Source organism: Sciurus vulgaris (assembly GCF_902686455.1).
Source record: "Sciurus vulgaris genome assembly, chromosome: 17".
NCBI classification, from domain to species: Eukaryota; Metazoa; Chordata; class Mammalia; order Rodentia; family Sciuridae; genus Sciurus; species Sciurus vulgaris.
The window spans coordinates 46,075,076-46,147,164 of NC_136478.1; the positions used below are offsets into that span (position 1 = coordinate 46,075,076).

The 72,089-nt window shown below is 37.7% G+C and overlaps 1 protein-coding gene, 1 long non-coding RNA gene and 1 pseudogene across 3 annotated transcripts; 2 read left to right on the top strand and 1 right to left on the bottom strand.

Moving 5' to 3' along the window:
* Window positions 1-14,610: 14,610 nt before the first annotated feature.
* On the bottom strand, window positions 14,611-16,040 carry LOC306647678 (transmembrane protein 184C-like; annotated as a pseudogene). Its single transcript has 2 exons — window positions 15,918-16,040; window positions 14,611-15,823 (listed from the first exon to the last, which is right to left on the bottom strand). The product of its transcript is annotated as a transmembrane protein 184C-like (transcript).
* Window positions 16,041-19,406: 3,366 nt separating this feature from the next.
* Window positions 19,407-32,905, top strand: LOC306649205. Its single transcript, XR_013760608.1, has 3 exons — window positions 19,407-20,030; window positions 29,090-29,171; window positions 32,339-32,905. It is a non-coding gene; the product is annotated as an uncharacterized lncRNA (long non-coding RNA).
* A 21,014-nt stretch (window positions 32,906-53,919) lies between these two features.
* LOC306647794 (riboflavin kinase-like) lies at window positions 53,920-55,067 on the top strand. Its single transcript, XM_079117322.1, has one exon. It carries the CDS (start codon window positions 53,986-53,988, stop codon window positions 54,448-54,450), a length of 465 nt encoding a protein of 154 aa, XP_078973448.1. The 5' UTR covers window positions 53,920-53,985; the 3' UTR covers window positions 54,451-55,067.
* The last annotated feature ends 17,022 nt before the right edge of the window (window positions 55,068-72,089 follow it).

Consider the following 72,089-nt stretch of genomic DNA (forward strand, 5'->3'; position numbering starts at 1 on the left):
TTTTTTTTTAATGTGTGATCTGTTTTTCTTATCTACTTACTTGGTCCATCCTTCCTCTTACCAGATTTGGGTTTTTCAAATGTGAACTATTTCAGAAATTTGTGCTAAATTCACTGTTATTTATATGTTCTTACACACAGAATATGTAGTCTGAGGGCTGCTTGATTTCTCCAGTGAGTTAAGTGAAATATTAGTGCTTGGTTCAAAAGGGTGTGCAGAAACCAAATGTGTGTCACAAAGCACAATTTTTTTCTTGTTTGTGAGAGAAGGAAATTTTAAACTTCACTTTTTTTTGGTACTGGGTATTGTGATTGTCAGAAGTCACAGTTAAGATATTATGTGAGTGTCAATACCACAGTTCTCACACATTATGTGAATATCAGAGGCCATAATTAGTATGGGAACATCAAAGGTCACAGTGAGGTTATTATGTGAGTGTCAAAGGTCTTAGGGAAGATATTCAGTGCATGGCAGTTGTCACACTCAGGATATTATGTGAATTTCAGTGGTAACAATGATGATTGTATGTGATTGTCAAAGACAACAGTGAGGTTATTGTATGAATTTCAGTGGCCACAATGAGGATATTGTATTAATGTTAGATGCCACAGTGGGGGTATTATGGGCGTTTCAGCAGACATAGGATATTATGTGACAATCAAAGTTTATGGTGAGGGTATATCGTGATAATAAGAGGCCAAAATGAGGGTATTATACAAGTGTCAAAAATCTCAGGATATTTGTATGGCAGAGGTCACAGTGATCATATTATCTGAGAGTCAGAGGTCAAAGTAAGTGTATTACATAGTTTCAGCAATCACAATGAGGGTATAATGAAAGGGTCAGAGGCCAGAATGACAATATTATATGAGTTTTAGAAGCCAAGTTAGGATATTATATCAGTTTCAAAGATCATTTGAGGTTTTTATGTGAGTGTCAGAGGCTACAGTAAGGGTATTATTTGGTGCAACCACTCTAGAAAACAGTATGGAGATTCCACAGAAAATGTGGAATGGAACCACCATTTTTCCAAGTTAACCCTTTCTTTGGCATATACAGAGAAGCTTTAAAATCAGAATACTATAATGATGAAGCCACTTCAATATTTATAGCAGCTCAATTCACAATAGAGCAGCTATGGAACCTACTGAGGTGCTCTTTAACAAAATGAATGGATAATGAAACTGTGGTACATATACACAATGGAATACTACTCAGACATAAAAAAAGAAATTATGGCATTTGCAAGTAAATGAATGGAACTAGAGTCTATCATGCTAACTGAAATAAGCCAATCCCCCAAAAGTATAGGACAAATGGTTTCTTTTACATGAGGATGCAGACTCACAGTAGGTGGGGGGATGTTCACTGGATTAGACAGAGTTTAGTGGAGGGAAAGGAGAATAGATGGAAATGGGAAACACAATGACATGGACATAAATTTCCTATGTTCACATATGTATACATGATAAGTGTAATGCCACATCACATAAACCCACAAACATGGGTAATTATTCTCCATGTTTTATGATATGACAAAATGCATTCTACTGTTATGTACAACTCAAAAACACAAAAGATTGAAAGAATAAAGAAACCACATTGGGGTTATTTTATAACTGTCAGAGACAACATAAGGATATATGTGATTTTCAGAGGTCACAGTGAGGATAGTAAATGACTGCTATAGGACACAGTGATGATATTACGAGAAAATCAGTCCCCAGTGAGGATACTATGTGAGTATCATTGATACTGTGAACTGGGTATTACATGAATGTCAGAGGCCAAAATGACAGTGTTATGTAAGTGTCAGAGGTCACATTGTATATAATTTGTAAGTGTAAGGATTCATTGTGAGAATATTAGTTGAGTGTCATAAGCCACAGTGAGGATATTATGTGAGTTCAGAGGTCAAAATGAGAATCTCATGTGTCAGAGGCCAAATTAGAGCACTTTGTTAGTAACATGACCACTCTGAGTATATAATGTGAGTGTCAGAAGCCATAGTGATTGTATTTTGTCAATGTGTATTTTGTCAATGTCACGGGCCAGAGGGAGGATATTATGTGAATTTTACCAGTTTCATTAAGGTTATTATTAGAATGTCAGAAACCAATATGAGGGTATGAATGTGAGTGTCTGAGGTTGCAGCAAATTTATTATATGAATATCTTAGATTAAATGAGGAAAGAATGTCAGAGGCTGCAGTGTTGACATTACATGTCAGTGGTCACAAAGTGTATATTATGTGAGTGTCAGAGGACACAATGAAGTTATTACATCAGTGTGAAAATTCACAGTGAAATTATTATTTGAATTTCAGAGGACACAGTGGCATATTATGTGATGGCAGTGGTCACACTGAGGGTATTATGTGAGTTTTGCAGGCCAAGTCAGTATATTATGTAAGAGTAAGAGGTCACACTGAGGGTATAATGTAATTGACAAGTCATCTTCAGAATATTTTTTCAGTGTCAGAGACCAAAGTAGGGTATTATGTGAGTGTCAGAGGGCAGGTGAGGATATTAAGTGAATGTTAGATGCCACAGTGAAGATATTATATGAGTGACAGAAGCCTCATTCATAAAACTTTGTCAATGGGAGGGGTCATACTGTAGGTATTATTTGAGTATCAGAGTCCACGGCGAGGTTGTTATGTGAGTGTCAGTGGCCAGGTGAGGATTATATATAAATGTAAACATTCACAGTGAGGATTTTGAATGGCAGATGTCAGAGTAAGGTTATTAGTGAATGCCAGAGGCCATGGTAAGGATGCTGAGTGTCCAAGGTCATGGTGATTGTATTATGTGAGAGTTACAGGATATTATGTGAGTATCAGAGATCACAGTGAGGTTTTTATGTGAATCTCAGAGGCCACATGGGGGATATTATGTGAATACCAGGTTCCAGATGAGGATATTATTTGACTGCCAGAGTCCCAGGGAAGATATTATGTGAAGGTCAGAGGTTACAGTGAGAGTATTTTGTAAAGGTTAGTGAACAAGATGGAGATATCCTGAGTGTCTGAGGTCACAGTGAGGATATCATGTTAGTGTCATAAGTCAACTAAACATATGTGAGTATCAGAGTACAAAGTTGCTTCCTAGGTGACAGTCAAGGGCCAAAGTTAGGATATATTTTCAATATTCAGATGTTCAGTGAGTCTATTATGTCAATGCCAGGAGCCAAATTGAGGTTAATTTGTGAGTGTTGGTGGTGACAGGAAGATAGTATGTAATTCCAGAGGTCACAGTGAGGATATTGAGCAAATGTCAGAGGCCACAGTGAATGTATTATATGAATGTCAGGGGTAACTCTAAGGGTAGTATGTGAGGGTTCAAGGCTACATTGAGGCTCTTCAGTGTCAAAAGTCACAGTGTGAATATTATATGAGTGTAAGTGTTCACACTGAGAGTATTATGAGAGTGTCACAAGCCACAGTGAGATATTATGTCAATATCAGAAGCCAGAGTCTGGATATTATGTGGAAAAGTGAGCCAATTCTTCATTGTGCCCAGAGGTTTGTGGTCAATCACCAAGCCACAATTGGCCTTGGGTCTTCATCAGCATTGAAAAACACATCATTAACTGCTTGAAATCTGTGTTGGGGAGGACAAGACATATGTGGTTATTCTGTGATGCATAAGTTTCCTTAACATGTGCCAATGCACAAGTGGTAATGCCATACCTGCTCTCTGGATGAAATGAACACATGGAGATATGCTTTCCCTGCTAAGCCTCTTTATTTGATATGTGTATTTGATGGTGGATCTGGATTATCAGCTTGATTGAAAGATGCCTAGGAAATGCCTAGACTTGAGAAAATTCTGCATTCAACTGTGAGGGTCTTTCTAGAGAATATTGGCATAGGGGCCAGCAGACTCTGGGGGAAAACCTTGAATATGGGCAGCACTGTTCAACAGGTTAAAAGACTAGGAAAAAATGGAAGAAGGAAGAAGCTGCAGGAGATGCAAGGTGCATTTCTCTCGAGTGGGTGTCTCTCTTGCTGCAGCAAGAAGATCCTCCCCTGACGATGGCAACCATTTTATTATTCTTACTTGTTCTTTTTAAATACACATGACAGTAGAGTGCATTAGGACATATTATATATGTGCTCACTATAACTTATTCTAATTAGGATCCCATTCTTGTGGTTGAACATGATATGGATTTACACTGCTAGTGTATTTATATATGAACAGAGGAGTGTTCAATTCATTTCACTCTTTCCTATTCCCATCCCCTCCCTTTCATTTATTCATCTTTGTCTAATCCAATTAAATTCTATTCTTCCCCTCCCCACAGTCCCTTATTGTATTTCAACATCCACATACCAGACAGAACACTTGACCTTTGGTTTTTTGAGGCTGGCTTATTTTATTTAGCATAATGGTCACCAGTTTCACTCATTTACCAGCAAAAGTCATAAAGTCATTTTTATGGCTGAGTAACATTCTATTGTGTATATGTGCCACATTTTATTTAACCATTTATCTGTTGAAGGACACAAAGTAGATTTTATAGCTTAGATAAAGTGAACTGAACTGCTGTAAACACTGATGTGAATGCATCACTATAGTATGCTGATTTTAAGTCCTTTGAGTATATGCTGAAATGTGGGATAACTGGGCCAAATAATGGTTTTACTTCAAATTTTATGAGGAGTTTCTTTACTGCTTTCCAGAGTGGTCACTCTAATTTGAAGTCCCACAAGCAATATATGTACATCCTTTCCCCCCCACATCCTGATCAATGTTAATTATTACTTGCATTCTTGATAATTGGATAATGGCACCTTGATCTTGGAATTCATATTCCCCAGAATACTGAAAAAAAATGAATCTCTATTCTTTGTAAGTTACCTAATATTTTGATCTACTGATGTAGCAGCATACATAGAATGAGACAGACCCTGAACACCCAAAGCAAACTCAAGATAGAGCAAAGATGAAAGCACCATACTCCCTGATTTCAAAATATATCACAAAGCTACAGGAATTAAAATACCATGGTTCTGAAATAGGAGGAAATGTCCAGAACAATGCACATCAATAAGAACCTGGATACGATCAGACATAAGCTGTCATCTCCTCTGATAAGGGAGTCATTAATATACAATGGAGAAAGGAAAATCTTTTTAACAAATGGTGCTGAGGACAGTTCATATTCATGTGTGGAAGAAATATATCAGAAACTTATCTCATACCATCCTAAAACATCAATTGAAAGGGGTCTAAAAATGTAAACATGAGAAGTGAATGAATAAAATATCTAGAAGAAATTACTGGGGCCCCATTTACCAATCTCTGCATCCTCCTCCAGTGAAGAATGTGATCTCTACTTTATTCACTACATAGTGTTACATGTATAAAAATATCCTGTTTTATCTCATAAGGAGGTGAAGATATTATGTTTAAATCTAAAATTAAAAAAAGACAAGAATAAGCTTGTGAGGAAGTTATAAAAATAAAACCTTTAAAAGAAGGCAAGAAAACCTTTAAAACATTGCTTTAGGAAATGGTTTCTTATCTGTGACACCAAAATGACAGTGGGCAAAAGATAAACAGACCATTGAATTTTATTAAACAAAACCTGCACAGCAAAATTAAGCATTAACATAGAAAAGATTCAATGGACAGAATGGGAGAAATAAATTGAACATTACCTGAGAAGAGCATAGTGTCCAAAATATATGAGTAATCCCCAGAACTCTAAAATAATAAATAATCTAATTAAAAACCAGTGAAGTATCTGGGGTCAGTAGCATTGGTGTGAAATTTCAGGGCCTTGGGAGGTAGAAGGATTCCAGGTTCAAGGTCACCCTCAGCAACTTAATGAGACTGTAAGGAACCTGGTGACACCCTGTCTTAAAATAAAATGGTTAGACTCAAGGGATATGGCTCAGTGGTTAAGTGCCATGGGTTCAATCCCTAGTATAAAACCACCACCACCACCAACAACAACAAAAAATAGTATCAAAGAGACCTTTCTACAATGCAGACATACAAATGGTCCACAGGCAGTGACAGATACTCATTATCAAGATATCATCAAGGAAATAAATATCAAAACAATAATCAATAAATATATCATTATGATTCATTAATTTCACATTGCATTTGAAAATTAAAGACCTCCTATTCATGATTTTGAGAGCTGTAATTTATCATGGAGAAACAGTTAAAAAAAACCAGCATGATTATGAATTGTAATCTGTGGTTAGAATGGCAATTATCAGCAAAAGAGAAAAAAAGAACTGCTACAAAAATATGGAGAAAATGTCATGATCATATATTATTGGTGGGAATGAAAAATAGTACCACAATTATGGAAACAAGCATGGAATTTGCTTCAAAAATTAAAAGCAGAATGTTCATATATTACCACTACCCTTCTTCAGGTTATATATCCAAATGAATGAAATAAGGATCTCTAGGAGTTGTCATCACTTGCATGCTCACAACAGCATTCTGCACAGAAAAGCCAAGGTACAGAAACACTTCATGTCCATCACAGATGGATAAGTAAAGTAGTATGTTATTTGACCCTTAATAATAATTGAATCCTGGCATTTGTAACAAAATTAAGAAGTCTGTATAATAGCACGTACATGAGGTATTAAAAAGTTTAATTCATGGGAAACATTCCAGTGACTTGGGAGGATAAAGCAGAAGTATCACAAGTCTGAGGCCATGCTCAAAAACTTAGCACTCACTAAGCAATTCAGTGAGACCCTGTTTCTAAAGAAAATACAAAAATAGACTGAGGATGTCACTCAATGGTTAAACTTGTTGGTTTTAATCACTGGTTAAAAAAATCACAGAAACAGATTAGCATTTTGGTTGTGAAGGAATGGGGTTAGGGAAAAGTGGGGTTCTGCTCTTCAACGGATATTCAAATTCACTTGTATAAGATGAGTAACTTCCAAATATTTGCTGTGTAAAGATGTACTTAGTTTATAATACTGTAATGTGCACTTATAAATGTTTTCACATTATAGATATCCTACTTAGTGTTCTTATTACTTAGTGTTCTTACTACTGTGGAAGAAAGGGAGGAGGGAGGAAGGGAAGAAAATAGGGAGGATGGAGAGAGAGGAGGATGAGGAGGAAATGGTAAAGGAGTACAAGACCCACGGAATTTCTCCTATGCAGTCATGATCCCTGCTCAAAGTAGCTCTTTCCTTGCTTGAATACTCTACTGTTATTACCATAAAATTTATTAATTGTACCTTAGGACATATGTTTCATAATTGAACTCCAAAAAGACAATGAACCACAATTATAAACACAACACATACCTGTAACCAGCATGTGTCCTGCATGTGGCCACCTCACACACATTGAGGAGTTTACTTCTCATCAGCACAGATGACCAATTGGTCAAGGAAATATGGGAGATGAGAGAGAGTCAGGTACAAGGTGACTGTGTTCTATCTACAAATAAGTACACAGAGGGAGGGTGCTAAAGGCCAGGAAGGCCACACTTTGTGTTCCAACCAGAGCTAGATTTAAATGTAGAAAAAGGCAGTTTATTCTATATAAAGACCAATGGCCCCTGTCTTCTCCTCCATCAATCATGGGAATTCACTGTTTTAGCCCACCTCTCCATCTGATTATGTGAAGGAAAAGGGAAAACAGGGCAATCTACAGTCAATCTCCTTTCAGTTATAACTCATTAGCACACCAATGGGAGAAACCATTAACAGTTATGGAGGTGTAGTGAAAACTATTATCTTGGTTGTGAGTAACATTTTCACTTCTCTGGTATGAAGTAACTCAACATGGGTGTGCAAGTTACAAAATATGACTTGTTTGTAAGTTTGCATTGAGAATTAGTTTGCATCATTACAGATGAATATTAAAATATTTCTAATAAATTTAATAATTTAAAATACTGGTTTTTCTGTACTTTCTGTACTGAGAGTAAATGACAAAAATTTGTATCATAACATGTGAAGATATCACAGAAGATAGAAACAGATTTCTATTGCATGATGCTCATGGCACAGCCTACCTGCTTTTTGAACAAGAACTCTCTTTTCTTTTGACATCATATCTGACAAATTACACAGTCGGTTCTAATAAATACCATAAAAAATTATCTATTTCCCTGAAGAAGTGACTGATTCAAAGATCTTGTAATATAATTACAAAATGAGCCTGAATACAAGAGAAGGAAGGGAAGGAACAGGAGGAGTGGGGGAGAAGAAATTAAGAAGGATGAAGGGGATGTAAGAGGAGGAGAGTATCCTAAATTGTCCTAAATGTGGATGTGTGACAAATAAACTAAGAGCTAGTGTAAAATATCTTTGAAGAACCAAAGCTGGAAGAATATAAGCAGTAAAATAAATAGCCTTAAGAGCAAAATAGAATGAAAATCAACAACTGAATGTTTACTAATATGAAATTTTAAAAATAGTTACATAAATAATAAGTGAATGGAACAAACAAGTGTCACAGAGGATTTAAAAACTATGCAGGTAGATAGAATTCCCTTCTGCAGGTAGAGCTTACTACACTTCTAGTTTTCAGGGTAGGCAGTCTGTGATTTGCTTACTTGGAAGAGTGGAGTAAAAGGGGAAAGAAGGTACTTACCAAGATGAACCAGCAAACATCACTTTGACCATGGATGGACAGTAACACCTCAAGGATATCAGTGACCATCAGGTAAACCTCTTATGCTGTGACAAGAAGGCACTTCATCTCTGTCCAATTTCTCCCACAATTATTAAACCACCACAATCTGAAAACACATACACACCACCAAACACCATGGAAGGTACATTCTACAAAACATGTGTCCAGTATTTGCCAATATTGTGAAGATCATGATAAATAAGAAAACACTGAGATGCAGTTCTCTTCACAGGTGACTGACAATGACCTTTTTGTCAAGCAGGAAATAATGCTTAAAGATATAAACTTTCTCCTCCAGTGTTGAAGGCCTACACCTCAGTGATGGAAGAAAATGATTAGTTCTATCTTTTTAATTAATGAATAAATTATACAAGTTAATGGAATTGAGTATAATATTTCCCATTGCAAGGTATGCAGTGATTATATCTAACTACCTGGCTTCCACTTTCACCCCCTGCCCTGACCCTGTACCCTTCCTAGTCCCCAGGAATCATTGTTGTACTTCAGTCCTGCTTTCCCATTTGGCCTGCAGCAACACTCAAAATGATTTACAAAGTTTATGTGCTTCTCTTGACTTCCTCGTTTTCTTTCCCCGCTGCAAAAGCTCCCACCACAACTTCAGCTCACCCGTTGAGCTCCTGGTTCCCAGACTGAGCTCCCCTGAGGAGCCCTGAACTAACTTCTCCTCCCAATTTCTTCCTTTAGGCCCTTTCCTGCCCACTGCTGCTAGAAATTTGGCTTCAGGGTGCCAAATAGCTCTATCCTGCCAGCTCCAACAATTTTCTGGACTCCCTTGGGTCTCACAGGAATCCACAGGACTTGCTGTCCATCACCTTAACTCCAGTTAACTTCCTCTCTTAGGCTCTGCTCAACATTTGGGTTCTACTTTGCTCTGCTCTGGGGCAACACACTCACTGCACCCACTTGCTCCACTGCATTGTGGTCACTTGGCTCATCCTCTTCTGGCCTATTTAACATACAGAGATCACATGTTTTCACTCTAGCTGTGAAAACCTTTTGTGGTCTGGCTTGACCCAATTCCACCTACATTCAATAATATCCCAAATGGCTCTTCTCTTTTTGATCACCTTGGCTCATAAGTCACTCATTTGTACAGCTGCCACCCCTCCCACACCCGAGTGCTCTAACTCTCCTTGAGAACTTCATCTGAAAAGCATGAAAGGATTCTTGCAGAGTTTCCCAGTGATCTTGGACACTGCTTAGGTTGAGGGAGAGCTGAACTTGGGGTCTGTTCATGCTGGGAACTCACATCACCTGCCTGAGTCAGTCTCACCATTTATACAGTGCAGCTGGTGATAACAGTTTGTTACCATAAAGGAGAGAATGTTTTTAGCACCATCTGTGGTGTCAGTATATGGAAGCAGAGGAGATAGGTGAGCGAATAGCAATATCCATGCTTGTTTACAGAGGGGCCTAATCAGGATTAAAATGTGTGGTTACACAGGTCTTGCCCTTTGCTTTTATCTAGCTCTGTGCATTCAGCACCTTCTCAGTCTTCCAGCAGAGGATGGGCATAGCTCCTTGTCAAAAAAGATTCAAATGTGCACTCCTCACCAACCAGCATAAAGCTTCTCAGAATGAAGCAGGATAATTTTCTAACCATGGCTTCCTTAAGGTTTGGTTTCAGAAGAAGAGGTTCTATAATAACTTCTGTGTAACTACTGTCCATGCTAACAGCCTGATTCCATGCTGGGGAGACAGAACAGAAGCTGGGGATTTGAGTTACAAGTTCCAAAACAAATATGGGTGCTTTTCGTAAAAGCAATATTTTAGAAGATTCTGGGGTGGTCAGAGGAAACTGAATGTAAGTTCCAAACAAACAAACAAACAAATAAACAAAAAACCAAAACCAAAAACAAACAAACAAAAAAAAGGAGTTGGGCTGTGTCACTTGATCTCAGAACCCCAAACCCCCTGCACCATTCTCCATGGACACTGCTGCTACGTGACACCACTCTAAGTCTTTCTTCTGTCCCTTTATCACTGCCCAGGTTCCAAATTTCCAGAGGAAGATCTGATGGACTGGGTGTAGGTATAGGGAAATTCTTCACAATCAGCTAGGTCTTGAAGGATGAGTAGATGTTTGCTAAAGGGCAAAGGGAAGAATATTCTAGGTTAGAACAACATGTAAGTCCCTACAAAGGAATTAGGGGCCTCTCAGAATCACACAGCCACACTCTGCCAGGTGCTTTCCTTGTCATGTCATTCAACGCCCCAAACCCTTGAAAAATAGTGCTAACATTTTGAAAAGCTGGTTGCATTTTATTATAAAAATGCTAAAGGTTCTTAAAAAGAATTCAAAATATACAGCAGAATACTGGAAAGCTTGTCAGGGGATGGGAATCACAAGAAAATCGCCCCAGATGCCAGAATTAGCATTAGGTGACATAATTACAAATCCTTTCTAGTCATGTAGATTGGAGGGCTGAAAAGAGGGAGGAGAGGTAGAAAAAAGGAAAATGTGTATGGTAATTTTCCAAACAGAGAAAATTTTTCAAATTTTCACAAACTTAGGTGAAAGGGAAGCAGTTGTTAACTTGATATATTTCTTTTGTGACCAAAACTCCTGTGTGACATAAGATCACCTCGATGATGTGATCAAAATTTTTGGTCCCAAAATATATTTTAAAGAAAACATTTAATAAAAGGTTGACCTCAAATTTACTATGATTTTGCCTTATCCTCCTGAGCCTTTGGGATTACAGGCATATCACAGTGCACCTGGTTATTTCATTTTTCTTTTTTAAGTGCTTGGGATGGGATCTAGAGTCACACACCTGTTAAGTGCTTGTTCTACACTGAACTGCATATTCAAACTTAAGCCTGCCATTTTGAAGTGTTAGCAACACATTTTTATTAATGGAAGGGCCCCACTGAACAATATAGTGTTATCTGTAGCTAGGCTGGAACAACCAGCTGTTCTGGGGTGGTTTTGAAGCAGAGCCAGTGCATGTTCTCAGGGGGGCATGGCAAGATGAGCAGTAAGTGAGGATAGATCCAGGATGCTGATCTGAATTAATTATCTTGGGTAGTTTAGCAAGGCCAGGCAGTAATGGCCAGGTGGAGACATTGTTCTGTCATGTATGTAAAGGACTGCAGTTGGGATCTTAAGCACTGAGACACATCCCAGCCCCTGTTATTATTTATTTTGACAAAGTGTTCAGCTAAGTTTTTCATGACCTTGCTAAGACTCTGAGGCTGACTGAATTCTCTGTTCTCCTTCTCAGCCTCCCAAGCCATTGGAATTACAGGCATACACCAAAATGATCAGACTAAAACAATTTTTTAAACAACTTATTTATTCCATGGTAACATAGATGTATTTAAAATTAAATTATAAAAATATACATATACTATTTTGACTAATATAAAGTAAATTTATATGAATGTGCAAATGCCATTCATACATACAAATATATCACAAAATAGGAGAACTGTGTCCTAGTTTTAGTGATCAAATATAACCCATAAAAGGTCAGACACATATGGATATTTGATTTTTAATATTCCATTTCTTTTCTGTGGACTTATCTTGGGAAACAACCTTAAAACACAAAATGAGTGAATGGAGGAAATTAGATCAATTGACCTGATTGTTACTTGGGGATAAGATTGCCTTTTGCTAGTGGTGGTAGGGAGTTCACATTTTCCATAAGTACTGCATGTTGGCACACATGAATTAAACTTGGATATGATGATCACACAGAAGCTCAGAACAGAAAATCTTCCTAGATGATAAGAAAGGAAGTGAAAGAAACAGTGGGTAAGAAATGCCCAATACTGTTAAGAGTGGAAAGAAACTCTTAGGTTTTATAGCACAATAGCATGATTACAGTCTATAATAAATATTTATACAATTCAAAATAATCAAAGAAGAGTTTTCAGGTTTCAAACATAAAAAAGATAATATTTGAGAAAATAAAATTTACCCTTATTTGATCACTTCGCACTGTATACACCTGTAGAATTAAATGCTGGGTCATATATCGAAGCACAAACACTAGATTACAATTAAAATAAATAAAAGTCAACACTTCAATATATTAATGAAGTAGATATTATTTTTAAATGGTATTCCATATTCATGAATATTTAAAGTTCTGGCATCATGAAATGATTTAGCTACATACACATGATTTTATATGACACATACATTTATTATGTGGCTAGGAATTATTAAAATACTATTTCAGACAATTTAAAGCACAAATATGCTTTGTATTTAAATATTTCATCAGTAGATCAAAATCAAATTTTCTCTATCAAATTTATGCTTGTGTTTGTGAACTGAAGAAATATATTCACTTACTTCATGAAGATGAAAACTGGGATTATTTTGGAGGCCCTTTATCAGGCTTGGGTCAAATTCTTCTTTTTTAAAGGAAAACCTTAAATGGAATGACTCTCAGTCTATCTTTAGCTCTGACATCAATTACCACCCTGATTCCAGATGACTGAGGAGAAAACAATTAGAATATGTCCATACTAATATTTGATAACTGAACTTGGTTTACTTAGGATATTTATTCTGGTCATGATAGTAACAGGTGTGTAAGATTGATACTTACCCTGGGGATTCAAAGACAGTGCTAAAGTACAAACAAAAGATTTTTCTACAGATATTGATAAAATGCTCTAACAGTAAGGAAATTTGTTGAGGCAGCAAAACAGGTAATCACTATTTTTTAAAATTTATTTTTATCATAAGCAAATGGGATACATGTTGTTTCTCTGATTGTACATGGAGTAAAGGCATACCATTTGTGTAATCATACAGACTTAACAGACATATATAGAATGTACCATCCAACAAAGTGGTAATCAATATTAAAATAACTGAATTTAATCTTCCCAGTCACAGGTATAAGGAACTGCATCATTAATGCATAAAAGCCAACATTTCTATAGAGGTCATTATAGGTCAGAAACACTTCCCTATTTGTTGTTCATCTTCTTTCACACATCATAGCTCTAGAATATAGGTAATATGACTGCCCAAATCTTACAGATGAGATCATTCGTCATATTTAGCATCAAGGTCACACTGAACTCAATGGAGCACCACAGATGCAAATTCAAACAATGAACCTTAGGGTGCTTACTTCTCAATGTTGGCTCAGTTAGTGAATTAAAAATATTAGGTCTGATAATATACCTGAAAAGAGACAGGACTGAAATAATATACCTATGTATACATCTGATTCATTGAGTTTCATTTCTTGAGAGGGTTGGACTTTCCTAATATGCAATCTTCCCACTCGAATTAATCAAAAATTAGTTTTAAATATGTACCTGATGTTTAATTATTGACTGGGGTTTCTTCCTTGAAGGTGTGAAGACAACAGTGTCACCTACACATAGACACCGGTGACTCGCCTGGATCCTCTTCTGGTCAGATGCTGTGAAAATCTTTGCAGGAAAACCATCTCAAGGCAAAGCCAACCAATTTCTAATGAATATTTAATTGTATTTTTTTAAATGATAAACTCTTCTTTATTGAAAAACATTCAGGTGGGAAGTAGAGAAATAATTGTTAGGCAAGCTTATATGGCACATGATTACCATTAAGTTCCACTAATTTCTGAATTTATGCTTTCTGTCCAGAGCATTGTATTTATGCAGCAGTAGTAGGAAGCACTGATTTTTAAATTTTCCTCATTTAGGTCCATTCTCTTGATAATGCAGTGTAACATCAGGAGCATTTTAGCTGTAGTCATTTTCTACCATTTGAGTATTGATGTTCTAGTGTTCAGAAATCAAGTCTAAATCTAGGAAATTTAGACTGATTATTTGTGATATACAAAACTCACGTGTATAAATCCAGTAGTTGTACTTGGTTTTCATCTGTGTTTATGTTGAAATTTTCCATCATTCCTGGCTTGTCCCAAGCACAAAATCCTGAGCCAAGGGACACCAGGCTCAGGCTTAGAATAACATGGTTGTAGCAGTTTGCTTCTGCACACTGTTCAGGAGTCCACAGATTTACCTAAAGGCTCTTTTTTTTTTTCTCTTCTGTAACATCATTAAGTATTTCCTCACATATCTTAGCTGTAGTAGGTATAGTCTGTGGAGTCACAGTGTGTCCAAAACTTTGATAGTGACACATGGGTGAAGGTGGCATAGAAGAGGCAACAGAAATTGCATCTTGTGATGATGATGATAACAAGCTTGTGTGTTCATTTTGATCTTGATCCTCAGGAAAATTTTTTTCCTATGATGTCCCCTGACTGTCCGTTCAACATGTCTCACTTGTTCAGAAATATCATCTCTGATATCTGAAACATCCCACATGGCAAGAAAGGAATCAAAGCATGAGCCCTCTTCTGCTTCTTGGACATATGGTTTATAGGAGAATGTGTAGTGATGAGCAATAGCAGCAAGGAACATCTCAATACAGGTAATAAAGTCCTGGAGTCCTGTGGCCACAGCTTCTACTATTTGCCATTCCCATGTATGCTTTTCATAAATAACACCAACTTTTACCATCAAAGCAATAACTACTGCTTGCCAAAAAGAAACAAAAACCACCAGCTTTACACAAAGAAATTTGCCAACATGTTCTTCCTTTAGTTCTTCCTTTAGTACTTTATAGAACAGCAGGAGACAATACATAGCAAACAATTGCGACATATTATTTATTATAACCAAATAAGTCCAAGTATTTGAAAAGCTGAAGTTTCCTTCCTCATATATACCAAGCAGCTCACAATCAAAGCAACAATGGTGGTGAAGGACCTGACGACTGTGTACCGCAGTACACCCAGTTTGCACCTAAATAGCAATACTTCTCCCATAGGCCATGGTGGACAGCAACATAAAGGTGGAAAATGTTTCTGCTGATCTTTGGCTTCAAGGATTAATAACAGATTTGGATATCAGTTAGTTAGATGATTAGTAAGGAATCCCATAAAGTTGTAAATGATATAAGCTTCATAGCATTCTCTGCAGGTATCCACATATATTGCATTGCTGGGATATTTTAAAGCTATCCAACTATCTAAAGTGTTTATGGGTACCATCCAAAGAATTATTATTATTGGTTTTTGTAGTTCAGGTTGTGTATAATGGACTAGGTGTTGCAATATCACCCACAGCAATATAGGTGTAGTCAACAGCAAAATGATTTCGGCAGTAAACCAAGCCTTGGTGTGTATTTCAACCTTGCTTTCAGGGAAATGATGAATTCTTGCGAAACCGTGTTCTTCTAAGCAGCTACATTAACATATTCTAACTATTTTCTCCACCCGGTCCCACTTCCACTTCCTGTAATTCCCACACGCATAGGGGAACCACAACGACTATGGACACCAGATAGATGACCACAGCTAAAGGTCGAATCCACTGTCTCCAGTTCCTCCAGGTACACGTGCAAGGCATGTTTTCGCATAAATCAGATCCATGCAGCGAGGAAAAAAGCTCAAAGGAGATTGTAATACAGAGCCCTGTTCTGTGGTTGTTTTGTCAACTCGCATACTACGGAGAAAGAGCTGCTTAGGCGACTTTACCAACAGCTCCAGCTGCCCCCTCCGTCGTCCTGTGCTTTCTGCTGCTCTTGATGCAACTGCGGCTGCTGAGGGTGTTACCATGGAGCAGTGCGGGCAGCATCCTTTCTTCCCCACCCCTCATCTACCTGGTTCTGCCGCGAAGGAAACACCGGGCTGAGCCGCTGCCCTCACCTGGGGATCGCAGAGCTCCGCCTGCACCATGGCCTGGAGTAGAGCGGTGCTGACCAGGACTGCCCTCTAGGGCCCCTGCACACACTGGTTCTGCCTGCTCCTTCTTTCCTTTGAGGATCCAGCTTCCTCCCTCTTGCGCTCCCAAGCGTCTCTTCGCTCCACTCGGTTGGTAGACAGGGGCCCAGGATTTCCTCACCCTCTTGCATGGGACTTGCCCCACCCACCCGGCGGAACCCAAGGCCAAAGCCTAATTGTACTTTTGAGAGCAATCCTTCATGTAACCTTGGTTACATGTCAAGAACCGCAGTCCTGTGGTGTATCATGAGAGAAAGATTTATTTCTATTTAAGGAGGAAAATTTAGTAGCTGATAACTGATCAATTATCCCAGTGCTCCATGTTGTCCTGGAGCACAAGGAGAGGCAGGCACATGTGGGATACATTATATGTTCAGGTTGTTAGTATAAAAGTGATTTTTGGGATCATTCCTTCCTGAACCCCAAGGCAATATTATTACAAGCTACTAATTCCTTTCTCATACTTTCTATTTCCCGTTCCCTTTTCTTTGAAATATTCTAACCAGATGATATCTATACAAAATGCACAGCCCAGTGGAGGTGCTGGATCTTGACTGTTATCTCAGGTATGATGGTCACTGGGAAAGTGCAAGTCCAGTTTTCCTAAAAGAGGGATTGCCTAGGCAACTTAGTCACACCCTGTCTTAAATGTAAATAGGCAAATGGAAGAGGTGATGGCTCTCAGAATCTTTGATCTCAGACACAATATTAACTTGCAGAAAACGTTAAATCTTCATGCAATTTTTAAATTTCTGGTAGTTATATTTGCCACAATTCTTCTCAAGATTCATTAGTGTGATTATTTGCTCAAAGTCATATCCATTAAAATCACATTCATTCACATGAACTCCAAATCCTTCTACCCTGGTTTTGATCCTTTCAATGAAATGCCTAATGAGGTTACCAATTCTTCTGTGACATTTGAGCAAAAGATGGGAGAGCTACAATATTCAGAGTGGAAGGGACTGGAATCTAGCATATTGGGTTTGATGGACTCAGATGTTCCAGGCTCCTATAAAAGAATGCACTTTGTTTCCATTCCCAGGGCGATTTTCTGGGTACTGGGCAATGGGGGTTTTCATTAGTGGCTTCCCTGGCATTCTGTGTGGACTGCAGATACTGGCTGATGTAACAGAAATGTGGAATGACCACACCATGATGTCACAGTTCCCATGGCAATCAGAGAAGCTTGCCATGGTCCATGTGGGTTTCCATGAGTGACTTCCTGGACATCCTGGGTAAGCTGAATATACTGCCTGATGTAACATAAAGACTGAACGACAGCACCATAGTAGCCAGAAACCTTTCAGTCCTAACCACTTCATTAAAAGATTCAAGGCAAGCACTGGCAGAGCTGTGATTGTGAGAAGGAAGACGAAGGAAGAGAGTTGTGGGGGGGCCTCCTGTTATCAAGAAAGGCAAGTCCAATATTGTCCCCAAGGAAAAGGAGAGCCATGTGTGTTAGGTGCAGCCCACAAGAACTTTAAACATCCAGCTCCCACCAGGACAAGGAACCCGCTGAAGATTGACAGCATGATCTATACTCCAGGCATGCAAGGTGATATTGTCCTCATTTGGCCACACAAGGCATCATGACCACATGGCAACCCTGATCCAGCTGCAGGTAATTAGCACCCAGTAGGTCTAGTAGGCTGGTAAGAGATGGAGGGGTCCAAAGGGCACATGGGTCAAACAGCATATAACCATCCACAGCAGCATTGCCCTCCATAATCATATTTTTCCAAGTGAATTCTATTCACTTGATTTAACAAAGGAGAAAATTTTGAGTAACTGGAAGGTTGGTGTTAACTGCAGAATCTCTGTAAGGTAGGTGACTGGATCCTCTTCTGGTTGGATTCTGTAAAAAGCTTTGCAGGAAAACCATCCCAAAGCAAAGCCAAATAAATTGAAAATAATTTTAAATTGCACTTTTGATAACAATCCTGCAAGTAAAGTTGAATGCATGACAAGACCCAAAGTCATGAAGTGCATGATGGAGATAGATTTATCAAGATTTAAAAGGGAAAACCTTGTAGCTGAACACTGACTGGACAATTATCCCAGTGATCCATGGTGTCCTGGAGCACAAGGAGAGGCAGGCACATGTGGGAGGAAACATTATATTCTCAGTTCATTAGTATAAAAGTAATTTTTTGAATCATTCCCACCTGAACCTCAAGATACTTCAAGTGCAATCAACTCATTCCTTCACATTCTTCCTATGTCCCCTGCCCTTTACTTTGAAACATTCTAACCAGATGATATCTGGACAAAATGCTCAGCCCAGTGGAGGTGCTGGACATTGCCTGCTATCTCAGGAATGGGGAGGTTGAGCAAGGTGGTTCACAAGGGCTAGTACAGTTTTCCTAAAAGAGGGAATGGGTGAACGATTAATCAGACCCTGTCTGCAAATATGAATAGACAAAGAGAAGTAGTGATGGCTCTTGGGATCTATGATTCCAGGCACAGTATTTGCTGACAGAAAAAGATAAATTCTCATGCAATTTTTAAACTTCTGGTTGTTATGTTTGCAGCAATTTCTCTCAAGTTTTATTAGTGTGATTATTTCCAGAAAAGTATATCTATTCAAATGTTATTCATGCAATCCATTCAAAATACTTCTACACTGGATTTGATCCTTTCAAAAAATGCCTAACTAGGATACTCATGCTTCTGTGACAATAGACCAAATGATAAGAAAGCTACATATTCAGAGTGGGATGGTGTACCATCCAGCATGTTGGGTTTGAAAGGCTCAGAGGTTCCATGCTCCAGTAAAAGAATGCCTTTTGTGTCTCTTTTCAGGAGGGGTTTTGGGCCTTGGGCATCTTTGGTCTACATGAGTGACTTCTCTGAAATCCTTGCTGCACTGACAATGCCACCTGATGCAACAAGAGGCTAAATGAACACATGACAATGCCAGGGTTCCCTTGGCAACCAGAGACCCTTAAGTCCTGACTGATTCAAAGACTGAAGACAATCATCAGCACAACTGTGATTGTGAGAGGTTAGATGAAGGGAGTGATTTACAGTGGCATGCTCTTATCAAGAAATTCTATTTTAACATCCTCTCCCAGGTGAAGAAGAGCCAGGGTGTGTTGGGGTGCAGCTCCATGAGCCTTTGTCCATCCATTTCCATCCAGTACAAGGGAACTTGCCGAAGACTGATATCCCGCTATATACTCCAGGACTGCAAGGTGAGGTTGTCCTGGTTTGACCTCACAAGGAATCATGACCACATGGACACACTGATCCAATTGGAGGCAAGTAGGCCCCACCAGGTCTAGAGGACAGAAGAGAGATGGAGGGGTACAGAAGGGCAAGTGGGTCAGTCAGAATATCACCTTCTCCATCAGCATTGCCCTCTGAAACTACTCCTCCAGCTCTGCTGTCACCCAGGATGTGGCCGAGTAAGCACACTGACCTAGGGCCATACCAACCACAGGGAATGATAGCAGTTGACAGTTCAATGCATGGGAGCATTCGCTGCTCCTCATTGTGTTAGGTGATGATTGAATTGAAGAAAATGATACCAACTCTGGTGGGATGCCCTGCTATCCTGGAATGTCCAAAGAGGAGAGAGCTGGAACCTGGGAAGTTTGAATTCTAAGTGCAGGTGGGTGGCTGCTGTGAGTCCTAATGTTGAAAGGAGGGAATCAATCATTCATCTTGTGGGTTGGAGTCCAGGGAAAGAGCTAGCAAGCCAGGAGAGGTGTCCTAGGCTCTCTCCACCTGCAAAGACCAATCTCCTTTTCTTCTGCCTTACAACATGGTTGCACTCAGATATTCTCCTGTTAGGAATTTTCTAGGGGCCCTTCAACTCACCTTTAGATGTAGAAATAACTGGCCAATCTGTCTTCAAATAAAGTTTCAACCACTTGACCTGCCTACTGCCTGTCTGGCACAAGGCCTTTGTGACAATGCAGTCTTTTCACAGTCTCTGGAGGATGCAAACTAGAGTCCAGTGTAACAGACGCTGGCACAAAAATGCTCCAAAAAAGCGAAATTGGTGGATGACAAAAGTTCCTAATGATGGTGTGTTGAGCACATTTCAAAGTGGCATAACACAATTTTTGAACACACATCACACAGAGAGGATGGGAACACATGTTCAAACCTGAACATTTAAAAAGGAAAGAGTAAAGGATAGTTTTAGAGCACTCAATGCAGAAGATGTTGGAGATGAAAACTAATTTTAATGAAGAGACACTAAATAAAATTGCCATGTTTAAAGATCTCCCAAAAAATATGCAGAGCATTTATTCAGCTTCACAATACTATACAAATACAGGAATGAGTAAGTGTGAGATCATTCTTCAAGCAACAGTAATTACTGACAATAGTTCAACTTTCAAGGGACAGCAATGCCCTTGCATATTACTGGTTCAATTTTTTGATTGCATGGGGCAGCTGATTACACATAAGTGGCTTTTGCTATTCAGGCATATGGCCTATGAGGAAAAGCTTTCCTTACAGCAGAGCACCTACACCAAAGCACTTCAATTTAAACACGTACAAAATTCACAATGCAGCAGAGAATGAAAGCTCTCCAAATAAACAGTGCAACACATCATCAGAAATTTATACAAAAGCATTTCTGCTGTAATACAAAATAGAAGAACCAATATGGACAAAATCTAAATTTTATATAAAGAATATTTAAAAAATAAAGTTGTGATAGACCTACTGAGGAGGAAAAGCAGATACTATTACATTTCCAAAATTCAATATTATTTTTATTTCTAGTAATTGCTTAAACAACCACAAATATGCCACATAACTACTATCTCTGATCTAATTCTTTCAATGTCAGTTCTCCAAATATGGGTTCTTCTGTCATATCTTACCCTACAAAGAACAAATAATTCCCAGAACTATGGTAAAGATGAGGAAACCACATTCTTCACCCAATTCTACACAATAACTCCTCAGAACATCCATCAAAATTAACAATTCCTATAAAAATGCTTCATTAACATTGAGACTGTACCTCAAATGATACAGGTAAACCAGGTTTTTTTTTAATTTTTAATTTTAATTAAAAATCATAAATTTACATAGGGCAATGTTGTTTGATTCATTTTGTTATTTTTTCCCTTCCCCCCTCCCCTCTCACCCCTCTTTTCCCTCTATACATTCCTTTCTTCCTCATTCTTACCACCCTCCTTATCCCTAACCCTAAACCTAACCCTAACCCTAACACTAACCCCTCTTACCCCCCATCCCCGTATGTCCTCATCCACTTATCAGCGAGATCATTCGTCCTTTAGTTTTTTGAGATTGGCTTATCTCACTTAGCATGATACCCTCCAATTTCATCCATTTGCCTGTGAATGCCATAATTTTGTCATTCCTCATGGCGGAGTAATATTCCATTGTATATATATGCCACAGTTTCTTTATCCATTCATCAACTGAAGGGCATCTAGGTTGGTTCCACAATCTGGCTATAGTGAATTGAGCAGCTATGAACATTGATGTGGCTGTATCTCTGTAGTATGCTGATTTTAAGTCCTTTGGGATAGGCCAAGGAGTGGGATAGCTGGGTCAAATGGTGGTTCCATTCCAAGCTTTCTGAGGAATCTCCATACTGCTTTCCAGAGTGGCTGCACTAGTTTGCAACCCCACCAGCAATGTATGAGTGTACCTTTTTCCCCACATCCTCGCCAACACCTATTGTTGCTTATGTTCTTGATAATCGCCATTCTAATTGGGGTGAGATGAAATCTTAGGGTAGTTTTGATTTGCATTTCTCTTATTACTAGAGATGCTGAACATTTTTTCATATATCTGTTGATTGCTTGTACATCTTCTTCTGTGAAGTGTCTGTTCATTTCCTTAGCCCATTTGTTGATTGGATTATTTGTATTCTTGGTGTAGAGTTTTTTGAGTTCTTTATAGATTCGGGGTATTAGCGCTCTATCTGAAGTATGATTGGCAAAGATATTCTCCCACTCTGTAGGCTCTCTCTTCACATTACTGATTGTTTCCTTTGCTGAGAGAAAGCTTTTTAGTTTGAATCTATCCCAGTTGTTGATTCTTGCTTTTATTTCTTGGGCTATGGGAGTCCTGTTAAGGAAGTCTGCTCCTAAGCCAACAAGTTGAAGGTTTGGGCCTACTTTTTCTTCTATAAGATGCAGGGTCTCTGGTCTGATTCCGAGTTCCTTGATCCATTTTGACTTTAGTTTTGTGCAGGGTGAGAGATAAGGGTTTAATTTCATTCTGTTGCATATGGTTTTCCAGTTTTCCCAGCACCATTTGTTGAAGAGGCTATCTTTTCCCCATTGCATATTTTTGGCCCCTTTGTCTAGTATGAGAAAATTGTATTTATTTGGGTTTGTGTCCGTGTCCTCTATTCTGTGCCATTGATCTACCTTTCTATTTTGGTATCAATACCATGCCGTTTTTGTTACTATTGCTTTGTAATAGAGTTGAAAATCTGGTATTGCGATACCACCTGCTTCGCTCTTTCTACTGAGGATTGCTTTAGCTATTCTGGGTTTCTTATTCTTCCAGATGAATTTCATAATTGCTTGCTCTATTTCTGTAAGGTACATCATTGGGATTTTAATAGGAATTGCATTGAATCTATATAGCACTTTTGGTAGTATGGCCATTTTGACAATATTAATTCTTCCTATCCATGAACATGGGAGATCTTTCCACCTTCTAAGGTTTTCTTTAATTTCTTTCTTTTGTGTTCTGTAGTTCTCATTGTAGAGGTCTTTCACCTCTTTTGTGAGATTGATTCCCAAGTATTTTATTTATTTTTTTGATGCTATTGTGAATGGGGTAGTTTTTCTAATTTCTCTTTCTGAAGATTCATCACTTATGTATAAAAATGCATTGGATTTATGGGCATTGATCTTGTAACCTGCTACTTTACTGAATTCACTTATGAGTTCTAAGAGTTTTCTGGTGGAATTTCCAGGTTCCTCTAAATATATAATCATGTCATCAGCGAACAGGGATAGTTTGAGTTCCTCTTTTCCAATTCGTATCCCTTTAATTTCTTTGGTTTGTCTAATTGCTCTGGCTAGAGTCTCAAGAACAATGTTGAATAGAAGTGGTGAAAGAGGGCATCCCTGCCTTGTTCCAGTTTTTAGGGGGAATGCTTTCAGTTTTTCACCATTTAGAATGATATTGGACATGGGCTTAGCATAGATGGCCTTCACAATGTTAAGGAATGATCCCACTACCCCAATTTTTTCTAGTGTTTTGAGCATGAAGGGATGCTGTATTTTATCAAATGCTTTTTCTGCATCTATTGAAATAATCATGTGATTCTTAACTTTTAGTCTGTTGATATGGTGAATGACATTTATTGATTTCCGGATGTTGAACCAACCTTGCATCCCTGGGATAAAACCCACTTGATCATGATGCACTATCTTTTTAATATATTTTTGTATGCGATTTGCTAAAATTTTGTTGAGAATTTTTGCGTCGATGTTCATTAAGGATATTGGTCTGAAATTTTCTTTCCTCGATGTATCTCTGTCTGGTTTAGGTATCAGTGTGATATTGCCTTCATAGAATGAGTTTGGGAGGGTTCCTTCCTCTTCTATTTTATGGAATACTTTGAGAAGTATTGGAATGAGCTCTTCTTTAAAGGTTTTGTAGAACTCGGCTGAGAACCCATCTGGTCCCAGACTTTTCTTTGTTGGTAGGCTTTTGATGACCTCTTCTATTTCATTGCTTGAAATTGATTTATTTAAGTTGTGTATGTCTTCCTCATTCAGTTTAGGTAATTCATATGTCTCTAGAAACTTGTTGATGTCTTCAAGGTTTTCTGTTTTGTTGGAGTATAGATTTTCAAAATAGCTTCTAATTATGTTTTGTATTTCACTCGTGTCTGTTGTGATATTTCCTTGTTCATTCCGAATTTTAGTAATTTGAGTTTTCTCCCTTTTTCTCTTTGTTAGCGTGGCTAAGGGTTTATCAATTTTGTTTATTTTTTCAAAGAACCAACTATTTATTTTGTTAATTTTTCCGATTGTTTCTTTTGTTTCAATTTTATTGATTTCAGCTCTGATTTTAACTATTTCCTGTCTTCTACTACTTTTGGTGTTGGTCTGCTCTTCTTTTTCTAGGGCTTTGAGCTGTAGTGTTAAGTTGTTTATTTGTTGATTTCTACTTCTTTTGTTGAATGCGCCCCATGAAATAAATCTTCCTCTCAGTACTGCTTTCATAGTGTCCCAGAGATTTTGATATGATGTGTCTTTGTTCTCATTTACTTCTAAGAATTTTTTAATTTCCCTCCTGATGCCTTCTGTTATCCATTCATCGTATAATAGTGTATTATTTAATCTCCAAGTATTGGAGAAGTTTCTGGTTTTTTCCGTCATTTATTTCTAATTTCAGTCCATTAGAGTACAAGGTAGTATCTCTATCTTCTTGTATTTGCTAACAGTAGCTTTGTGGCATAAAATATGGTCTATTTTAGAGAAGGATTCATGTGCTGCTGAGAAGAAAGTGTATTCGTTCTTTGTTGGATGGTATATTCTATATAAGTCGGTTAAGTCTAAATTGTTGATTGTGTTATTGAGATCTATGGTTTCTTTATTCAATTTTTGTTTGGACAATCTATCCAGCGGTGAGAGAGGTGTGTTAAAATTGCCTAGTATTATTGTGTTGTGGTCTATTTGATTTCTGGAATTGAGAAGGATTTGTTTGACGTACATGGATGAACCAATGTTCAGGGCATAGATATTTATGATTGTTAGGCCTTGCTGATTTATGCTTCCCTTAAGCACTATGTAATGTCCTTCTTTATCCCTTCTGACTAGTTTTGGCTTGAAGTCCACATTATCTGAAATGAGGATGGATACTCCAGCTTTTTTGCTGTGTTCGTGTGCTTGGTATGTTTTTTCCCATCCTTTCACCTTTAGTCTATGGGTATCTCTTTCTATGAGATGGGTCTGTTGCAGGCAGCATATTGTTGGATTTTTCTTTTTAATCCAATATGCCAGTCTATATCTTTTGATTGATGAGTTCAGGCCATTAACATTCAGGGTTATTATTGTGATATGATTTGTATTCCTAGTCATTGGACTCATTTTTGTTTTTTGACATGATTTGCTTTCTCCTTTATTTGGCTATTCCTTTAGGCTTGTTCCTCCCGTTGCTGATTTACATTGTTGTTTTTCATCTCTTCCTCATGGAATATTTTGCTGAGAATGTTCTGTAATGCCTGCTTTCTTTTAGTAAATTCCTTTAGCTTTTGTTTATTGTGGAAGGATTTTATCTCATCGTCAAATCTGAAAGTAAGTTTTGCTGGGTATAAAATTCTTGGTTGGCATCCATTTTCTTTCAGGGCTTGGTAAATGTTGTTCCAGGCCCTTCTAGCTTTTAGGGTCTGGACTGAAAAATCTGCTGATATTCTTATTGGTTTTCCCCTGAATGTAATCTGATTCTTTTCTCTCGTGGCCTTTAAAATTCTGTCTTTATTTTGAATGTTAGGTATTTTCATAATAATGTGCCTTGGTGTAGGTCTGTTGTAATTTTGCATATTTGGAGTCCTATAAGCCTCTTGTACTTGGTTTTCCATTTCGTTCTTGAGATTTGGGAAATTTTCTGCTATTATTTCATTGAATAGATTGTTCATTCCTTTGGTTTGTTTCTCTAAGCCTTCCTCAATCCCAATTACTCTTAAATTTGGCCTCTTCATGATATCCCATAATTCTTGTAGATTCTGTTCATGATTTCTTACCATCTTCTCTGTTTGGTCAACCTTGTTTTCAAGATTAAATATTTTGTCTTCAATATCTGAAGTTCTGTCTTCCAGGTGATCTATCCTATTGTTTATGCTTTCTGTGGCATTTTTAACTTGGTTTATTGTTTCCTTCATTTCAAGGATTTCCGTTTGGTTTTTTTTCAGTATCTCTAACTCTTTATTGAAATGCTCTTTTGCTTCCATTATTTGCTCTCTTAACTGTTGATTAGTGTGTTCATTTAATGCCTGCATTTGTTCTTTCATCTCCTCGTTTGCTTCTCTGATTGTTTTAATTATGTACATCCTGAACTCCCTTTCGGACATTTCTTCTGCTGTGCTGTCATTGGGTTTTATTGATATAGTATCTAGGTTTGTTTGGGACATTTTCTTCCCTTGTTTTCTCATATTGGTCAGATGTCTATGGGACTCTGTGATATTGTAGATTTCCTCTATTGGCTTATAGTGACCCTGTAGATTTCCAGTGTATCACCTACCAGCCTTCAGTAGCCAGAAGTCTTGGATTAATTTGATAATGCAGTGCTTCCGAAGAATGCTGCCCCTAGCCTGCTACTGGTTCCAGGGAGAGAGACCTGGAGAGGTCTCTTGTTGCACAGCCCTGGTTCCAGAGGCTGGTTGTAGGTTGGAGGTCTCCACTGGCTTGGGGACTTGTGGCTGGCTCTGTGTAGACAGGCTCTCACTGGGTGATTTGCCCCGAGAAGCTAGCCTAGAGAGGCGCTTCCCACTGGAGGGGGGCTGGGCTGCTTGGGGAAGTCCCTGGCGCCCTGTGCTGGTCACTGAAGCAATCTGCGGGTGGGCTCAAGCTGGCAGTGGGGCGGGCTGGAGCTGGCAGTGGGGCGGGCTGGAGCTGGCCGCGCTTCTTCTGTGCAGAAGGGCTCTCACTGGGGGGCCTGTTCCAAGAGGCTGGAGGATCTGTCCCTGTGGGCAGAGCCCACCGCCAGACTGCACGGAGCTGCCTGGGGGAGACGCTATCTGCCCTGTCCCACTCTAATAAGCCACTCGAATCTGGGCCTGCCGCCCAGCTGAGCTTTGCTGGGTGGGGGAGACTCACCCCGTGGTTCTATTTTAGTCCGAGACTCTCAATGCCTCCCCTTCTTGGATCCTGGGTTGTGGGGCAACTGGAGATGCAGTCACCCTCTAGTCCACCATCTTGGATCGCCCCGTGGAAAAAGCCTGCAGCTGGAGGTGGACGATGCTGCCTGGAGAGGTCTCTGGCTGCCCAGCCCTGGTCCCAGAAGCCGCTTGTGTATCGGATGTCTCTGCTGGCTTGGGGACCCGTGGTTGGCTCTGCATCAGAAGGCTCTCACTGGGCGGTCTGCCCCGGGAAGCTAGCCTAGAGAGGCGCTCTAAACCAGGTTTTAAGTGCACCTAGTTCCTTGTGAATGAGAGCAGCAGAAGCTGAAATATGTGTTCAGCCCCAATTAATATAATTCTTTAATAAAATAATATCTATCTCAATGCAAAGAACAATAGACTGAGTTGATGCAGGGCCAAGGGCAGCTCTCTTTTGTCTTTCCAGTTGACATTAAGGTTAACTTGGAAAATGCCTAGTTGTAGAAGTTCACTTCATTTGCAAGGAGTTTTGGTGTGTGTCACAAAAGACTACTACATGGAAATGACTACTGGTGTTGACATTTTGAATTTCATGACATTAAAGCGTGGTGATGATTTTCTTTTCCAAGAACTTGCTGATTAAATAACTGCATCAGCATGTTCATGAGAATAATATAACATCAATTTCTGAGAATTGTCTCTTCTACAAAAATACGTATTAGGAACTCCAGGTCAGTGGGGAAGTACTGTTGATTGCCACAGCAACTACATACTGAATACCCATTTTAAAATGAGCTTCCATTTAAAACTGGTAATTTTCCAACCATGTTCAATTCAGAGAGGAGAAAATGTTGAGAAACTGGTGGGTTGATGTTATCTGCAGAGGCTCTATAAAGTAGGGGGCTAGATTCTCTTCTGGTCTGACTCTGTGAAAAGCTTTGCAGGGAAATCATCCTAAGGCAAAGACAAGCAGTTTGTAATGAATTTTTAATTGCACTTTTGTGAAAAATCCTGCAAGTAACCTTCGTTGTATGTCAAATCCCACAGTCCTGGGGTATCATGAGAGATACATTTATCCATATTTAAGGATGAAAAAATTTGAAGCTTAACATTGACTGCACAATTATTCCAGTGTTCCACAGTGGCATGGGACATGAGGAGAGGCAGGAACATGTGGGAAACAGTATATGCTCAGGTTATTCGTACAGAAGAGATTTTTGTGATCATTCACATCTGAGCCCCAAGATATTATTATTACTATCTACTTGTTCCTTTCTTACTCTACTTTATCACTGCCTATTTCTTCAAAACATTAAAATTAGCAGATATATGGGCAAAATGCACTGCCCCGTGATGGTACTGGATTTTTCCTGGTATCTCAGGAATGGGGGGGAGGTGCTGAGGAAAGTGGTTCTAAAGCATAAAGCAAATTTCCCTAAATTAGGGAATGCCTAAGCAATTTAGCCAGACATTTTCTGTAAATATAATTAGACAAAGGGAAGAGGTGATAGCTCTGGGTGTCTGAAATCCCAAGCATAATATGCTCTGGCAGAAAAGAAAATTAAATTCTCAAGCAATTTTCAAACTTCTGGTAGTTATGTTTGCAGCAATTTCCTCTCAAGATTCATTCATGTGATTGTTTGCAGAAAGTCATATCCATTCAACTCCCATTATTTCACTTCCATTCAAAATTCTTATGTCCCAGTTTTGATCTTTCTCAAAGAAATACTTAACTTGGTGAACAGTCTTTCTGTGACAATAGAGCAAAAGACAATAGATGGGGGAGCTACAATATTCATAGTAGAAGGAGCTGGCATCTGGCATGTTGGGTTTGATGGGCTCAGAGGTTCCAGGCTCCTGTAAAATAATGCCCTTTTTTCTCTTTCCAGGGATATTTTCTGTGCACTGGGCAATGGGATTTTCATGAGTGGTTTCTCTGACATCGTGACTGCACAGCAGATACCAGTTGAGGTAATTTGTGATATTTGAATGACCACACAATGATGTCACAGTTCCCATGGCAAGCAGATCCAGGTTATTTGTACAGAAGAGATTTTTGTGATCATTCACATCTGAACCCCAGATCCTGTCTGTTTCAGAACAAGATTCAAGACAAGAACCAGCACAGTGATTTTGAAAGGGAAGATTAAGGGAGCTAGTCACAGTGACCTACAGTTCTCATGAATTGCTATTCTAACACTGTTGCCCAGAACAAGAGGAGCCAGGGTGTGCTGGGGTGCCACCACTTGGGGCTTTGCCTTTCCAGCTCCATCCATGACAAGGGAACCCACTGAAGACTAACATCCTGCAGTATACTGCAGAACATCATGGTGCTGCTGTCCTTGTTTGGCCTCACCAGGAATCATGACCACATGGGCACCCTGATCCAGCTGCAGGCAATTAGCCCCCACCATGTCTAGAGGACAGGGGAGAAACAGAGGGATACAGAAGGGTGAGTGGGTCAGCCAGCTTATCACCAACTCTTGCGGCATTGTCCTCCAAACCTGCTCCTCAAGCTCTGTTCTCACCTGAGATGTGTCGGAGTCAGGACATTGGCCTACAGTCCTACCAGCCTCAGGGAATACTGGCTGTTGACAGTTCCATGCTTGGGAGCATTCAGTACTTCTCATTGTGTTAGGTGATGATTGAATTTGAAAAAAAATTACACCAATTGTAGTGGGATGCCCCATTTCTGAAATGGTCAAACAAAATAGTGCTGGAACCTGGAATCTTTGACATCTAATTGGACATGGGTGGCTGCTGTGATCTGTAATGTGGAGAGGAAGGAGTCAATCACTCAGCATGTGGTATGGGTTCCAGAGAGTATAAGCAAGCCAACAGAGGTGTTCTCCACTCAAATCATTGCCAGGCCCACTGCCTTTGCTGCTGTCTTACAAATAGGCTGCACTAAGAAATTCTCTAAGTAGGAGTATTCAAGGACCCCTTTAACTCTCTTTTAGATGTAGAAATGTCTAGTCAAACTGTCTTCACATAATGGATCATAAGCATAACCTATCTATGGCCTGTCTAGAAAAAGGCACTTTGTGATAATGCTAGGCATTCTTTTGACAGTCCCTGAAGGATGTAGACTACAGTCCAGTGTCACAGACACTGGAAAAATGATAGTACGAAAAACTGAAATGGGGAAAACAAAAGTGCCTAATAATGGCGTGATGAGCCCATATTAAAATGACATAAACACTTTTGAACATGAATTTTAAATAGTAAATAGAAGAGTGATAGACATACTGAAGAAGAAAAGCAGATATTACTGCTTTACCAAAATTTCATATACTTCTTTTCTAGTAATTTCTTACATCCACCAAAAACATGCCACATACTAATGTCTCTGATTTCATCCTTCCAATGTCAGTTTTTTCAAATAGGGGTTCTTTTGTCATTCCTTACCCTACAATGAAAAGACAATTTCAAGAATCCAGATAAACATGAGCACACCAGATCCTTCACCCTATTCTACAGAGCACTTCTTCATCACACCCACAAATTTTACAATTCCTATAAAATGCTTCATTAATATTGAGAATGCACCTCAAATTATAAATGGAAACCCAGTTTAAAATCCATCTCTTGAATGATATCAGCAGAAGTTAAAATATGTATTCAGCCCCAAATCATACAATTCTTTAATAAAATAATACCTGTTCCAATGCAAAGCACAAACAACTGAACAAAGGAAGTCCAAGGACAGCTTTCATTTGTACTCAGTTCTTGGTTATCCAGTTGATATTTAGGTTGTCTTGGAAAAAGCCCAACTGTAGAAATCACTGAATTTACAGGGAGTCCGTGTGTGTGCCCCAAAAGGTTACTACCTCAAAAAGACTACTGCAGTTGACATTCTGAATTTTATGGTATTAAAACTTGAGGATTGTTGTCATTTTCAAGTACTTGCTGAAAAAATACCTCCATCAGCATGTTCATAAGAATGATATAACCTATAAATTTCTGAGAGTTGTCTCACCTAGAAGAATTGGTTCTCTTGGGAAATTCAGGACAATGGGAAGCACTGCCGACTGCCAACACAGCTCCATGTTAAAAATGCTGTTTAGAATGAGCTTGCACTTAGAACTGGTACTTTTATAACCATGTTCTCTTCACTTGACTTAAGAGAGGAGAATATGTTGAGAAATTGGAGGGTTTGCATTATTGCAGAAGCTCTTTTAGGTAGGTGGCTGGATCCTCTTTTGGTTAGACTTTGTGAAAAGTTTTGTAGAAAAGCCATCCCAAGGCAAAGTCAACCAATTTCTAACATCGTTTTAATTGCACTTTTGTGAAAAATTCAGCAAGTAACCTCAGTTTCATGTAAAGACCCACAGTCCTGTGGTGTATCATGAGAGGAACATTTATCCCTATTTAAGTAGGAAAAAGTTTGTAGCTGAACACTGAGCATAACCCTGTGCTCCATGGTGTCCTGGGGCACAAGGAAAGGTAGGAACATGTGGGAAATATTATCTTCTCAGGTTTTTAGAGATTTGGGGATCATTCACAACTGAAGCACAAAGCATTATGATTGTAATCTATCACTCATTTCTTACTCTTCCTATTTCCCCTGCCCTTTTCTTTGAAATATTATAATCAGCAGATATCTGGGCAAAATCCACAGCCCAGTGGAGGTGCTGGATATTGCCTTTAATCTCTGTAAGTGGGAGGCTGAGGATGCTGGTTCTCAATGGCAAAGCCAGCTTCCCTGAATTAGGGAATGCCTAAGCAATTAGCCAGACTCTGTAAATATAATCAGAGAAATGGAAGAGGTGATGACCCTCAGGGTCTATGATCCCAGGCACAATATTTGTTGGAAAAAAATAAAAATTAAAATTTCAGGCCATTTTCAAACATCCAGTAGTTATGTTGTCAGCAATTCCCCTCAAGATTCATTAGCCTAATTATTTGCAGAATGCCAAATCCATTCAACTCTCATTTATTTCCTTCCATTCACAATTCTTCTAACCTTGTTTTAATTCTTCAAAAAGAAATACCTAATTAGGGTAGCATTGTTTCTGTGACTTTATAGCAAATGATGTGAGATCTACAATAATAATAATGGGGTTCAACATGCTGTGTTTAACAGGCTCAGAGGTTCAAGGCTCTTGTAAAATAATGCACTTTGTTTCTCTTCTCAGATATGTTCTGGCACTTGGGCAATGTGGATTTCCATGGGTGACTTCCCTGACATCCTGGCTGTGCTGCAGATACAGCCTGATATTACAGAAAGGGGGAATGACAACAGGATGTCCTCATGGTTCCCATGGTAATCAGAGACTCTTCAGGTCCTGGCCACTTCAGACCAAGATTCAAGACAAGAGCTGGCACAGCTTGATTGTGAGAGGGAAGACAAAGGCAGCAAGTCCTGGGTTCCTGCTCATTTCAAGAAATGAGATTCTAACATGGGCTGCCAGGAGAAGAGGAGCCAGAGTGTGTTGGAGCGGGACCTCATGGGTATTGACCATCCAGCTCCATCCAGGACAAGGGAACCCACAGACCACTGACAGCCTGCAGTATACTCCAGTACCACAAGGTGGCGATCTTAGTATGGCCGCGCCAGGCATCCTGACCTCATGGCCACCCTGATCCAGCTGCAGGCAATTAGCCCCCACCAGATATAGAGGACAGGGGAGAGATGGAGGGGTATGGAAGATCTAGTGGGTGAGCCAGCTTATGACCATCCCCCACGGCATTGCCCTCCGAACCTGCTCGGAGGAGGGCTTTGTTCTCACCCGGGATGTTACCGAGTCAGCACAATGACCAAAGGCCCTACCAGTCACATGGAATGATGACTGTTCACAGCTCAAGGCAGGGGAGCAATAAGTGCTTCTCTTTGGTTTAGGTGATGATTGAATAGGTAAACATCACACCAACTCTGGTGTGATGCCCCTCCTTTTCTGGAATGCCCAAACAAGAGAGAGCTGAAACCTGGGAAGTTTGAATTCTAAGTGGAGGTGGGTGGCTGCTGTGATCCATAATGTCAAGAGGGATGTCAGCATATCGGATGGAATCCAGGAGAGAGCTAGCAAACCAAGACAGGTGTTCTGTGCTCACTCCACCTACCAGCCCCACCTCCATTACTGCTCCCATACCACAGGGCTGCACTCAGAAATTCTCTTGGTAGGAGTTTCCAAGGGGCCCTTCAACTCACCTTTAGATAAAGAAAATCTGGTCAATCTGTCTTCACATAAGGATTCATCTACTTTACTTGTCTACTGCATGCTGACACAAGGCCCTTTCCCAAGGGTTCTTTTACCAGCCTCTGGAAGATGCAAACTACAGGTCAGTGTCACAGACCCTGGCACAATTATGCTCCAAAAAAGTGAAATTGGTGGATGACACAATTTCCTGATGATGGTGTATGAGCAGATTTCAAAGTGGTGGAATACAATTTTTGAATATACATCACACTGAAAGAGAGGGATGGTAAACAAGTTCAAAACTGAATATTCTAAAAGGAAGTAGTAAAGGATAGTTTTGGGGTACACAATGCAGAAGTGTGTTGGAGATGAAAAACAACTTCAGTGAATAGACACTAAATAAAATTGTTATTGTTACTAGTCTTCCAAAAATACCAAGGAAACTTCTTCATCTTCACAACACTATACAAATAATACAAGAAGAAATTGTGAAATCATTCTTCAAGCAACATAATTATTGACAATTGTTCAACTTGCAAGTGTGAGCAATGCTCTTGCAAATTCCTGGCTCAATCCTGTTGATTACATGGGACAGTTGATTACACATATGCTGACCTTGCTTTTCAGGCACATGACCTATCAAGAAAGGTTTTCCTTACAACAGAGCATCTACACCTAAGCAAGTAAATTTAAACAAGTATAAATTTGTAAATGCCACAGAGAATAGAGGCTGTCCAAATAAACAGTGCACCACAACATCAGAAATTTAAATAAAAGTGTCTCTGCTAAAATAATAAATTGAAGACCCCAAATGGTCAAAACCTGAATTTCATAAACAGAAAATTTTAGAAAGTATCTAAAGATGTGATAGGACATACAGAGGAGGAAAAGTGGATAGTAAAGCATTAACTAAATTCAAAATCCATTTTATTGTAGTAATTACTTATATTCACCACAAACATGCCACATACCCAATGTCTCTGACTTCATTCTTTTAATGTCAGTTTTTCAAATAGGGGTTCTTGTCTCATTTCTTATCCTATAAAAAAAAAAAAACAAGCAATTTCAAGAATCGAGAAAAATGAGCACAGTACATTCTTCACCCTATTCTTTGAAGAATCTCTTTAGAACATTCATCAAATTTGACAGTTCATATAAAATGCTTCATTAAAATTGAAACTGTACCTCCAATTATACAGGTAAACTCAGTTTTAGAGGCTCCTAGTCCAGTAGATGATATCAGAAAAACCTAAGGTGTGCATTCAGCCACATTTCATACAATTCTTTAATAATATAATATCTATCCCAATGCAAAGCACATCAGATTGAGTAAATTCAGGGCCAATGGCAGCTTTCAATTGCCTTCACCTTCTTGTTTCTCAGTTGACATTTAGGTTGACTTGGAAAATGCCCAGCTGTAGAAAACCACGTCATTGGCAAGGGGTCTGGGTGTGTGCCACAAAAGTCTAACCTTAAAAAGACTACTGCAGTTAAAATTTTGAATTTCATGCCATTAAAACCTGGCGATGATTCTCTTCACAAACTTGCTTATTAAGTAACCCCATCAGCATGTCCATGAGAATGCTTTAACCTATCAATTCCTGAGCGTTGCCTCACCTACAGAAATACCTTGTACGGCCATACTACCCTGAATGCACCTGATCTCGTCTGATCTCAGGAATAGCTTCTCTTAGGAATTCTGGAAGACTGGGAAGCACTGCTGACTGCCACCACAGCTCCATGCTGAAAACCATGTTTACAATGAACTTTCACTTAGAACTGGTACTTTTACAACAGTATTCTCTTCACTTGACTTGAGAGTGGAGACTATGTTGAGAAATAGGAGGGTTTGCATTATTTGCACAGGCTCTGTAAGATAGGTCACTGGATCCTCTTCTGGTCAGATTCTTTGAAAAGCTTTGCAGGAAAACCATCCCAAGGCAAAGCCAACCGATTTCTAACAAATTTTTAATTGCATTTTTTGAGAGAAATCCTGCAAGTAACCTTGGTTTCATGTCAAAACCAACAGTCCTATGGTGTATCATGAGAGAAACATTTATCCCTATTTAAGTAGGAAAAAGTTTGTAGCTGAACACTGAGCATAATATTAACCATGCTCCATGGTGTCCTGGGGCACAAGGAAAGGCTTGCACATGTGGGAAACATTATATTCTTAGTTGGTTAATGTAAAAGGGATTTGGGGGATCATTCACACCTGAACCGCAATGCATTATGTTTACAATCTATTCATTCCTTTTCACACTTCCTATTCCCCCTGCCCTTTTCTTTGAAACATTATAATTAGCAGATATCTGGGCAAAATCCATAGCCCAGTAGAGGTGTTGGATCTTGCCTTTTTTCTCATGTATGCGTGGGCTGAGGAAGGTGGTTCTCAATGTCAAAGCCAGTTTTCCTAAATTTGGAAATACTTAAGAAACTTAGACAGTCCCTCTTGGTAAATAGAAGTAGGAAAACTGAAGAGATGATGAGTCTTGGGGTCTGTAATCACAGGCACAATATTTTCTGGCAAAAAATAAATTCTCAAGCAATTTTCAAACTTCTGGTACTTAGGTTTGCACTTCCTTTCAAGATTCATTAGAGTGATTATTTGCAGAAAGTCAAATACATTCAACTCTCATTCATTCACTTCCATTCAAAATCCCTCTAACCTTGTTTTGATCCTTCTGAAAGAAATACCTTAACAGGTTACCAGGGCTCCTGTGACAATAGAGCATAAGATTTGAGAGCTACAATAACCATAGAAGAAGGGACTGGCATTCAGCATGCTGGGTTTGACTTGCTGAGAGTTTCCAGGCTCCAGTAAAATAATGCATTTTGTTTCTCTTCCCAAGTATGTTCTGGGCCTTGGGAAATGTGGGTTTCCCTGAGTGGCTTCTCTGACATCCTGGCTGTGCTGTAGATACTACCTGATATTACAGGAATGGCAAATGACAACACGATGTCCTCATGGTTCCCATGGCAACCAGAGACTTATCAGGTTCTGCCATTTCATACCAAGATTCAATTCAAGCAGTGGCACAGCTGTGATTGTGAGAGGGAACACAAAGCAAGTGAGTTCTGGGGTCTACTGTTTTTGAGAAATGCAATCCTAACATCATTGGCAAGGAGAAGAGGAGCCAGTGTGTGTTGAAGCATGGCCATACAGGCCTTTGACCATCCAGCTCCATCTAGGAAAATGGGACCCACTGAAGACTGACAGACTGTAATATACTCCAGTACCACCAGGTGCATTATCCTCATTTGGCCTGAGCAGGCATGATGACATGCTTGGTCACCCTGATCCAGCTGAGGGTAATTCCCCCTCACAAGATCTACTGGACTTGGGAGAGACAGAGGGGTATGGACTTGTACAGGGCTCAGTTGACTTATCACCACCCCCTGTGGTATTGCTCTCTGAACCTGCTCCTCCAGGTTTGTTCTCACCTGGGATATTGCCAAGTTAGGACACTGACCTAGGGCTGTACCAGTCACATGGAACAATGGCTGTTGACAGCTCAAGGCAGGGAGTGATTGTCTGTGGTTTAGGTATTGATCAAATTTGGAAACATTACACAAACTCTAGTGTGATGACACTCCTTTTGTTGAATGCCAAAACAGGAGAGACCTGGAACCTGAAAAGTTTGAATTCTAAGTGGAGGTGGGTGACTGCTGTGATCCCTAAGGAGCAGAGGAGGGAGTCGATAATTCAGCATTTGGGATGGAGTCCAGGAAAGAGCTAGCAAGCTAGGAGAGGTGTTTTGTGCTTACTCCACCTGCCAATTTTGAATGGAAGTGAATAAATTAGATTTCAATGGATGTGACTTCTGCAAATAATGACACTAGAATGAATCTTGACAAAATGCACAGCCAAGTGGAGGTACTGGATCTTGCTGCTATCTTAGGTATGAGGGAATCTGAGGAAGGTGGGTATCGATGGCAAAGCCCGTTTCACTAAATTAGGTAATGATTAAGAAACTTTACCCAGACCATGTCTATAAATATAAATATTCAAATTAAAGAAGTAATGGCTAACATATCCTGTGTTCAGAAGCAAAATATTTGCTGTCAGAAAAAACTTACAAAAAAAAAAAAAAAACAAAACAAAAACAACAACAACAAAAAACCAACCTCATCCAAGTTTTAAAGTTCCAGGTGTTATGTGGCAGCAAATTATCTCAAGATTTACTATAGTGTGATTAGTTGCAGAAAGTCATATACATTGAAATCTAATTTATTCACTTCCATTAAATTTTTTTCTACCCTTGCATTGATCCTTCCCCCAAAAATGTCTAATTTGTTTACCAGTGCTCCTATGACTATACAGCAAGATTTAAGTACTACAATATTTAAAGTGGAAGGGGAAGAGATCCAGCATGTTGAGTTTGAAAGGAACGGAGGTTCCAGGCTTCGGTAGGAGAATGCACAATTTTTCTCTTAATAGGTGTCCTCAGCCTTGGGAAACATGGATATCAAAGAGTGGATTCCCTGACATCCAGTCTTTGCTGCAGATACCACCTGATATCCAGAATGGTGAAATGACATCACAATGACATTGTGGTTCCCATGGCAATCAAAGATGCTTCTTGGTCCTGCCAGCTTCTGACCAAGATACAAGAAGATCCTCAGCTCAGATGTGATGGTAAGAGGGAAGACAAAGGAAGCAAGTCCCAGTTGCCTGAAGGTTTTTATGAAGTGCAATCCTAACATCGTCACCCAGGAGCAGAGGAGCCAGGGTGTGCTGGGGACTAGACCCTGTGGGTCTTTGATCCAACCAACTCCATCCAGGACAAGGCACCCCACTGAAAACAGACAGTCCACAGTATCTTCCATGTCTGCAGGCTATGACTGTTCTCCTTTGGTCACTGTGATCCAGCTGCAGGCAATTACCCACTTCCAGTTCTAGTGGACCAGAGAAAGACAGATGGGTGTGGGATGGTATATGGCTCACCCAGCTGAATACCGTTCCCAAAGGCATTGTCATCTGAACCGGATTCTCCAGCTCTGACCTCAACCAGTATTTTTCCAAGTCAGGAAACTAACCAAGGACCCTACAAGCCACACAGAATGATGACTATTTATTGCTCAGTGCAGGGGATAATGCAGCATATCTGGATGATTTAGGTAATAATTGAATTGGGAAACAACACTCCAACTCTGGTGGAATTCCACTCCTTTCCTGGAATGCCCAAACAGGAGAGAGTGGAAAATTGGGAAGTTTGACTCTAAGTGGAGGTGGATGACTGCAATGATCCATAATGAAAGGAGGAAGTCAATCACTCAGGATGTGGGATGAAGTCCAGGAAAGATGTAGCAAGCTAGTAGAGATGTTCTGTGCTCACTCCACACCCAAGGCCCCACCTCCTTTGCTACTACCTTAAAACTAGACTGCACTTAGAAATTTTCTTGGTATGAGTTTCCATGGGTCCTTTCAACTCACCTACAGATGCAGAAATATCTGACCAATCTGTCTTCACATAACAGTTTATCCTCTTGACCTGACTACTGCCTGTCTGTCACAAGACCCTCTGTGACAATGACAAGGGTCTTTTTACAAGTCCCTGAAGGATGCAGACTACAGGTCAGTGTTACCGACACTAGCACAACAATGCTTCAAGAAAGTGAAATTGGAGTCTGAAAAAAATTGCTGATGCTGTGAGGAGCATATTTTAAAATGGTATAATACAATTTTGGAACCTGCATTGAGTTGAAAGGGAGGAATGGTACACATGTTCAAAGCTGGATGTCTGAAAAGGAAAGATTAAGGGACATTTTTGGGGCACTCAATGAAGTAAGGTGTTGGAGATGAACACCAACTTCAGTGAAGAACCACTAAATAAAATTGTCAAGGTTAATGATCTCCAAAAAAGTTCCAGGACATTTCTTCAACATCAAAATACTATAGAAATGGAACAAGATATACTTGCCAGTTTATTCTGTAAGCTAAGATAATTCCTGACAATATTGAAATTGCCCTTGCAAATTTCTGGCTCTTTCCTGTTGCCTGCAAGCTACACATTATTACACATATGCTGATTTTGCTTTTCTGGCACATGACTTATGAGGAAAGGCTTTTCTTACACCACAGCACCTACACAGAAGCACTGAAATCTAACAAAGTACACATTTGAAAATGCAGCACTGAACCAAGGCTGTCAAAATACAAAGTGCTCCACAACATCAGAAATTTGAACGAAAAGCTTCTCTGCTAAATTACAAAATTGAATATCCGATATGGGAGAAACCTGAATTTTAAAAACAGAAAATTTTAAAGAAAAACTAAAGGTGTGATAGGACTTAGAGAGCAGGAAAAGCAGATACTTAAACATTTCCAAAACACAAGATTTTTCTTGTAATTGCTTATATCCACCACAAACATACCACATAGCTAATGTGTCTGATTTCTTTATTTCAATGTGAGATCTTTTAAATAGGGGTTCTTGTGTCATTCCTTATCCTACAAAGCACAGTTAAATAATTTTCAGAAGGACGGTGATGATGATCACACCATGTTCTTCAAACAATTCTACAGAGCATCTCTTCATAACATCCATCAAAATTAACAAAAGTGTATAAAATGTTTCAGTAGTATTAATACTGAACCTCCAATGATACAGGACAACCAGGTTTTAAATACCACCTGTGTCTCCCAACTTATATCAGGAGAAGCTAATATATGTATTCAGCTGTAATTCATATAATTTTAATAAAATAATATTTATCACAATTCAAAGCACAACAGACTGAGATAATGAAGGGCCAAGGGATGCTCTCTTTTTTATTCTCCTCTCAGTTTTCCAGGTGACATTGAGGTTAAGTTGAAAAATTCCCAGCTGTAGAAATCCAGCTGTAGAAATCATTTGCAGGGAATCTGGGTGTGTGCTCCAAAAGGGTACTACTTTGAAAAGAATACTGCAGTTGACATTTCGAATTTTATGCCATTAAAACCTGATGATCATTTTTTTTCTTCAAGAACTTGCTGATTAAATACCCATGTCAGAATGTTCATGAGAATGATACACCCTATCAGTTCCTGAGAGTTTTCTCATCTACAGGAATACATACTTTCAGGAAATCCATTTTACTGCGGAAGCACTGCTGACTCCAATGCTGAAAATCCTCTTTGAAATGAGCTTCCAATTAAAACTGGTACTTTTCCAACCTGTGTTCTATTCACTAGATTTAACAGAGGAGCAAATGTAGAGAAAGATGAGGGTTGGCATTATCTTCAGAGGTTCTGTAAGACAGGTAGGTAAATCCTTCTCATTTGCAGGCATTTAATTTAATTTAATTTGGAGGCATTTAATTTTCTAATACAAAGTGACTTACTAAATCAATTTGATCTATCTGTCTATCTATCTATCTATCTATCTATCTATCTATTCTTTGTATTTTAAATGTGAATTTCCTTGATGATTAGTTGATAAAGATTATCTGTCACTGCCTGTGGACAATTGTTATGTCTTCATTGGAGACATGTCTTTTGGGAACATTTGGTGTTTTTGTTTGTGTATTTTTGGAACCAAGTCTTAGACTCAGGGTGCTTAAACACTAAGCCACATTCCCAGCCCTTTTTATTTTTTTATTTTGAGAAAGGGTCTCAACACATTGGTTACATTCTCACTAATCTTATAAGGATGGCTTTGGGCCTGTGATCCTCATGGCACAGCCTCCTGCAGCACTGGGATAGCAATCAAGAGCTATTGTGCCTAGTATCTTTGCTGATTTTTAATTAGGGATTAATTATCATAGAGTTCTAGGTGTTATGTATGTATTTTGTATATTTTGCTCTTCTCGGTTGATGTTCAAGAAATTTCTCCCCTTCTGTCAGTTGAACTTTTTCTCTGTTCATGCTTTCCTTTGCTGGGCAAAAACTTTTGTTTTAATAAAATTTCAACTATTTATGATTTTGTCCCCAGTCCTTTTCATGTCATAGCCAAGAAAACATTCCTAAAGAAATGTTGTGAAGGCTTTCTGTTTTGCCACTTTGTATTTTTCTCAAAAGTTTATTATTAGATTGAAACATAACAACTTAACCTGATTATGGGTTACAGCATGATATTTTGGTACATGCAACACTGTGTGGTGATCAAATCAGAGTGCCATCATATTTGTCATCTTAGGATGATGAGGAGAGTTTGTAAGTGGGGCTCCAATATTTTCTTCTAGGAATTTTATACATTCCAGTCTCATGTTTACAATTTTAATCACTTTTGTGTTGATGCTTTCATATGGTGTAAGATAAAGTTCACATTTATTTCTTCCCCACATGGATATGCAGTGTCCTCATCACCACTTCATTAAAAGCTATCCTTTCTCTATTGGTTATTAGTGGACCCCTTGTTAACAAGGAACTGACAGAATATATCTGGGCTTAGCCATGTTCTCTTTAATGTGCATTGGTCTGCATGCTCTCTTCTATTTCAGAGCAAAATGTTTTAATTCCTGTAGCTTTGCAATATATTTTGTAATTATGAAGTATGATGCTTTCAAGTTTTCTCTGTTTCAAGTCTGCTTTGACTGTTCAGTCTGTCCAGTACATTTAAACTACTACACCTGTAGATCACAGATCAGGTGATTTTTACAGAATACAAATATATTTTAGTTAATATTCTGGGGACTAGGACTTCCAAAACCATGACCCCATTGTCCAGTTATAAAGAAAACATGTAACAATAAGGTTAACAAGGATATCAAGACAAAGGATGTGGAGAAAAAGATACACTCATACATTGGTGGTGGGACTGCAAATTGGTACAACCACTGTGGAAAGCAGTACGGGTATTCCTTAGAAAACTTGGAATGACTCTATTATGTGACACATGACAGTTCTATACCAAAAGGACTTCAAATCTGCACAATTTTGTATGATAGCCTATTAGCATGTTTCAATCTACATAGGATGTAAAAGTAGCCAAACTATCATCAAAATCTATGAATCAAAAATTTAAGAAGTGAATAATATCCTAAAAAATCAGGTTGGACTCTTTCCCCAAAATGAAAAACAAATAGAAATTCAGAGATAAAAGTATTCTTTTAATTAATATCTTATAAATTTTGAATTGAAATATATGGCCCAAATAACAAATTGGAAAAACTAGAGATATTTTGATACATTTCAAATTTCTGATACATGTGGAATTGATTCATAGTGACAAAAATATTCAAGAAAATGATCTTCATTTTATGATTTGAGGTCAGAAGTTAAGAACCCTCTGAGAATCACTGTGCATGTCTGTGAATGCACCCACCACTGACTGTAAGAAGTGATACCTATGCCAGTAGGGACTAAGTATGATTCCCAAATGGGAGTTCTGATGCATGTTGGAGGCGCCTTGTGGAGCCAGAGACAAAAATCCCAATGGCATCTCCCAACTGAGCTTAGAACACTCCAACTCTAAGAGTTCTGTCAACAGGAGCCATGAAAGTAGACCTTGGGGAAACAAAGCAGTGGGCATAAATGTCAATTGTTTTCTCTAACTATACTCTGTAAAACTATGAGACATTTATACAGCAATGTACAGTTGACAAACCAAAGCACATTGCTTACACAACTACATCAATATGTATGAACTTCTTAGACACAACACAAGAACACTAATGCAACTTATGTGGCATGATATAAAATTCTAACAAATATGTTTGGACACCAAGGTTTGGAATTTTGAAGAAAATTTAGAATATATTCCTCATGTGCCCTAGTGTTTTGTGTTTTGTTTTATGTGGTGAGTTTGGATGATTGCTGAAGTTCAAAAATAAGGCACATTTGATTCTATTATTTTCAAAAATCTCAGATTCATATTCTTTCCATAGTGTGGACATTGTAGAGTGACCCAAAGCCATATACAGACAGTAGAGGTCACAGAATTTGAACACCACTTCTCTGCCTCTTCAGTAGAAAAAATACATTACAAAGGTATGGGATAGAGAGAGATGGGGCTCTATTTCTCCATGTATATGTATGTATATGTGATATATTATTATATGTGTTGTGTGTATATATTATTTTATTTTATATTTTTATATACATACATAATTCAGTAAATATATTTTAAATATTTAACTACCAAAAATATATGTTTATTTACCAATATCAATATAAATACTTTTTCCTTGTGAAAAAAATGTTATTTTGATTAGCAATGCATTGAATCTCTATATTGATTTTGGTACAGCGGGTATTTTAACAAAATTAATTTTGTTTCTTCATGACAATGAGATCTTACTATCCCCGTTTTCTCACATTTCTTTCTTACTTCTTCAATTGTTTGACTGTAGTTTTGTTTCACCTCCTGCATAAGATTTATTAGTTCTGACTGAAATGTTTTTTTCAAACATACTTCATGACTTACTCCAAGAAGTCTTTGTAGCTATTCAAGCAAAACCTGCATTGATAGGCATTTGCAGATCACCGTAAACTTTGTTATGCTGACTGCTGGTATTATACATTTTTATTGTGCATTCAGTGTATTTAAACATTTCACGACATATTTTATATGACCTTCCAAAATCATAAACAACCACAGTTGTCTCTATGACCTTACTAACCTCTATGTACTACATAGTCTCTATGTCCTGCATTGCCTGTTTTTATGAGGCTTGTATTATTTGCTTAGGCTCTATGCCCTGAAAGGTCTACAAACCTTATCCTAGGTAGCTTCTATGGCCTGACTAGCCTATTTACCCTAAGTTGCAAGGGTTAATTGCAACTTTTATCTGGGTTAAGGGCAAAGCAATGAAAAGGCAAGCACACAGGATGGTGAAGGGAAAGAAGTGTATTTGAAAGTAAGTCTAGTTTATTATCTATTCCAGGGTTTTATCAAGTTACTTTAGGTTAGATAGTGCAGTTACCTGTGTGCATGTGCAGATCATATAATGTGCTTGCTTCTGAGTCCACTAGTACCAAATGTTATTATAATAAGATAATGTCTCCAGGTCTCAAGGACAGAGGAGTTGCAGAGCATTTCTAAGCCATATAGACAGAAGGCCTGTTGTTCTGTGGAGTTTGCTCAACTTAAAGAACTTTCACTTCTCTGTGCATTCACTGGTCTGAAATCCCTATAATCAGTATATTCTATGATCTGTGAAGTATCTGTGACCTGTGTATCTGCAAAGATTTACATATCCTCTGTGACCTGTATAGCTTCTATGACCTATGAAACCACTAATATTGGCATAACCTTTATGCCATCAGTATCTTAAATGAACTGAGTAGCCCCTATCTTATGCTAAGCCTTGATATCTATGAAAGATCTATGACCTGTCTAGCCTCTGACCTATATAAACTTTATAGACTGATTCACCTAAATTTCCTTAATAGTCTCTAGAACCTTATTAGTTTGTGTGACCTGAGTTGTCTAACCAACTTTTGTGAACTCTAAGGTGCTAGTAGACTAAATAGCTTTAGTAACCTCTAATACCTCAGTATCCTCTGTGATGTGTAGAACCTATATGGTGAAGAAATTTCTGTGAAAACATATATTCTATGATCTGTGAAATCAACATGACATTTGTTGACAAAAGTATCTATACTTCATTGATCTCAATGGACTGAATGACTTTGGTAGACTGCTACATGCACTGCCTCTAAGATCTGAGTAGAACTTATGACCTGTTAGCATCCATGACCCTTGTGCCTTTATGATGTATGAAGTCTCTGTGCCCTTAGTATGCCCCATAGACAGTGTAGTATGTATGGATTGGTAGCCCATATTCCTATCATTTCTCTTGATCTGAGTAGCCTCTACTAAGTAGCCTTATAAAGAGCACAACCTGTATAACGTGCATAGACTCTATGACCTACACAGTCTATATCACCTGTGAAGTCCTAATGGCCTGAAAATTCCAAATGATGACAACAACCTTTATGGACACAATATCCACTATGATTTAATTATCTTTATGGCCTGAGTATATTCTTATATTTGTCACTGTTATTACCTTGATAAGTTCTATAGGCTGAGTAGCCTCTAAGATCTATATAGCTTCTATAAGTTCAGTAGCCTCCATGTCCTGCATCCCTTCTAAGACATCAAGAGTTTTTCATATTCTTTTGACCTCTAGTTCCTCCATGACACTTTTTTAGAAGTTTTGGCCTATGTAGTCTGTATGTTCTGGGTACACACTTTTTGAACTACATAACCTTTGGGATTGTTTCATCTTTATCAACCAAGTAGCATCAGTGATATGCATGATCCTTATGACATATGGGACTATGTACAACATAGCATTTGACTTACATATCCTCTAAGGCCTGAGTGCCTAAGTGACCTATGTCACCTCTATAGCAAGAGTTGCTAAATTAAGAGCCACTTTGATAAGTGTAGTCTGTGTAATTTACATATTATCTATGACCTATGTAGCCTCTGGTACTCAGTCTGTATGACCTGCAAAACTGTTATAGCCTGAGAAACCAAAAGGACCTCAGTATCCTCTATGATCTCAGGAGTTTATGGTTAACTTTCATACCTCTGAGGTCTGAGTAATCGCTATAACATGCAGCATATATAATCTGTGTACCTTCTAGAACTTGCACAACCTCTATGACCTGAATTGCCTCTAGGTTCTGCATAACCCCTATTACTTCAGTTGCCCCTAAGACCTATTTAGCATCTATTTCTTCTTTAGCCTCTATAACTAGCATAGCCTCTGTAATCTCTGGAACCTCTATGACCTAAGCATACTTTATGACTTGAGTTGTCTCTCTAGTTTGAATAGCCCTGTGACTTGCATAGTGTCTGAGTGTTAAGTAGCCCCTATGACCTTCTTATTTTCTAAATCCTGAGTAAGTAGATAATATTGCCTGCTTCCTCTCCATGACCCAAGAAACTTCAATTACCATTAGGACCTTTATGACCTAAAATAGCCACTATGATCCATGTTGACTCCATGTCAGAATACACACTATGACATTCCTAGACTCTAAGACCTGTGTCTCTTCTATGTTCTGAGTATCCTAAATGAAGTTAATAACCCCTGTGACCTGCATAGCCAGTGTGGTATGAATATCTTCTATTTCCTGAGTAACTTGTTTGACCAATGTATCCTTTATGACATGATTGGTTGCTAAGGCTTGCATAACTTCTCAGCCCTGAGTAGCCTCTTTGATCATGAAACTGTGTTATCTGTATTGCTTTCATGACATGAGTATTCAATTTGACTTTAGTATCCTGTTTGACCTAAGTAGCCACTGTGACTTTTCAACCTTTATGTACTGAGTAGACTTTAGGAGTATAATATCCTCTAGGACCTGAATATTTGCCTTGATCTAAATGATCTCCATTACCTGAATATTTCTTGTTACCTAAGTTGCATGTGTGTTTTTCATAGCTTCTATGGCCTCAGTATACTCTGCCAACAGTGTATTCTCTGTTACTTGTGTATCTTCATGGTTCTGCATAGCCTGTATGTTATGCATAACCTCTATGGTCAACCTAGTTTCTGTGGCCTGAGTAGTCTCTATCACCTGTATAGTGTCTGTGTCCTGAGTAGCATCTATTTCCTGAATAACTTTGATGACTTGCATAGACTTTGGGACCTGTTTAACCTCATTACCTGCCTAGCACCTATGATCTTGATATTGTCTATGATCCTTCAACCCTCTATGACATGAATAGTGACTTTTATCTACATAACTTAAATGATGTGCCTAGCTTATAATCTGACCATGGGCTCTATAGTCAGACTAGTGTCCATGTCCTAAGTTGCATTGATAGCTTCAATAACTGCTATAATCTGCATTTACTCTATTACCTGCACAGATTCTGTCTCACATTGCCTCTGTGATCTGAGTTTTTGCTATAAGCTGCACAAACTCTGTGGTGACTAGACTTTGTAATTTGCCTCACCTTTATTTTTTGTGTAGCTCTATGGTTTCTATATGAAGTAACCTCTACAACAAATGTAGCCTCAATGACTTACAAAACCTCTGACCCATATAACCTCTATGGTCTGAATAACTTTATTGCATGAGTAGACTCTATGAACTGGGTAGCTCTTACAGCTTCAACATCTTAAATGACCTGAGTAACCTCTATAGCCTTAGTAGCCTAAGTGATAGTAGTAATGCCTATGCCTGTTTAGTCTCTTTCTCCTGAATTGCTTCTATGTCCTTCATAACACCTAAAAGTTTCAGGGATTCCTTTCTCCTTTTAAGCTTTCAAATATGAGAAAACTACTTGTTCCCTGACTTCTGTGACATATTTTGCCTTACATCATGTTCTAAATTTCCAATCATTCAATGACAGATGACATAATTTTATTTTTCTTTATATCCAGACAAAATTCCATTCTGTATAAATATCACAGTTTTCCGGGAGTATTAGTTTATGCCTGTAAACCCAGCACCTTGGCAGGCTGAGGCAGGAGAATTGCATGTTAAAAGCCAGTCTCAGTAACAGTGAGGTGCAAAGCAATTCATTGAGATCTTGTCTGTAAATACAGTACAAGGTAGGGATGGGGAAATGCCTTAGTTTTTGAGTGTCACAGAGTCCAATCTCTGATATTACCCCCAAAGGGCATTTTCTTTATATATTCATCCATCTGTATACACCTAGGCCTGTTCCATTGTTTTACTATTTTTAATTATGCTACTACACATGTGGTTAGGCATCTGTTGCTCTAGTATAATGGCTATACATTTTTTGATATGTACTAAGTTTGGTATAGCCACACCATGTGGTGTTGTTATTCCTAGACTTCTCAGGAATACCCGTAATCATTTCCATACTGGTTGTACTAAATTATAATACCACTAATATTTTGAAAATTGTTTCTTTTTCTCCACATTTACTTTGGCATTTATGTATTTATTTGTTTTGAATTCTTGATGCCTGCCCTTCTGAAAACAATGGGAAGAAATTTCAATGTATGTTTTATTTCTGATTTCATAATTAGTAATGATTTCAACATTTTTTCATATACTTTTTGGCCATTTTTTATTTTAAAAAGTGTCTGATTACATCATGACACCACTTATTAATTGAATTACGTTTTTGTTGCTTTAAAATATTCATATATTCTTAATAAAACCCTATCTGAAAAGATAAGGAAAGACTTTCTTCAACTCTGTTGGTTCTCAATTCACAATCATAATTTCTTCATTTGCTATACAGTTTTTAATTCATTGTCAACTTATTGTCAACTCATTGGGTGCATATATTCTATGACCTTAGTGGCTTCTATGTATGATGAAATCCCTATGATCAGCAAAACCTCCGTGACCTGAATAGTCTGTTTAACATACATAGCCTAGTGACCTCAGTATTTTCTATGGCCTGCATTGTCACCAATGATCTGCATATTCTCCATGGCCTGAGTAACCATTGTTGCATGAGTATTCTCGTTCTCTGTAGCCTCTATTAACTATGTAGTATCTATAGATTGAATAGGCTCCATGACTTAAAATATGGCTTCAGTAGTCTCTATGCCCTGCATACTTTCTATGTCCTCAAGAGCCTCTATGACCTATATAACTGCTGAGAACACAGGATCCTCAATGTCTTAAGCAGGCCATAAATATTACTGAGTAACTATATGGTCTGAATACCAATTTTGGCTAAGGTAAATATTAGGCCAAAGATACCTCATAAAATGCATAATCTTTATGAACTATGTAGCTTCTATCAACTGAGTAGCATCTATGACCTACATAGCTTTGTGACCTAGTAGCCTGGCTGAGATGCTGTTTAATTATATTATCTTAGTATTATCTATGGAGTTACTAGCAAAATGACTTTAGTAGTTCCTATGACCTTTGTAATGTCTGTGAACTGAGTGACATTTACTTTATGCTTACACTCTATTACCCAAATAGACTAAGTGAACTCAATATCTTACATGACCGCTGCATCCTCTAAGAATTGAAACATTCTAAACTTGAATAATCTTACTGTTCTGACTAGTTACCTTGTCTTGCATAGCTATATGACCCGTTTCAACTTTATAGTCTGAGCAGCCTAAATGATCAGTGCATTCTCTATGATCTCAGTAGCCATTATAGCATGTGTAGTTAATCTATGACCTGTGTAGTCTTTATGGCCTCAGTAGTCTAAATGACCTTCAAGAGTTTTATGATTTCTGTAGCATTTATGGTCTGAGTATCATATATGACCTCAGGAACTTCTAATGATTTGAGTCATCTCTGTAATCTGCTTAGCCTCTTTGACTGACTAGCATTTCTGACTGTGCCCTATATGACTTGTGTAACTTTTACAGCCTAAGTAGTCTACATGAACTTCATACCCTCATGACCTCGAAGACTCTATGGCCTGTATAGACACTATGACCTCTTTAACCTGTAAAATCTGCACAAACTTTATAATCCTAGTAGCATAAATGCCCTGAGTATACACTAACCTCTGTAGTCTTTATAAACTGAGCTACTTAAATTACTTCAGTAGCTCTTATTGCATTGTAGACATTATGGCCTAAGTAGCCTAATTGTTCTTAGCAGCCCCTATAATCTTAGTAACCTTTATGACCAATACAGTTTCTATGAGCTGTACATCTTTTATGATCTGTGAAACCTCTATGACATGAGTAGCCCCCACAACCTGGGTAGCATTTGTAGCATGCTGAAGTGCTATGTACAACACTGTCATTATCACTCATGTAGCCTCATTTACCTGAACATCATTTAAGGCTTGTGTAACCTCCATGACAAGTTTAGACTACATAATCTGAGTGGTTTAAATGACCTGCATAACATCTATGGCTTTTATATGTTCATCAATTGTACAGTAACTATGGCCAGAGAGAAAATATGATGTACATGTACATCACTTTCAATGGGTGAGTAGCCTAAAGACTTTCTGTAGTACCTGTATCTTCAGTAGCTACTATGACCTGTGTAGTCTCTGATCTGTATAGAGTTTGCAAGCTGCATACCAATGTGTCCTGGGGCTTTTAAGAATTAAGGAGTTCTTTTTGCCCTTCAAGTTTGAATGACCCAAGTGTCCTCTATAATTTTTGTAGTGTCTTTGATCTGTGCATCCCCAATGACCTGCTTATTATCTATGAAATTAAGAGTTTCCATTTTCTGCATACAATCTATGACTTGTGTAGATGTTCTGGTCTGAGTAACTTAAAAGACCTTAGCATCCCCTATGACCCACATAGCTTCTATGAACTGAGTAACCTGTATCAACTGAGTATTCTGTAGAAACTGAGTTGACTTTATCCCAATATGGATTAACTGAGTGATAATTATACACTGGTAGGGTGTGTATGGAGGAGGTAGGTCATTTGGGTATATATTTGGTGAGCTGAGCACACTCTTTGCTCCTTAGTGTGTTGTCTTGAATTTTTTCTCTCGACCACACTCTTCCTTCATCATGTTTAGCCTCAATCAAGCACTAACAAATGGGTACTGCTGTATGTGAACTGAGACCTCTGAAACCACAAGCAGTCAAATAAACTTTTCTTCTGCTAATTGTGCTTGTCAGGTCTTTTGATCATGGCAGAAAAACAAAAAGCTTACTAAAACAACTGTGCAGTCTTCATGTCCTGAATAGCCTCTGCATTTAGTAGCTTAAATGACCCTGATAACTGCTATAAGATACATAGGCTCAATGACCTGAGTATCTTCTATGAATTGAGTAACTTCTATTATCAGTGCAGTAATTATGACCTGAACAGTCTCTATTGCCTGAGTTCCCATTTTGACCTGAGTTTCCTTTAGGACATAAGCAGCCTAAAACTCCTAGGTTGCCTGCATGACCTGAGTAACCTCTTTGGTCTGAGAGCTCTCCATGTCCAGTGCAGCCAATATCACTGGCATAGGCTCTGTGACTGATTACCCATTTTGACCTGAGTATAATAAATGAGTTTCTTAGTCTCTATGATGTGAGTAGTTGCTATTACATCTATAGAAATTAATGATTAAGTAACTTCTACTGCCCACACACATCCTAGGACATGATTGGAATAGTTGAACTGAGTAGCCTATATGGCCTTTGAACCCAATGACCCAAACCTGAGTAGATACTAAGGCCTGCAGAACCTCTATCATCTATGTAACTTCTATGACCTGTTTAACCCTATGACCCAAATAGCCTCTAAACCTATGTAGCCACAGTAGCCTGAGTCTATTTTTATATCATGAATAGTCTAAATAAATTAGAATCCTTTGTGACCTGCAAAACCTTGATGGCCTGAGTAGCCTTGGTATATTTTTAAATCTCTAAACATGCATGCTGTTTATTACCTAAGTAACTCTTGTAACTCTGTAGCCTTTATTGTCTGAGTACACTAAATTATTTGCCAACCCTGTATGGCTTTAGTAACCTAATCATAGCCCCTATGTCCTGCCTAGCCTTTATGTCCTACATATTCCCCATCACCTTATTACCTCAATGACCATCACCTGAATAACTTCTGTTGCTTGCATTCACACTGTTACCCAAGTAGTTTCTATGTCATACTCTACTGAATGACCTGCATAGGCTCTAACAGCTGAACAAGTTCTATGAACTTTGCCTTTTCTGTAACTGGCATGGTGATTGTGGCCTGAGAAGCCATTTTGATCTAAATATCCTCCAGGATCCATGTAGCTTCCAAGATCAACAATCCCTATGACTTACATAGCACTTGTGACCTAAAGAGCCTCTATTATCTTTGTTTATCCTTTGTGTCTTGAGTACTGTATGGACTGAATTGCCTCTATGACTAGTATAATCTGTAAGAATTTGAAGCCTGTAAACCTGCTCTTGCCTGCAGAACCTTCACAATTTGTAGAGACTATAACCAGATTAGCCTGTATAGTTAGGAAGCCACTGTCACCTCTATCATCTTTATGGTCTGAGTAGTCTAAATTAACTCTGCATACTTTGATCTCAGTAGCCAGTATGACTTAAGTAAAATTTGTGGTCAGAATAGACACTAAGTTTTGTGTATCCTAAAAGGTGTTAGTTTCTGTGACGTGTGTAGCCTTAATGACTTGAGAATCATAACCTAAATAGTTTGTAATTCTTGTGAAGTCTCTATGGCCCAAGTAGGTTCAATGATCTGAGTTATCTGTTGAACCTGTGGATTCTATATGACAATTATTAGTTCTATATCCTGTGAAGTCTGTGTAAACTGAGTATCTGCTCTTATCTGGGTAGAATTTATCGAGTGTATAGCCTAAATTATCTAAATATTTCCTATACTTTTAGTAGTCACTATGAATTTAGTGCTTCTCTGTGTTGAGTAGCCCCTATAAACCATATACCCTCTATCATCTATGTAGCCTGGAAGATCAGTGTAGCCTTTATACCCAAAATAGCCTATATTTTCTGCCTAGCCTGTGTGGATTAGACTAAATGACCTTACTAATTTCAATGAATATATAGCCTCTATGACCTGTGTAGAATCTATGTTCTGAGTAAATTCTAGGTCCAGTCTAGACTGTAATACCTGAATAATCTCTATGACTTGGTGCCAATTTATCCTCCATGAACATCATAGACATTATCTTGTGCGTATGTCTTAGTCCCAAGGTGCCTAGATGACCTGAAAAGACACTATGACCTCAGTAGGTCTATGGCCTGTGTAGCCTTTATGCACAAATAACCCAAATGTTCTTAGTAGCCTCTATGAAAATTGAAGCTCCATTATCAATATATGTTTTATTCCCTGCATTGTGTCTATGATCTCTGCAACATATTTGGTCTCAAAAGTCTAAATAAACTTAGTATCTCTGATGTCCTACATGGGTCCTATGCCATGAATTGATTTTATAACCTGAATTACTACTATTTGGTGCAAAACTTTTATGTCCTTTTTAGCTTCTAGGACCTGCATACCATCTAAATCCTGATTAACCTCAATTATATGTACAATTACACCAATAAATTTCAGGTATGTAAGCCAAAACAATAGCATATGTATATGTTTTCATGTAAGATGAGCTTCACTTGTAGGGATCCATTTAGGTTTACTCCCAAATTTTATGTTGGGCTAGCTTATGGATTAGGGCACAAATAGGTACATCAGGGTACATGAATAGAATATATGCATAAAACATCAAGGAAAACATGAATTTCCATTTATTGCCGTGGGGATTGTACTAATGATAGTCAAATACATGTTATTACATATGATGGATGTGTGGTTAAATGATTTATATACATATATTTGTATATGGTAATAATTAAACAGGTAAATATTATGTTGTAAGCCAAACACCTTTCAATGATCAGCTAACTTCATGGTTTCATTTAAAATTAGCTTCAGGTGGAGACATAAGTTTAGGGTTGATACGAAATTTTGGGTGAGAGTAGGGTTATGATTAGGGATTGTAAAATTTTATAAAGAAACAAGAATATGTGTAAGGATATATGCAGAAGGCAGAAGTATCCTTATGCCGAGTGAAGACTGGGGAAGACCTCCCCCACCTTCTGGCAGCCCCAGCCGCGCTCCCTGCCACAGCCACTTGCTGCAGCTCTAGTGGTGGAGACGTGCTTCCTGAGTAGTCCACCAACTTCTGTTGGGTCAGCGGTGCGAGAGACCCGCTGCGGCTTGTCGTCGGTGCCATCCGGTACTTGGCAAGCACACCCAGCGGGTATAGTTCTTGCCCCGGCTGGTCTGGGGCTCCAAGCACCATCCCCACAGCGGGTCCGCCAGACACACGAACTGGCCTACAGCCCGCGTCCCAGGCAGTGGGCGTCATGAGAAGCCTGCCGTACTTGGCCCGCCAGGGCCAAGTAGTGTGGGGCTTTGGCCGTGGCTCCAAGCAGCTGGGCATCCCCACAGCTAATTTTCCTGAACAAGTAGTAGATAATCTTCCAGCTGATGTATCCACTGGCATTTATTATGGTTGGGCCAGTGTTGTAAGTGGAGATGTTCATAAGATTGTGAGCATAGTATGGAACCCCTACTACAAGAATATGAAAAAGTCCATGGAAACTCACATCATCCATACCTTTGAAGAGAACTCTTATGGGGAGATCCTCAGTGTTGCCATTGTTGGCTGGCTCAGACCGGAAAAGAACTTTGATTCTTTAGAGTTACTTATTTCAGCAATTCAAGGTGATATTGAAGAAGCTAAGAAGCAACTAGATGTACCAGAATATTTGAAACTCAAAGACAATTTCTTCCAGGTTCCTAAAAGCAAAATAATGAATAACCACTGATAAAAAAATTCCTTTCTTTATTCATTTCACTGTTTGTAATTGTGCAGTCTTGCTTATATTTTAAAAATCGAACATTTTCCTATAGCTGTAAATTAGTTTAAACATTACTGTGTAGTTATCCTATTATGCTTCAACTGTTCAAACCATCATGCTATCATTCTAAAAAGAATCATTTAAAAATCAAGTTTGTTAAAATGAATTGCTAGAAAGATATTAAGTGTCTTATAATGGAAATAAAAATGTATATAAATCTGATTTCAGATAAGAACTGTAATTCTCATGGTAAAATACAAGCATGTATATAACATATGCTGCTATATAGAAGGCTTATAAAAGTAATGCATTAAACAGAAGTTTGATAATTTACTATGAACAGAAAGAAAATATAGACTGTAATTTTGATATTTTGTGCATCCCTATATAGTACAGACATGAACACTTTTGGGAAATTTGTTTCCCTCATTTCCTTTCTGAGGTCAATTTATTCTGTCTCCATGTCTTATGTAGCACTGCCTCAATTTAAAGTGGCCTGGATTCCCTCTGTCTTTGAGTTTTTCTGGACAGTAAAATGAATGTCATTGGTTCTGTGTGATCTGGGTTTTGTATTCTTTCAATAGCATATAATTTTGATTTTCAACATTTTTGTTGATACTGGTTTATTCTTTAAACAATTACCAGCATCAGTTTTTTTTTTTCTTTTCCATTCAGAGTATTCTTAAACTGTGCCCATAGGATTGCATTGGTCTATACCATTCCATTCCATCACTAATCAGGGTGATCAGGTGCACATCTGTATTGCATCTTTAGAAAAAAACAGAAAAAAATCTTTAGGCATCCTCAGGATATAAATGAATATGTAACTGTTCATTTGTGTTTACCAGTTTCTTAAAAAAATATTTTTATTTTCCCTCCAGGGAAACTAAGAACAAATTAAACTATGAAATACTTAGAAGATTATTTATTTTAAATGTGATTATATGTTCCAGAGCAAATCTAAACTGTCTTAGCCATGTATGCACAATATGATTTAATGCTAGCCTGAAAAGCACTTGTAAATTGAGAAAATGGTGTAAATAAAATTTTATTTAAAAATATTCATCCTTTGCCTTTTTTTTCTCCTACCAACTATAACTTTTGGCCACTTGAATCCTTTTGTTTATATTGGCAGAAAATTGAAATGTTTTTTATTTAGAAAATTAATTACACATTGCTGTCCTAGGGGTGTAGCTCAGTGGTAGAGTGCTTGCACAGCATGTGTGAGGCCCTGGTTTGATCTCCCGTACCACCAAAAACAAACAAACAAATGAAAGTTAAAATTACAGATTGCTTTGTGTCCTCCTCAGATAGTACACTGCATCATTGTTCACTTTAATAATAAATTGAGGATGGTGTTGTGTGGGAGGATAGTTTGAAGCAATTAGAAGGTGATTTTAAAGAAAACTCATTGTACATTATTTATCCTAATCTACGTGAATAAGTCATACTTACTGATGATAATAAAGTCCCTAAGAAAAACATCTAAAGCTATTGGAGAAAAAGGATACATGGATAAATTCAGTCAGATTATGTTTCGATTTATGACAAACAATGCTATTTGTGTCTTTTTAAATATTGTGGGTGCATGTGTGTGTGTGTGTGTGTGTGTGTGTGCATATATATATATGATGGGGATTGAACCCAGGGCCTTGTTCATGCTAGGCAAGTGCTCTGTGATTGAGCTCCATTCACAGCTCTGAAATACAATTTTTAATGTCAGAAATCCCATACTTGAAAGAAGCCACAGTTATCACTGGCTTTATGAAACAAAGTTCAAAACAAACATGGAGAGTGTAAAGACAGACTGTTTAATCTGAACAGCTTGATGCTGTTCTTATTTAGTGTATAGAAGTCTTTTGATGTTTTCTTGTCACCTTACATTTTGTTAAATGACATTGCTTTTGAAAATCATATAGAGTGTTTAGGGGTTAATTATGTCTACATTTTTTAGGTTTTATATTAAGTGTTTATGTATTATACAAAATTACAGTAGTTGAATTTTGATTATTGTGAATGTTTTCAGGTCTTGAAATAAGTGATGTTTTTTCTTTAGAAAAAAGAAATTATGCAGAAAAACAAATAGGAAAATATATAAATGTATTTCTTGTGGGAATTGGTTTAATATTCATCTTATGAATAGAGAGTTTTACATATGAGGGTTCCACAGGCAAATAATATAAATGCATACACCTAAATATGTTTAGAATTACACAGTTAAATTTCAGACACATATGCTGAAAGTTCCATAAAACTTCACTAATTATATATGTTAAGATGTTATAATAACTTCATGCTTAAGGATCCAGATAGGGTTGATACCAGTTGTGTATAGTAGCTAGGGTTAGGGCTAGGGAATAGAGTTATTTCAGGAAACATAAATGTTCATGAGAATGTGTGCATGATTATATGTAGGAAAATATGTATGATTATACATATTTTGCTGTAGAGATTTTAGGGATGCAAAGGTAAGTGGCAGATATGCTGTATTTTAATATATTAGTTATTACCCCATTAAATTTCAGGGAAGTATAACAAAATGCTGGTAAATATTCACCCAAGTGTGTATGGTTTCATGTTAACTTAAGTGGTAGGGACACAGTTAAAGTTTGTACCAAATTTTGAGTGAGGCAAGGATTTTATTTAGGTAATTAATAGGTGTAACAGAAATAATATTAATAATAATGTATGAGTGATATCTTGTAGGAAAATACATGTGATTATACGTTTTTTGCTGTGTGGATTGTTTACCATTTGTCATACAATTACACTTTTACCCATGAGGCAGTTGCAAAGGTAAATCACATGTATGCATATATATGAATATGTTAATGATTTCACTGCTAAATTTCAGATAAATTATCAAAAATGCAAGTACACATTAACCTAAGCATGTTTTCTTTCATGTAAAATGAGTTTGAGTTTTAGGTTTATGTTTAGGGTTTAGTACTAAATTTTACATGGAGCTAGGGTTATGTTAGTGAATGAGTTAGGTACATCAGCAAACATGCATGTTCATAAGAGTGTACATGTATATGTAGATTTTTTGTGTTAGGGACTGTTTTAATGTTAGCTATATGAAAAAACTTTTTCACATGAGGCATATAAGCATACATATGAATGTGTTAATGATCACACCATTAAATTTCAAGTATATGCACTAAACCAACAATAAACGTACACCTAACTATGTTTAACTTCATGTGAAATCAGCTTAAGGAGTAAGGGTACTTTAAATACTTAACTAAATTTTGGAAGGCTAGGGTTAGAATTAGGGAATGTACATCAAGAAACATGAATAGAGTAAGAATCAGGGCAATCCAAGATGGCGGACTAGAGGGTGACTGCATCTCCAGTCACTCCAGAACCCAGGATTCAAGAAGGGGAGGCATTGAGAGACCCAGACTAAAATAGAACCACAGGGTGAGTCTCCCCTACCCCGTGGTGAAGCTTGGCGTGGGCAGCAGGCCCGGATTCGGTTGGCTTATTAGAGTAGGGCAGGGCACCTAGAATCTCCCCCAGGCAGCCCTGAGTACTCTGGGGATGGGCTCCTCCCACAGGGCCAGATACTCAGCTTCTTGGAGCAGGACCCCCAGTGAGAGCCTTTCTGCACACAACCAGCTCCAAGTCCCTGATCCAGCATGCTGCAAGCTCCGGCCCGCCCACACGCTGCTTCAGAGACCAGGACAGGGCAGCCACGGACTTCCCAAAGCCCACTTCAGCGGTGGGCTCCTCCCACATGGCCAGCTTCGAAGCAGGCCCCCCAGTGAGAGCCTTTCCACACAGAGCCAGCTCCAAACAAACAAACAAATCCTTGAAATGAAGGAAACAATAAACCAAATTAAAAACTCCATAGAAAGCATAACTAAAGAATAGAACACCTGGAAGACAGAACCTCATACATTGAAGACAAAATATTTAATCTTGAAAACAAATTGACCAAACAGAGAAGATGGTAAGAAATCATGAACAGAATCTACAAGAATTATGGGAAATCATGAAAAGGCCAAATTTAAGAATTATTGGGATTGAGGAAGGCTTAGAGAAACAAACCAAAGGAATGAACAATCTGTTCAATGAAATAACATCAGAAAATTTCCCAAATCTGAAGAATGAAATGGTAAACAAAGTACAAGAGGCTTATAGGACTCCAAATATATAAAATTACAACAGACTCACACCAAGGCACATTATTATGAAAATACCTAACATAAAAAATAAAGACAGAATTTTAAAGGCCACGAGAGAAAAGAATCAAATTAAATTCGGGGGGGAAACCAATAAGAATGTCACCAGATTTTTCAATCCAGATCCTAAAAGCTAGAAGGGCCTGGAACAACATTTACCAAGCCCTGAAAGAAAATGGATGCCAACGAAGAATCTTATACTCAGCAAAACTTACTTTCAGATTTGATGATGAAATAAGATCCTTCCATGATAAACAAAAGCTAAAGGAATTTACAAAAAGAAAGCCGGCATTACAGAACATTCTCAGCAAAATATTCCATGAGGAAGAGATGAAAAACAACGATGTAAATCAGCAACAGGAGGAACTAGCCTAAAGGAATAGCCAAATAAAGGGGAAACCAAATCATGTCAAAAAACAAAAATGAGTCAAATGACTGGGAATACAAATCATATCACAATAATAACCCTGAATGTTAATGGCCTGAACTCATCAATCAAAAGACATAGACTGGCAGATTGGATTAAAAAGAAAAATCCAACAATATGCTGCCTGCAAGAGACTCATCTCATAGAAAGAGATACCCATAGACTAAAGGTGAAAGGATGGGAAAAAACATACCATGCACACGGACACAGCAAAAAAGCTGGAGTATCCATCCTCATTTCAGATAATGTGGACTTCAAGCCAAAACTAGTCAGAAGGGATAAAGAAGGACATTACATAGTGCTTAAGCATAAATCAGCAAGACATAACAATCATAAATATCTATGCCCTGAACGTTGGCTCATCCATGTACGTCAAACAAATCCTTCTCAATTCCAGAAATCAAATAGACCACAGCACAGTAATAAGAAGAAACCAAGAATAGCTAAAGCAATCCTTAGCAGGAAGAGTGAAACAGGGGTATCGCAATACCAGATCTTCAACTCTACTACAAAGCAATAGTAACAAAAACGGCATGGTATTGGTACCAAGATAGAAAGGTAGATCAATGGTACAGAATAGAGGACATGGACACAAACCCAAATAAATACAATTTTCTCATACTAGACAAAGGGGCCAAAAATATGCAATGCAGAAAAGATAGCCTCTTCAACAAATGGTGCTGGGAGAATTGGAAATTCATATGCAACAGAATGAAACTAAACCCATGTCTCTCACCATGCACAAAACTAAAGTCAAAATGGATTAAGGACCTCAGAATCAGACCAGAGACCCTGCAGATTATAGAAGAAAAAGTAGGTCCAGATCTTCAACATGTCAGCTTAGGACCAGACTTCCTCAACAGGACTCCCATAGCACAAGAAATAAAAGCAAGATTCAATAACTGGCGTAGATTCAAACTAAAAATCTTTCTCTCAGCAAAGGAAACTATCAGCAATGCGAAGAAAGGGCCTACAGAGTGGGAGAAAATGTTTGCCACTCCTACTTCAGATAGAGCACTAATCTCCAGAATCTATAAAGAACTCAAAAAACTCTACACCAAAAATGCAAATAATCCAATTGACAAATGGGCTAAGGAAATGAATAGACACTTCACAGAAGATCTACAAGCAATCAACAAACATATGAAAAAATGTTCAACATCTCTAGTAATAAGAGAGATGCAAATCAAAACCACCCTAAGATTCCATCTCACCCCAATTAGAATGGCGATTATCAAGAATACAAGCAACAACAGGTGTTGGTGAGGATGTGAGGAGAAAGGTACACTCATACATTGCTGGTGGGGCTGCAAATTAGTGCAGCCACTCTGGAAAGCATTGTGGAGATTCCTTAGAAAACTTGGAATGAAACCACCATTTGACCCAGGTATCCCACTCCTCAGCCTATACCCAAAGGAATTAAAATCAGCATACTACAGAGATACAGCCACATCAATGTTCATAGCTGCTCAATTCACAATAGCCTGATTGTGGAACCAAACTAGGTGTACTTCAATTGATGAATGGATAAAGAAACTGTGGTATATATATACAATGGAATATTTCTCAGCCATAAAGACTGATAAAATTATGGCATTTGCAGGCAAATGGATGAAATTGGAGAATATCATGCTAAGTGAGATAAGCCAATCTCAAAAAACCAAACGTCGAATGATATTGCTAATAAGTGGATGAGGACACATAATGGGGGGAGGGAGGGGTTAGTGTTAGGGTTAGAGTTAGGGTTAGGGAGGGGGGCAAGAATGGAGGAAGGAAGGACTGTATAGAGGGAAAAGAGGGTGGGAGGGGTGGGGAGAAGGGAAAAAATAACAGAATGAATCAAACAACAATACCCTATGTAAATTTATGATTACACAAATGGTATGCCTTTATGCCATGTACAAACAGAGAAACAACATGTATCCCATTTGTTTACAATAAAAAAAATAAAAAAAGTCAATTTCCAATTGTACACATGGAAAATTACTAGTCTTGATAATTCATGCTATGTAAAATATGAATTTGTATTATTCTTTTACTTATACATATGACACATAAGAAGAAGTTTATCAACACTACATCACAGGAAACAGCAAATTAAGCCCACTTATAAATATGCACAAAATTCAAACCTGCCAAAACTAAGTGATGACAAGAATAAGGAGCAACAGGAACTCTCCCACATTCCTAGTAGACTCACAAAAAATTTCGGCGGTTTCTTACAAAATCAAACACAGGTTTATTTCTGTCACAAAAATCACATTACCAGTGGTTATCCAACTGATTTCAAAGCTTATGTCCACACAGACCTAATACAAAGGTCTTTAGTTTCTTCTTTCATGATAGCCAAGAACAGAAGGCAATCAGCTCACCATTTATGAAACTTTTCCTGTTATTAATAAAAAACCCTGATATGTTCATAAATGGAATATTTAGCAATTTTTAAAAAGGCTAAAAATAAAGTAGACTTATAAAGGAAAGTATCTGGTGTGAAATGCCAATCTGCGAATTCCATTTTTATGATGTTCTGGAAAAGGCAAAGCAAAAGATGTTAAAAACATTTGTGGTGGAAGAATCAGGATCTTTTGGATGCTGAATCTATTCTGTATGATTCTGTAATGGTGGGTATTGAGAACTATGCTTTTGTCATAACAAACACAATGGCAAAACTTTTTAAGAATTGTATCAATATTGTGGCAAGGGCAAAAAATTTATCACAGATATGGAAGATGTAAATAACAAGGGAAATTCTATGCAGGAAGACCTATGAGAACTTGGTAATACATGCTATTTTTTCTGTAAAATGAAAAGTATCCTAAGAAATCATGTTAATTACAACAAGCAGACCATACTCAGAGGTTTGCAACCTCAGCCATGATGAAAGTCATGACCAGGACTCACCCAGTGAGAGATCACTTTGTGGTGAGAAGAAAAGATTCAAAACTCTCTTGTCTTTAATGTGTTTCCTTTTGACGTTTCTGTGGTCCTTCTCTAACCAAATTCATTTTAAAGATTTTTACTGTCTGGGCATGGTGGCTCATTCCTGTAATCCCAGGGACTCTAGAGGCTGGAAAACCTGAACTCTAAAAATAATGGCTGGGGATGTTCAGCAGTGGTTAAGCATGCCTGCATTCATCTCTCGTGTGTGATGCCTGCATTCATCTCTCGTGTGTGTGTGTGTGTGTGTGTGTGTGTGTGTATATATATATATTTACTCTATATGTAATAGCAAACAAAACACCTTATGAAGGAGGCCAATATTTTAAATCCCCAAGGAAGCTGAGAGACCATTACATCAAATAAGAGTGACCAATTAGTTCTATGTTCCAATACTAGTGACTAATTATATCATAAGGAAAACATGATTCAATAGGATTTTACTCCACCCATGGTTGAGGAGAAAATGTTCTGAGATGTTTTCTTAAATATTTCACTTCACATATGGCATAGTATATTAAGACGGGGACATTATACTCTTGCTTACCTGACAAATCTTGAATGAGAATTCAGCAAGAACTTTGATGTGCAGAGGTGCAGTGGTGCATACTCAAGGAAAAATAAAGTGGGACTGATATTATGAGGAGACAGAGTTATTGATCAGAGAAGTATTTGGCATGCTATGATTAGCAGGAAAGACTTTCACTGTAGTTTCAAGTAAGGAGAGAAGGAGGGAGGCCTGGTTCAAATTCATCCAAAGTGTACCCACCATGCCCTATGGATGAGCTGTAATGGACACAAAATGGAGAAATATTCTCCCAGCTCTGGTATGAGACATGTAGTTTCCTTGCACTGCTGTCTTGAATTATGAGAACAGATCTGCTCAGCATTCAAGCCTGACTAAGGAGAGTTTAATGCTTTATGCTTTGAATATAACCCTTGCTGCTCTGTCATTACAACTTATTTTTTTAAATGGACATGTATCTTTCTCTTTCCTTCTCACTGATGCTCTTTAATCTCTCCTTCTCCCTAATCTCAGGGAAAACAGGAGTACTTTTCTTCCCCATCCTAGGAAGAGCTATCTGTCCTTTAGCACACACACATCATAGAAAGATTTCCAGACTGTGGAGATGGTACCAGAAGATCTCAGAAATGTCTATCTCACAAATGAACAAGTGAATTACAACTGCAGACAGAAAACACATGTAACGTAGACATTGAGTCATCTGTTTAAATGTCCTGTGTTCCTGCTAATGGGCAGAATCACAGGCTTTGGGACACAAGTTCCCTATGCTTCTCCTTTGCTAGCAAAGCAGTAATCCTTCTTTTTCCTTTTTCTCATAACCATGCCTTTATTATTGGATTGGAATCAGGGACAAGGATTGAGCTTTCAGCAACAAGAGGGAGATGTGGTGGCCACTTACATGGAGGACCATTTGGGAAACAGTAGATGTTCAGAGATGGGGTTAGCTGAGGGTGAGGATGAATGATGCCTACCTTGCCTACCTTACCTAGCTGTGCTTACCCAGGCGTCAGAGATCGAGCTCTGAATGCACGGATCTAGTTTTATTTAGGGTTGCACAGGACATATATAGGCACATTATCCAAAAAGGTTAACACACTTGTTAAAGTATAACAGAGTCAGACTATAGGTGAACTATATGAGGCAGTGTAAACAAACCAAGCATGCCTAAGCAGTTCTGCCCAGCAACAGGTCTGAGTCAAAGGATTGGGGAGATGGTAAGTCCCTGCACACAGCATGACACAAGGCAGTGCTGGGGAGTTCACATCACAGCTTGCTGGGATGCTTGACGGAACAAGGCCTCCTCTGAGCTCAAACTCAGGCTCAGCAGCTGCAAAAACCTTCATTCCATGGTGAGTCTTAACCATTACTTCAGTTTTTCTGTCCAGACTGTTTGGCTTACTTGGTGCCAGTGACTGCTGTCAGAGAAACTTGAGGAATGTTCCCCACAGGGGAACCAGAATTTCTAGGGAAGTAAATAAATTCCTTGATAGTAAAGAGTGGACCAATCAGGAAGAAGTCCCCTTGAAACTGTCTGTAAGTCCATGGGAAATGGTTCCATTAGCCTGTGAATTCTTTTCTTTTTCTCTCTCCTTTTTTTCTACCACCCTCACTTATTCCCTCCTCTTCCTCCTTACCTTTGCAGCACAAGATGTCCCAAGTCACTCTCCATATTTTATTCTCTCACACAAGTTATTTATTTATTTTTGCCAGGTGATGTACACAGGGTGCTAAACCTCTGAGCCACATTCCTAGCCCTATTTTTATTTTATTCAGAGGCAGGGTCTCCCTGAGTTGCTTAGGGCCTTCTTAGTTGCTGAGACTGACTTTGAATTTGTTATCCTCTTACCTCGACCTCCCAAGTCACTGGAATTATGGGCTCAACCAAGGTATTTAGAAGTCAAATTTCACTGAGACACAAATTTATTGATTTATGAATGTGATAAATCTGAGATGCTTTCAGCAGAAACACCTGAGAAATAGATCTTTTCAATTTTTATTACTCATAAATAACATTGCACTTTTTGTGCTTTATTCTTTTTGCCAGTCACTATCCATTTTGATCGGGGAATATTACTGGTTTAAGGTCTGCTTCCTATGATTGGGAGTTCCAAAACTCAAAATCACATGCTGTAGAAAATGTAAGCTACTCACAAAATTTTTCATCCAAATAGTGCTTGTGTACCATTGTTTGATCCAACTCTCCCACTCGTTGGCCTATATACAAAGTAATTAAAATCGGCATACTACAGTGATACAGCTAGATGAATGTTTACGGCAGCTCAATCCACAATTGCTGGATTGTGGAACTAACCTAGATGCCTTTCTATAGATGATTGGATAAAGGAATTGTGATATATACACACACACACACACACATACACACACACACACAATGGAATATTATTTATCCATAAAGAAGAATAAATTTATGGCATTTGCAGGTATATGGATGAAGTTGGAATATACAATGCTAAGTGAGATAAACCAATCCCCAAAATTCAAAGGTTGAATGATTTCTCTGATTAGATGATAATATATATTGGGGGATCAGAGGGAGGCTGGAATGTAGGAAGGTAGTATTGTATAGAGGAATAAGGGCTGGGGAGGTTGTGGTGTGAAAACTAGTAGAATGAGACAAACATCATTACCCTATATACAGGTATGATTATGCAAATGGTGCATCTCTGCTTCGTGTACAACCACAGAAACTATAGTTTTATCCCACTGGTGTACAATGAATCAAAAAATTTAAAAAAGGAAAAATGAAAGATGGTTGCAGTTTAAATGAGATAGTTCAGGATGAAGGAAGGCAAAATCTACCAATTTTTTATTTACCTGTGAAGGAATATTAGCAGTTAATTTTTTTTCTGGAAATAATACATAATAGTGTGAATCAAAGGAAGAGTTTACTAGATATTATTAATGCTGCTGACAGATTGATTAAGTTGACGACAAGTGAGTTTGACAAGGAGCAGTTTCAATGAATGGTCACTATGGAATCCTGACTTCAGTGGATAAATATAAGAAGCTGCTTAAAGAATTGTTTCTGGGAAAAGCAATAGGGAAATGAACAATAACTGGAGAACAATGTGGGAATTAAGAATTTTTTTTCTTTTAAAGTAGAAGTTTTTTATGTATATTTACATCCTGTTGAAAATGAGCCAGAAGAGAAGAGTTTTGTTCAGTTACTTGAGTTTGCAAATCCTTTTCAGAAAACTTTATACATTATCTTGGAGGATTTATACTAAGCTACTTTTCTTCAGAATTTCTATTTATTTATTTGTTTTCTATGGTAGGAGGTGGTTTTTCATTGTGCATTGGTTCAAATATGGGATATGCTAATGTACTTGAACATGCAGATGATGATCCAAAATTTTATCTATCATAATTTTTTTAAAATTATGTAATAGAAAAGACAAACACATAGGTCAACAAGGTAGAATATAATCATGCCTCGTATCATTCTGAGTAGCTATGATTCACCTAGAATGTCAGGTGAATCAATGTAATAGGTATTTATATTCTGGGGGAATGTGAGGATTTTGTGTGTTTACAATCTAAAATATTAAGGACACAGTGTAGATTATTAATTTTGAATTTAAAAATTTTAAAGTATCAAAGCCTTGTTTCCCTGTGCCAGTATCAAAAATGAAAGTATATTTTGTGCTCAGTAGCTTCTAAATGAGGGAATGAAGCATAAATACATAAATGGCATCCACTGATGAATTTGATTAGAGAAAATAAATCTAATTTTTTGAAGCTTGCTTTCCAAAATTGGCTAGGTAATACTCTTATTTAAAAAGTATTGGCAAGATTCAGAAATTGTTATTTTTAGTTATATACAGATGTGAAGTGATAACATAGATTTATCTGCTATTATTTCCCTCAAAAATCCCTGAAGAAAAGTGCTATTTCCACAGCATAATGCAAAAGAAATATTACAGAGACTAAAAACCTGAGTTTGATTTTGGGATTCCCAGCAACCATTTGGAAAAGTCACATGGCCTTCCTGTGCCTTGTTTGTACCTTTTATAAAAATACCTAATGTGATATCTGCATATTACAGAATTGTTGTAAGGATTAAAAGATGTTTAGCACATATACAGTACTTCTAATTATGTTCAGTGATTGCATATCCTGAAGCATAAACAGCTAACATTATTACAGAAGAGTTTCCTCATTTAAGGATTAAAGTCACATGCTACAAATGGCTTTTAGCACCTCACAGAAGTTTTATTTTTTGAAAAGGATAACAAAGCACTGCTATATTTCTCTCAAAAAATGCAAGTAAACTTTTTGTTTTTTGGCTTAGAATATTATGAGTGTGCTCTGAATTTAATCCTTTGCTTTGATTCTATTAGTAGTAGTATTCTTATTTTTTTAATGTTATTCTTCTGTTTATAATTGAATTGTCCTTGTGGCAAAATGACTGTAAAATTTATGAATAGGAAAAATAGAATACAAATGTAGAAATTTTATGCAAAAATATAATAGTCATAAATAATCATAAATATTATTTATATTTTAAATACATAGTATTTTCTGAAAGGATTTTATGTGTGTATAATTTTTTGTAGGCCCAGAATGAAAACATCTAAAGAAAAGGACAAGGTATTGTTAGAAATGATGCAAAATAACATTGTATTGAAAAAGAACATTATGAAATGAAAGGCAATACATTTTTAAAGAAAATTTAAAATAAATTATAAAAGGCGAAGTGAAAAAATAGTAAATCTTTTGTAATGTACAAACTTTAATTTTGAAATATGACTAAGAAAAGGAAAATAGATGGTACTAGAGACCATTATGTTAAGTGAAATGAGAAGAACTCAGAAGGTGAGGGGTCCCGTATTTTCTCTCATATGGAAGCTAGGGAATTATAAGGACATATGGAACAGAAAGGTGGGGGTCTCAGATCTCATGAGAATCAATGGAGGATCTGTTGAGGAAAGAGACCAAGGTGGAAAGTTGGGAGGGAACGAGGATGTGCTGGGGTGTGATACTGACCAAATTATACTGTGTATTGTGTGCATGTACAAATGTAATGACAAATCTCATCATTAAGTACAAAAACAATGCACCAATAAAAATGTGGAAAAGGAAAAACAACCTGTGCTTCTGCTTATATGAAAATGTGACTAATAAATTCCTCTGTATATTTAGTACATGGTATATAATTTTGTGGGAAAGTTTTGAAATTGTACTATTGTATTATAGGTAAAAAACCAAATAGATGTTATGGAAGACCTTGATGACCTAACTTACTCACCTGAAACAGTCTCACAGGTTAGTGAATTGGTTTGCCCTAATTGTAATAGTATTTTACTAATCAAAAATCATGGAATGCCATGTGAAGGTAAGATCTTTGTGTAAAAATTAGACCTTTTATGTATATTAGTACATGCATTTCTTAGCACTGCACCATAGAGCACTGATGTGCTGTTAAAGTCATAAATGTGCTTTCTATTAAAATAAAGTGTGAACTATGGTCCATTCTCCTACACCTATGATCATTCTCCCTACACTTGTCTCCACTCTTTTTATTGACTCCTCTGCTCTCTTGTGCTTGACCATTATCAGGGCAGGTTACCAGTGTCCATACTTGAATTCTGAAGTAAACTTAGAACTGTTTTTCCTACTTTACTACCTCCTTAAACCATTCGTTTTCCTACAAACATAATATATTCTTTAAAAATTTAGATCTGAAAATATTAAATTCTTCTTAGAATTAAGCCATCTCTTCTCTTTCATATAACATTTAAGGCCTCAATTGTCTAGGTTTATTCTGCTCCTGTGTCCTAATCCTGTTGTAGATGTTTCTTCTTGAAATAAATCTTTCTGTCGAGGTGGTTCTCAAAAGCTTTATTTGAGGAACTATTGACATGATAAATTGCACATATAAGAAGTGTGAAATTTAACAAGTTTTGACCTACATATTAATCACATACTTAATTATCATAATTAAGGAAGGTAAGAAATCCCTTTAAATTCTTCACATGCCCCTTCATGAGAGATACCAAATTAATTTTCAAATTATTTGTACAATTTTCAATGACCATCAGCAGTGTGAGAATCTCTTTTCCTCCCCACATTCATTATCAAAAAGTATTGTGGGTCTGACCATCAGTGACGTTTCAATATGCATTTCTCCAATGGCTAATACTGTTGAACTTCTTCCATGTGCTTATTATCCTTTAGGACGTCTTCCTTTGTTGAACTATATTTTCAAATGTCTTGCCATAATAAGAATTAGTGTGTTCATTATTTCCTGAATTTTAACAGTTTATGCTAAGTTCTGGATAGTATTTCATTATCAGCTATATTTTTGCAAGAAATTCTCAATAATTTCTGTCATGAACTATATTAATCTTTAATTTTAATCTTTTATTTGTTGTTTCTAGTTACACATAACAGTGGAATGTATGTTTATATATATATATATATATATATATATATATATATATATATATGGAGTTTAACCTCCCATTCTTGTTGTACATTTTGTGGAGTTACACTAGCTGTGTTTTCATATATGAACTTAAAAATTATGTCAAAATTATTCTACTGTCTTTCCTAGTCCCATTCTCTGTATCTTCCCTTCATTCTCCTTTGTCTAATTCAAATAACTTCTGTTCTTCCATTCCCTCCTTATTGTATGTTAGCATCCACTTATCAGAGAGAACATTCAGAGATTTAATATGTTTTGTCACTCTTCTCATTTACCTCAATTTATTTTTTAATTTCATCCCTGATTTCTTCTGCTATCCATTAATCATTAAGTAGTGTATTATTTCATATCCAGGTGTTACTGTAGCTTCATTTTTTTATTTTGTCATCAATTTCTATTTTTATCCTCTTATGATCTGATAGGATGCAAGGTATTATCTGTATTTCTTTTTTTTTATTTCCTAAAATTTGCTTTGTCTCCTCAGTCATGATCTATTTTAGAAAAGGATTTGTGTTCTGCTGAAAAGAAAGTGTATTCAATCCTTGATTAATAAAATATTCTATATATGTCTATTAAGGCTAAATTATTAATTGTATTTTTTAATTTTATAGTTTCTTTAGTTTTTGTTTAGAGCATTTGTCAATGGTGAGAGAGTGCAAAAGTCACCCAGTACTATTGTGTTGTGGTCTATTTGAGCCTCAGAATTTTGAAGCATTTTTTTGATGTACGTAGATGCTCCAATGTTTGGGGCAGAAATATTTATGATTACTATGAACTGTCCTTCTTTGTCCATTCTGATTAACTTTGGCTTGAAGTCCACTTCATCTGATATGAGGATAGAAATACCTGCTTGTATATGGGATTCATGTGAATGACACATTTTCCTGCATCCTTTCACATTCAATCTGTAGATGTGTTTGCCTATGAGGTGAGTCTCTTGGTGAAAGCATATTGTTATTTCTTGTTTTGGAATCCAGTATGTAGTCCATGTCTTTTGAAGAATTTAGGCCATTTACATTCAATGTTTACATTGGAAATGATTTTATTCCCTGTCATTTTGATTTATTTCTGGTTTTTAATTTGATTTAGTTTCTCCTTTGATTGACTATTCTGGTGCAGTTGATTCCTTTGCTAGTTCTCAGTTTTGTTTTCCATTTCTTTTTCATGAAATGCATTTTATTGAGAATGCTTTGTAGTACAGGCTTTCTAGATGTGAATCTTTTAAGTTCTGTATATCATGGGACATTTTTATTTCAGCATCAATTCTGAAGCTTAATTTTGTTTGGTATAGTATTCTTGGCTGGCATCCATTTTATTCCAGAGCTTGGTATGTATTGTTCCAATGTCTTCTAGTTTTGAGGGTCTGGTTTGAAAAATCAGCTGAGATATGAATCAGTTTCCCTCTAAACGTGACCTGCTGTTTTTCTCTGTCAGTCTTTACAATTCTGTCCTCATCCGGTATGTAATTTTGTAATAATGTGCCCTGGTCAGGGTATGCTGTAATTTTATTTATTTGTGGTCCTGTAAGCCTCCCATGTCTGATTTTCCATTTCAATCAACATTATTCAAGGTTCTATATTTTGTCTTCATTGCCTAAAACTTTGTCTTCCAAGTGATCAAGTCTGTGGGTGATACTTTCCATTGAATTTTAAATTTGGTTTATTGATTCCTTCATTTTTCAGGATTTCTGCTTGATCTTTTTGCAGAATCTCTTTAGTTAAGTGATCTTTTATTTACTGTATTTGCTAATTTCACTCCTTACATCATCCTTTAACTTGCAGATAAATTTAAGTATGTAATTTCTAAACTCCTCTGATATTTCTTCCACTGTGGTGTCAGTAGATTCTCTTATTAAAGTTTCTTGTTTTGTCTGGGGCAATTTATTGCCTTGCTTTTATAAGTTGTTTTTGTGTCTATCCATCTAATATTATGGATATGAGGTAGTAGAGATTCTTCCCTGAGGACTTAAAAGTGTTTCTGGCAGTTTCAAGTACCTCAGCATTTAGGGTGTGAAAAATAATGAAAAAAAGTGAACAATATTTATCATTAAACCAATGATGTGTACAATGTTGTCACAATAAACAACTACTATTATTGCCAGCAATAATAGCAGTAAGTTAGCAAAAATATTTGCAAATTTGAATGGTGGACAGGGAAAGAAAGAAGTGATGTAGGATATGATGATTATGATGGAGGAGAAGAGAATTTAGAATTCAAAAAATTAAAGGAATAATGAAAGACAGAACAATAGAGATTAACTGTTTGTGGAAGAATAGAGAATGAAAGTCAAGAAAAACATATAAGTGAGAGACAAAAATATATGTATATATAAAGTAAAAATTTTGAAAATTAAGAAGAATACAAAACCAAATGGAAGTATATTAATCAAACATCCTAGTCCTCAAAAAAAAAACCTGATGTATTCAAAATAAGTCGTTTCAAAAATGCTAGAAATGAGGGTATAAAAAGAAATGTGAATATATATGAATGTCCATGAACCATTAAGTTCACAGAGGAAAAATAAGGAAAACAAAAAAGATCTCAATGAAAAGTTAAGAAATTGTTTTTATTGGGGTTCAAAAGATTCTCAGTTTTCCTTCCTAGCACTATTAAGTGGGTTTGCCTAGACTGTGATGCTTGATCCACCCTCTGAGTGGGATTGCTAGATTGAGAGAGATAATCCTATATATAGAACTCCTGGAGACAGGTTTAGATAATCTCCAAGTTCTTTACTGGATGCCTATTGATCTGGAGATTTGAAGTCAGCATATCTCCTGGACCAAAAATTTCCGAAACATGCTGGAAGTGCTCTTCCTAGGTTCCAATGCGTGGTGAAGGAGCCAATTTTTATCCTACTCCATCACCTGCAGACCCTACGTTTCCTCGTCTTGGGTTTAGTCTTCAAAGTCAATCTCCTGCCTCTGCCCATTCAAAACTTCTGTCAGTCACATCCCTTCCAGCTGATCCTACAAGCAGTTAGGCTGGATGGGGAAGGAGAGAGCTGGGTGGATTTCCAAGACCAGTTTCCCCTGTGTAAACCTCTCTGCACATTTGATTTTCTCCTGGTCACACTCCATTTTG

Coding starts and splice junctions, on each gene's coding strand:
- LOC306647794 (XM_079117322.1), top strand. CDS start 53,986: ATGAGAAGCCTGCCGTACTTGGCCCGCCAGGGCCAAGTAGTGTGGGGC.